Raw genomic sequence first — 72,089 nt, 5'->3', positions numbered from 1 at the left:
ATGCTATTTCTGAACACACTCTTCGCATGGATAAATATTCTGCTTCAGCGAATGATAAGGAAACACTGACTTGCTTTTTAGATTTCCATGAAATGGGTGATCTTGCAAACAATATAAAGAAACCACTTACAGACCTTCTGGTTATTGGACACGAAGCCCAATCAGAATCATAATAAGCATCGATGTTAAAAATTGAATCTTTGTTGAAGAACAATCCTTGATCTTTGTAACATTTCAAGTATTTCAATGCATGAAAGCAGCTTCATAATGATCTTGAGTTTGATTTTGATCGAATTGACTAAAGTATTGAATATAATATGCAATATTTGGTCTCGTATGAAATAAAAAATTTAATTTTCCAATCAGTTGTCTATAAGTTGTAGGATCATTAAGAGGAACTCCAACATTGGGTTGTAATTTGGTCTTGTTTGGCAAAGGTGTGGAAACATTTACATTTTCATCAATGGAATAGTGAGAAAGTAATTGACATATGAATTTAATTTGATGAACAATCATGCCATTAATAGTTTTTGTAAACTCTAGACCAAGAAAGAAGTTGTTTTTTCCCAAATCTTTAATCTGAAACTGATTATCTATAAATGTTTTCAAAAATGCAATTTCATTAGCATTGTCACCAGTAACGAGAATACGGTCGACATAAACAACAACAATGGTAATAGAACCATTAATATTCTTTAATAACAAGGAATAATCATTTTTTGAATGAACATAACCTTGTTTATCTAAAGCTGGCATACGATAGACGAGAGGCTTGCTTTAATCCGTATAAGGATTTGTTTAATTTGAAACCAGATGAGGATTATCAACATTATAACAAGGAGGTAACTTCATAAACACTTCTTCATGTAGATCTTCGTGTAAAAAAATAGACATCTAATTGTTGTATATCCCAACCCTTTTGACAACCAAAGAACCTAAACAACGAACAGTAGTGAACTTAACTACTAGAGAGTAAGTTTCATGATAGTTTATGCCTTGTTGTTGAGTAAATCCTTCAGCAACTAGGCGTTATTTATGTCTTTCAAGTGATCCATATGCTCAATATTTAACTTTGTAAACCCACCGATATTGTATTGGCTTTTTACCCTTAGGTAATTTAACCAAACTCCACATGTTATTATCAATAAGAGCAGATAATTCAGTTTGCATAGCTTGTTTCTAGCAATGATTACCTTTAGCTTGATGATAAAAGGTAGCTTATAGAATTTGAAGAGTGGTATTGAATGCAAATGAATGAAAATGAGGATCATGATCTTGGTATGATGGGGAATAATATGGAACACACAAGTTTGTTAAAATATTAGAACAATGATCATGAGAATGAACATTGTTACAAACATACTTGAAGTTAAATAGGAGGTTGTCTAACTCTTGAAACTCTTTGGATTTGAGGTTGTGTTTCCTCAGGGGTATTAATATCATATGGAAGTTCATTTGAAGGAACATCTTGAGTAGTTTGAACATCAGGGGCATTTTTGGGAATAAAAGAATTGGATGAATGAGGTTTTGGTGAAATCAAGTATAAAGGAAAAATATCTTCCACAAACTATCTTGGATTTGGTGTCTAAGCCTATAAATATTATTGGTATGAATTTGACCCGAGAGTAGCATGGTCCATTTAGGTTGCATGGCACCGAAACAATCTGGAGGATGGATAATTGAGAAGAGGTTATTTATGGTTTATTAATATATTATAAGTTCTAATATATTAATATGAAATCATATTATTTAATTAGTATTGGCTAGGAGTTAATTTGGAATTAATTTTGTGATCAAAAGAGGCTAATTAAATATAAGGGGTTGATTTGGTAAATCTGTAACACCCGATATCAGGTACGCATTTAATTTCAAGTCAAATATCATATTTACTCTTGGAATCGGCGAGTTGGGGGGCTCAATTCGTCGAGTAGGATCGACTCCGGGTCAGGGATTAAGTGACCTAATCGATGAGTTGGAAGATAGACTCGGCGAGTAGGAGTTGTCTGGGTGAAGCCCTAAATTAGAGGGTTTGCACCCTATTTAAACATCTTATAGGGCTTCCACCCCATCCTCCATCACCTCCAGAGCATTACACCCGAAACCCTAATCCTCCATAATTGAGCTTGAGCTTTCTTGGTTGTCTTGAGTGTTTCTTGGTGTGTTTTGAAGCTAGAGCAAGAAGTGGAAGATAGAAGACCCAAGGGGGAAGGAATAGATCCAGGATCAAAAGCATTTTCTCCTCAGTTTCTAGTAATCAAGCTTCATACTTGACTTGTAGTTTCTTAGATCTCCTTGTGGTCATTTTTATGGAGTTTTGGGTCCAAGTAGCTTGATCCTTGGGACTTGGACGTCCCAAGTTAATATATCTTCAGATCTGGAACCTTGGAGGGTCCTCATGGCATAAAGGTACCATCTTTATGGCCATAAGAACCCCATGTGTGAAATAAACCACATTTTTGGTCCTTTGAGCATAAAAATCCCATTCATGTAGTTAAAGTTCATGACTTTACGTGTTATATCGACTTAAGGAGCCCGGATCTACATATTGGATGAGATTTGTACATCAGAAACAGAGTTTTGGACATGGACATTAGTCGAATCGGCGAGTCGTTCATGGGACTCGGTGAGTTGGGGGTTTGGGTTCCCAACCTTCTTTGATTCGAGGGAATCCAGTTTAGTCAAAAAGGGATTTAGATGAGTCCAGAGGAAGGACTCAGCGAAATGGACATAACTATGGACCTGGAAGCCATGGGACTCGGCGAGTGTATGAACGCACTCAATGAATCCAAGGCCATCTCCCAACCCATGAAGATGGACTTAACGAGTTGTTCATACAACTCGGCGAGTCACAAACTAGACACGATCATATGAAGAAGATAAACTCAACGAGTTCAAGGAGGAACTCGGCGAGTGAGTTATAGATTGTCCCAATGATATGATTGAAGGAGAACTCATTGAGTTCTTGCTAGACTCGACGAGTTGACTCGGGCTGAGGGGTAGATGAAGGGACAGGGACTCAGCGAGTTGGCAAGCCAACTCAGCGAGTTGAGTCAACTGGAAGTTGACTTTAATCAGGATATTGACTTTGGCCAGGGATAAAATAGTCATTTTACCCTAAGATCAGTTACCAGTTCTTGACTATGTGTCTTTATGGAAATCATAGTCGGAGAGTCGTCAGAGCAGTAGAAAGGGATTTCTCACTTAGAGTTTCAGCAGTCAGTCATACGAGGTAAATTTACCTTCAGCAGGAACGGGTCTAAGGCACCAAGGTCAGCCCGTAGCGTGTTATGATTAGTAGTTGAGTGTGGGTGGGGCTTGTATCTCCCAGTAAGTTGAGTGTGGGTGGGGCCCATATTTCCCGGTAGCGGAGTTTGATTATGATATAAGTCTGAATGATAGATCTAGTCATACTTGTTGTCTGTGTGATACTTGTATGTCTGTCTAATAGTTGAGTGTGTGCGGGGCCCATATCTCATAGCAGCCGAGTATGGGCGGGGCCCGTATCTCAAGTAGCTGAGTGTGGGCAGGGCCCGTATCTCAGAGTTAGCGGAGTGTGGGAGGGGACCGTATCTCCTAGTTAATGGAGTGTGGGCGGGGCCCGTATCTCCATGAGTGTGGGTGGGGCCCGTATCTCCTAGTTGCATGTTATATGTGTATGATTTGTGGCACTTTAGGGGAGCTCACTAAGCTTCGTGCTTACAGTTTTGGTTTTTGTTTCAGGTACTTCAACTAGCAAAAGGAAGAGCTCGAGTTGATGGCATGATACACACCAAAGTTTCTATTAGCCTGGGATCTTACTATAATATTTATTAGGAAACAGTTATATGTTGACAGATTCTATGAGATTTTAAGATACACATTTGGCTTGTATTTTTTGGATGTTACAAAATCATTCATTCTTATAAAGTGGGCTTATGGTCCATAGTTTTTCATGTTGGACTAAACCCATGTGGTAACCCATGGATACTCTATTGAGGTTTTAACCCATGGAGCATGAGGGATATGGAAATTCATTAGGGTAGACATGGTGTAACCCTAGTTTGCCACACTATATAATAACCCCTCTAGCTCATGAAATTGACACTAGTGGAAACACGAGAGGGCTAGCCAATTTTATGAGTGCAAGTGACCTCCTCTCAAGTCATTGTTGGTGGTGGTGTGTGATTCCATTTGAGGTGCAACACATGGGACACTAGGCTCTTAAAGGTCCAAGGAATCAAGATACAAGAAAAGGTATGTCATTCTACTAGATTTTTGTATTACATATACTTCATGGTATTCTAGTTAGGATGAAACCTTGGAAAAATAAAAGTTTGCATGTATAATAGAGAAAACATAGATCCAAGGTTTCTAGGGTTGCATGCACACCTTAGGAGTGTTATAATGCTCAAAACCCATTAGTGGTATTAGAGACTAGGCTTGTTTTCAATTATACTTGATGCTACTTATTGTTTAAGCTTGAAAAATCGATTTTCTACTGTTTTGTACAGTGGACTCGTCGTGTCCAAGCACAAACTCATCCAACTTGCCAAGTCAGCTCCTGCACTCGACGAGTTGGTGCTCCAAAATACAGTTTTTCGATGTTTTTGGCTAGAATTGGACTAAGATCATTACCCTAGGCTGTGTTTGAACTTATGAACATGTTTTTGATGTGGTAATGATCATGCTTATCCAATTTACAAGCTAATCGTCAAAGTTTCATGTTTTGCATTAGTTCATATGGTTAGGTTAATTACATGAAATTTGTTTAATTTGAATTGTCTAGTTCTTATGAGTTTAATTTAGATCATAGACAAATTCATTGATTTTATTGTTAGAATTTTGATCTAAATGAGTTTGATGAATTCCATAACTTGTCCTCAAGTTATGGAAAATAAAAAGTTTTCTTTTAAATAAATCAATAAAGTCATAGGTTATGAACTTGAAGAGTCTTTTTCTCATAAATGGTTTTTTATGAACTCCATAACTTGTCATCGAGATATGGAATGTCAAGAGTCTTTTCCTATAATCTTTATTAAACTCATAAGTTGTGGATTCCACAAGTTTTGAAAGTTACAAAACTTGACCTCAATTTTTGGAATTTGTAAATGTAAAAGTCTAACTTTTGAAACATTTAGTTCTAAACCCTAGATTTTTAAAGGTTTAAAATTCAATCCTTATACTATTATAATACTATAGGTTTAGGTTCATGTGAGACGGCCTAATTTTGTGAGACCGCGAGACGCATTTTTTTTATTTTTTTATTTTTTTTAGTTAATTCAAGTTCCTAAAATAATATTTAAAAAAAGAATTTTTGGATTTTTCCATTTATTTTGTATTTTAAAAGTATTTTTTAGAATATGTACAGTCTAATATTCTATTAGAATATTTCATGTATTTTTAAAAAAAAAACGGGATTTTTTTTTTTTTTAGTTAATTCAAGTTCCGAAAATAATATTTAAAAAAAGAATTTTTAGATTTTTCCATTTATTATGCATTTTAAAATTATTTTTTAGAATATATGTACAGTGTCATATTCTATTAGAATATTCCGAAAATAATATTTAAAAAAAGATTTTTTGGATTTTTCCATTTATTTTGCATTTTAAAATTATTTTTAGATTTTGTCTCAGGGTCTCTCAAAATTAGAATGGTCTCAAATAAACCTGAACCAATATATATATATATATATATATATATATATATATATATATATATATATATATATATATATATATATATATATATATATATATATATATATATATAAGAGTAAAGTCAGTCTTACCGTTAGTAGGCCTCATCCACGAAACCGATCTATAAGGGGGTATAAGGTTATTGCCTACAAAATGGCATTCTAATGGGTGTCCACTCTCACCCACCTCTTCCTTGACTGGTGGAGGGTCGTTAGCCGAACAGGTAGGATAAGAGTCTAATTCTCCCTTCATTAAAATTATAATGATAAATATAAACTAACTAAACACTTATAAATTTTGAAATCTTAGTTAGAAAAATGTGAACATGGTTTTAACCCATTAAATTACACTTTGCATCTTGTTAAGTCGTTAGTGGAGCATGTGTGATTAACCGGCACACTAATCTGGACTGACAGTGCGTGGCAAAGGGTAACTTGATGTTAATCAGAGATCAATGGAGTGTGTGTGGTTAACCGACACATTGATTAGGTGGTTGTAACATTGGGTGTACCAAGTTAATTTGCATGGTTATTCACACCTTGTTTGTGATCCTCGGCATCCCAGTCACAAACTTGAAGGGCACTGTAACATCCAGAATCTCAGGTATATTATTTTAATATTTATTTTTGGATTATGTGAAGGAACTCGGCGAGTTGATGCGTACAATCGCCGAGTAGAGTCGTGCTTGATCATTCGGGTTCGCATTGGACTCGGCGAGTCCATGCTGTTTAATGAAACCCTAATCCTTCGGGGTTGGAGCCTATTTAAGGTCACTCTTAGCCTTCCATTGCGGCTACCAGTCCCTTGAGAGCACCCTTAGTGATCTATATCGTTTGGGAGGAAGGAGAAGCCATAATTGATCTTTCTATCCTTGGTTTGGCAAAAAGAAGGTGATCAAGGGCAAGAGGAGGCTGAAGGAGGTGTGATTCAAGTGGTTTCAGAGTCCAGAGACTTCAACTTGAGATATTCATTCGGATCTTCTCCAGTTTTGGTATTGAACTCAGAGATTAGGGTTTTCTAACCTCTTGTGAGGATCTTTATGTGGAGAAATTGGTCCCTTATCGAGTCTATGCTTTGGATCTAGACTCAAAGAGGTCCATAGACTTCAATCCATTAAGCTTTATGAGTCCTTGTGGGGTGGTTAGACTTAGGTTGCCATTTTTGGGACTAAATCACCATTTTATGCCATTATGTGTATATATATATATATATATATATATATATATATATATATATATATACACATCAAGTTTTGAGCTTTACGTAATTATAATGCTTGAGAAGGTCAGATCTATGGATTTTAGGATCAGATCTGACCTCAGGAGGTCAATAGAACTTGTGCATGGCATGTACTCGCTGAGTTGTTCTTGGGACTCGGCGAGTTGAGTCAGGGTAGCCTCGCGATTCTTGCCTGGGGACTCGTCGAATAAAGGGAGGGACTCGACGTGTTAAATGGGACTAAGGAGTTAAGTGGACACAGGTGGACTCGCCGAGTTGCCCAAGTGCACTCGCCGAGTCGGGTCAAAGTTTGACCGTTGACTTTTAGGGTTTGGAGTATAGTTATATTTATGGGAGTGTTTGTTTTATGTGTTTAGGCGGAGGCTAGATCGTATTTCTACCGAGTCAGTGATTTACCGGGATATCAGAGGTGAGTCTTCTCACTATACTATACCTGGAAGGGTACCTATGTGTGACCGGAAGGTCGGATATGCTATAAGATGTATGCATTGTACGTGATTAGCTACCGTTTTGTATGTGCTATGTATGTTATGCTTGATATGGGCCGGAAGGCATTTTGTTATGGGCCAGAAGGCATTGTGATGTGGACCGGAAGGTCGACGCGGGTAGGACCGAAAGGTTTACCGGGTTGGGACGGAAGTCCCCTGAGACACAATGACCGGAAGGTCATGGCCTGGAAGGGCGTACGTGTGTAAGTGGTATTTTAGGGAACTCACTAAGCATTTATGCTTAAAGTTGTTGTGATATGTGTTTCAGGTACTAGCGAGGATCGTGGGAAGGCGCCGGCATGATCTGTACACACTGACGGAAGATTTATGTTATGATCTTGGGATGTATTTTTATTATGATAACATTTGCTAAATATGAGATTTGAGAATATTATATGATGGTTTATATTGTTTGAAAAATGAAAAATTGTTTTGAAAATTCACGTTGTTACAAGTTGGTATCAGAGCCTTGGTTTGAGGGATTCGGGTGCACCTTCGGGCGTAACTGAACTCAAATCAAGGATTTGAGAAAAAATTTCCAATAATAAAAACATAAAAATTTTATAAGAGGTTTTGAGATAACCAAAGAAGGAGCAGTGTGTACGGTCAGCCAGCGCCCGAACGGTAAAACCCCCAAAATACCCTTACAATATGTGTTATGAGATATGCTATGAAATGTTATGCATGCTAGAGCAGAATAGGTATTCATATTAGGACTAGAGTGGCCTGATTTGTGATGCCTTAGTCTAGGAGAATCCTACTGCTATGAGATGCCTTGAGAGAGAGTAGGTAGCAAATGCATAGCAAGAATAGAGTACTTGCATTCCGGGATCCAAGGAGGAGGACTTGGGGTGAATGTCGATGCGGTGTAATCAGTAGTATAGGGCCCGTACTACTGAAGACACCGGATCAGTGGGCAGCCCAAGTAAGAATCCTTTGGGTATTGGAGGCCGAGTAGGGTTGCGTTATCGAGTGCGAGTATGCTCGATCGAGGCTCTGATATTTTTATGTTGTATTTCAGAGGCATCATGGTTGGGACATGCCACAGACCTGGGACGAGCGCTGTGAGTGATGAGGAGCTTTGTCAGATGATCCACGATGAGGTGGCTGCGGCAATCAGGGCCGAGATTCTGGAGATGTTTGGGTCTATCAAGGCCACACTGTTGGAGACTTTTGATGAGCGGTATGCCGCGGTGACTGAGGCCGCAGCCGCTGCAGCTACAACAGTTGTGGCTGCTGCCAGACCTTAGGGAGGTGACTCGTTGTTGTTCCGGGAGTTCAACAACACGAAGCCACCCGAGTTTGATGGGACACGGGATCCGATCGCTGCGATGAGATGGATTGTTGACATTGAGGGATGCTTCTATACATGTTCATGTCTGGAGCATCTGAGGGTATGGTTCGCTTTGAACCCGCTTCGCCTGGGAGCGAAGGATTGGTGGAAGTTCGTGACAGCAAACTTCACTCTTGTAGAGATTTCAGCAGTGACCTGGGAGAGGTTCACCACCATGTTCAGAGACGAGTATGTTCCCCCGGTGGAGAGGGAAAGGCTGATTCAGGAGTTCTTGACCCTCAAGCAGGGTAATGATTCGGTTACTGTGGTCACCTGGAAGTTTCATGAGAGGGAGATGTTCTGCCCTGAGCATGTGTCTACTGAGCAGGCACGGATGAGCTGGTATTTGGGTATTCTGAGGAGGGACATTCGGGAGTTCGTGTCGAACTCGACGTACCGAACATTTACTGATCTCCAGGCAAATACCCGGAAGGAGATTGAGTTGGAGAATCATGCCAGGGAGGAGGCCGAGTCTCAGAGGATGGATCGGCGGCCGGCTCAGTCTCAGCCGGCAGCCAAGCGGACCAAGTCCGCCGATTCGAGGAAGGGAGGCCAGAAGGGTCGCACTTGCGGGAAGTGCGGCACTGGACATGAAGGGGCCTGTCGATCGGGCGCTTGCTACAAATGTGGCAAGGAGGGGCATATCACCAGGGATTGCCCCAAGGGATTTATGGTTTGCTTCTATTGCAACCAGACCGGCCATCGGAAGGCCGAGTGTCCTCAGCTGCACCAAGGATCAGCGCAGGGATCTGCGCCTGCTACTAGGGTTACCGAGATTCGACCGGCGAAGGCCGAGGCTCCGAAGGCTCGTGGGAGAGCTTTTCAGTTGACTACAGAGGAGGTCCGCGCGGCGCCCGATGTTGTGGCTGGTATGTATTCTTTCGTGTATTTACTTTTATGTTGAGATATTGTGCTTATATTATGATATGTGTAGGTACTTTTCTTGTGAATTTTGTACCTGCCTTGGTATTATTTGACTCGGGTGCGAGTCGGTCTTTTGTATCTTTGGCTTTTAGTCAGCACATCAGTATTATTCGGGAGGTGATGAATCGACCCCTGAGGGTTTCCATAGCTGATGAGAAAGCGGTGTATGCCACCGAGGTGATTCGAGGATGTGTGCTCGAGATTTTTGGTGTCAAGTTCCCAATTGATCTAGTTCCTATCACGATGGGAGATGTCTCTGTCATCATGGGCATGGACTGGTTGAGTAAGTTTGGAGCGGTTATTGACTGCGAGAGACAGCTGGTGACCATACGAAACCCTAGTGGGGGAGTTCTTACAGTGTACGACGAGGGTAGGCGTCCTGGGTCGGCGTTTTGTTCGGCTGCCAGGGTGAGACAAAGTTTGCAGCAAGGCTTCGGTGGATTCATAGCCTATGTGATGGACACATGAGTGGTCGCGGGGAGGCCAAGTTCGATTGACGAGGTCCCGATAGTGTGCGAGTTTTCGGATGTTTTTCCCGAGGAACTGTCGGGCGTGCCTCCGGAAAGACAAGTGGAGTTCCGTATCGATTTGGTTCCGGGAGCAGCACCTATCGCCAAGGCGCCTTATCGCCTCGCGCCGCCAGAGATGCAGGAGTTATCCTCGCAGCTTCAGGAGCTATTGGGGAAGGGGTTTATTTGACCGAGTAGCTCACCTTAGGGAGCGTCGATCCTTTTTTTCAAGAAGAAGGATGGTTCACACCTGATGTGTATTGATTACTGGGAGTTGAACAAGTTAACGGTCAAGAACCAGTATCCGTTACCGAGGATCGATGATCTGTTCGATCCGTTGCAGGGGGCATCTTGGTTCTCCAAGATAGACTTGAGGTCGGGTTATCATCAGATGAGGGTTCGGGATGAAAATATCCAGAAGACTGCATTTAGAACTCGATATGGACATTATGAGTTTGTGGTGATGCCTTTTGGGCTCACCAATGCCCCAGCTGCGTTCATGGACTCATGAACAGGGTGTGCATGTCGATGTTGGATCGGTCGGTGATCGTATTCACTGATGATATTTTGGTATATTCGAGGTCTATAGAGCAGCATGAGGAGCATTTGAGGGAGATCCTTGGAGTTCTGAGATCGGAGAGGTTGTATGCCAAATTCTCCAAGTGTGATTTCTGGTTACGAGAGGTCCAGTTCCTAGGGTATCTTGTTAACCAGAAAGGGATATTGGTCGATCCGGCCAAGATCGAGGCGGTGATGAGATGGGAGGTGTCAAGATCACCCACTGAGATCAGGAGCTTTCTGGGATTGGTCGGCTATTATCGGAGGTTTATTAGGGATTTCTCCAAGATCGTCGTGCCACTTACCAAGATGACCCGGAAGGGTGTTGTATTTTCATGGGGTCCGGAGCAGCAGTCCTCATGTTAGACACTTCGCCAGAAGTTATGCGAAGCCCCGGTGCTTGCACTCCCAGAAGGGATGGGGATTTTGTGGTATACTGTGATGCATCAATATCTGGGTTAGGGGCAGTGCTTATTTAAAGGGTTCACGTGATAGCGTATGCATCGAGGCAGCTGAAGCCTCATGAGTCGAGATATCCCACCCACGATCTGGAGCTGGGGGCTATGGTGTTTGCCCTCAAGATCTGGCGTCACTATCTGTATGGGGTTCGGTGTACCATATACACAGACCACAAGAGTCTGAAGTACTTGATGGATCAACCCAACCTGAATAAGCGCTAGAGGAGATGGTTGGATGTGGTGAAGGATTATGATTGTGAGATCCTGTACCACCCGGGCAAGGCTAATGTCGTAGCCGATGCTTTGAGCCGTAAGACGGAGAGCGCCCCGATTCGAGACGTTTGTATGAGGTTGACAGTGATGAATCCAGTATTGGACACCATCCGAGGGGCCCAAGCTGAGGCTGTGAGACCAGAAAACCGAAAGAGGGAACGAGTTGTCGGGTAGGTATCGGAGTTCGTTACCGATAGCCGGGGACTTATGACATTTCAGGGTCGGATTTGGGTACCGTTTGTGGGCGGGACGCGTACCATTTTGATGGAAGAGGCACATCGATCGAAGTTCTCAATCCATCTCGGGGCCACTAAGATGTATCTGGACCTAAGGAAGGAGTATTGGTGGCCCTGTATGAAAAGGGATGTTGCATGGTTCGTTGAGAGGTACCTAACTTGTCGCCAGGTTAAGGCCGAGCACCAGCATCCGCATGGTAAGCTGCAGCCGCTGGAGATCTCCGAGTGGAAGTGGGAACAGATTACCATGGATTTTATCACCAAATTTCCAAGGACTGCAAGGGGAGTCAATGCAATTAGGGTGATTGTGGATAGGTTGACGAAGAGCGCTCATTTTCTAGCTATCAGTGAGAGCTCTTCTGCTGAGAGGTTGGCAGAGTTGTATGAGAGGGAGGTGGTATCGCGGCATGGGGTTTCGATTTCGATTGTTTCAGATCGAGACGTATGATTTTCTTCCAGATTTTGAAGAAGTTTCACGAGGAATTAGGTACGAGGCTGCATTTAAGTTTTCATACAACAACAGCCATCATTCGAGCAATGGTATGCCACCCTTTGAGTGGACGATTCAGACACTCGAGGATATGCTTCGAGCATCTATTTTGGATTTTGGCTTGAAGTTGGGACACATATTTACACTTGGCATAGTTTTCATACAAAAACAGCCATCATTCGAGCATTGGTATGCCACCCTTTAAGTTGTTGTATGGGAGGAGGTGTCGGGCCCCCATTTGCTGGGGAGAAGTGGGGCAACGTGTAATGGGTAGTACGGAGATCATGCTTCAGACGACTGACTAGATACAACAGGTCAGGCAGAGGTTGTTAACCACTCAGAGTCGCCAGAAGAGTTATGCGGATAGGCGTCGGTCCGAACTCGAATTCCAGGTTGGTGACTTCGTACTCTTAAAGGTCTCTCCTTGGACAGGAGTGATCCGATTCAGGAAGAGGGGAAAGTTGGGGCCTCGATATATCGGACCTTTTAGAGTAATCTCAAGGGTAGGCAGGGTAGCCTACCGTTTGGATCTAGCTGCGGAGTTGGGTCAAATTCACGACACTTTTCATGTGTTGCAATTGAGGAAGTGTATAGCCGACGAGTCGACAGTGGTACCATTAGAGGATATTCAAGTGGATGCAAGCCTGAACTATGTTGAGAGACCGGTCGCAATTAGGGATCGGAAGGTCAAGGTTCTGAGGAACAAGGAAGTGCCTTTGGTGCAAGTGCAGTGGCAGCATAGGAAGGAGTCAGAGCTGACTTGGGAGCCGAAGCGCGAGATGCGTGAGCAGCATCCTGAGTTGTTTGTAGCATGAGACTTCGAGGGCGAAGTCTGATTCTAGTGGGGGGGAATTGTAACATCCGAAATCCCAGGTATATTATTTTAATATTTATTTTTGGATTATGTGAAGGAACTCGGTGAGTTAATGCGTAGACTCGCCGAGTAGGGTCGTGGTTGATCATCCGGGTTCGCATTGGACTCGGCGAGTCCATGAGTGGACTCGGCGAGTCCACGCTGTTTAATGAAACCCTAATCCTTTGGGGTTGGAGCCTATTTAAGGGCACTCTTAGCCTTCCATTGCGGCTACCAGTCCCTTGAGAGCACCCTTAGTGATCTATATCGTTTGGGAGGAAGGAGAAGCCATAATTGATCTTTCAATCCTTGGTTTGGCAAAACGAAGGTGATCAAGAGCAAGAGGAGGCTGAAGGAGGTGTGATTCAAGTGGTTTCAGAGTCCAGAGACTTCAACTTGAGGTATTCATTCGGACCTTCTCCAGTTTTGGTATTGAACTTAGAGATTAGGGTTTTCTAACCTCTTGTGAGGATGTTTATGTGGAGCAATTGGTCCCTTATCGAGTCTATGCTTTGGATTTGGACTCAAAGAGGTCCATAGACTTCAATCCATTAAGCTTTATGAGTCCTTGTGGGGTGGTTAGACTTAGGTTGCCATTTTTGGGACTAAATCACCATTTGATGCCATTATGTATATATATATATATATATATATATATATATATATATATATATGCATCAAGTTTCGAGCTTTATGTAATTATAATGCTTGAGAAGGTCAAATCTATGGATTTGAGGAACAGATCTGACCTCAGGAGGTCAATAGAACTTTTGCATGGCATGTACTTGCTGAGTTGTTCTTGGGACTCGGCGAGTTGAGTCAGGGTAGCCCCGCGATTCTTGCGTGGGGACTCGTCGAGTAAAGGGAGGGACTCGATGTGTTAAATGGGACTAAGGAGTTAAGTGGACACAGGTGGACTCGCCGAGTTACCCAAGTGCACGTGCCGAGTCGGGTCAAAGTTTGACCGTTGACTTTGGTTGACTTTTAGGGTTTGGTTAGCAGTGAGGCCTTTTGAGCCAGAAGAGGGGTAAAATGGTCTTTTACGCTGCTGAGGATGTTAAGAAAGGTTGGAGTATAGTTATATTTATGGGAGTGTTTGTTTTATGTGTTTAGGCGGAGGCTAGATCGTATTTCTACTGAGTCAGTGATTTACCGAGATATCAGAGGTGAGTCTTCTCACTATACTGTACCTGGAAGGGTACCTATGTGTGACCGGAAGGTCGAAGCGGGTAGGACCGGAAGGTTTACCGGGTTGGGACGGAAGTCCCCTGAGACACAAGGACTGGAAGGTCATGGCCTGGAAGGGCGTACGTGTGTAAGTGGTATTTTAGGGAAGTCACTAAGCATTTATGCTTACAGTTGTTGTGTTATGTGTTTCAGGTACTAGCGAGGACCATGGGAAGGCGCCGACATGATCTGTACACACGGACGGAAGATTTATGTTATGATCTTGGGATGTATTTTTATTATGATGACATTTGCTAAATATGAGATTTGAGAATATTATATGATGGTTTATATTGTTTGAAAAATGAAAAATTGTTTTGAAAATTCACGTTGTTACAGGCACACGCGAGATTTAAACATGCCATTGAATTGTTCAATGAATCTCAAAGGATCTAGAAGTTTCAATTCACTTAAGACCTAAAATTCTTTTCATTTTTTGTGGTGGAAATTGGTAAATCTTCATTTACCTACCTTCAAATATTTTGTAGTTTGGATTATGACGTCCCTCTTCCAAATTGTATGATTTTGTGTTGGGTCCTATCCTTAACATTTCATTTGGGTGTTATATTAAGGAGTAAATCAACTAACTTGAATTTCTCCCATTGTAGATGTCTAGTTCAGACAATTGTGGTCTTCCCAAATCCTTTAGAACAAGCTTTCCTCTTGAAGATGATATCCCGTGGTTGGATCGTGGAAGTCATACTTCACTTCCTCCACCTCCTCCAATAATTGTCCCTAACCCACAAGTTCAAATATTTGAGCATTTCAAGGCCACTCAAGCCCTACTTTCAATGAAACATGAAGATGGAAGGAATGTGTATACTCATGTCTTGGAGATGAAGTCACATATTGATGGACTGAGAGTATTGGGTGTTGTTGTCTCAAGGAATTTGGCAGTTGATTGGGTTCTTCAATCACTTCCCGAGTCATATAGTGAGTTCATTAAGGACTAATATGTGACAGACCACGACACGACCCTTATTGATCTTACATATTTGCTTGTTGTCGTTGAATCATCAATGATTTGGCGCACTGGAAAAGCAAATTTGATTGAAAGATCTATTCTCCAAACTTCCATGGACATTGACAATGGAAACATTGGAAGTCAAGAAAAGACTTCTCTTTCCAAGGGAAAGAGAAAGGCTAAATCTCAGATTGTCCTGTGTACCATTCCCAAAGAGTCTATATGTTTCTATTGCCAAGAAAAAGGGCATTGGTTGCAAAGCTGCCCTGACTACCTGAAAGACTGAGAAAAGGTAGAATCAAAAAGTTTGAATCTGCTTCAAGTAAGTCTATTGTCTGACTCTACTAAGTTCCTAATTGTTGATTCTTAATACATGATGTGACAAGGTTGCATTTTGATGTTCTTTAGGGTCATGTAGAGAGAAGGAAGCTTAAAGGAAGAGTATGTTGAATCTTGTCGAGAAGATGGATTTCAATCGCATGGTTCGAAGATCGGATTTTTGAGCTGTTTCTTAGGAGTTATGATAGATTGCTAGGAAATATGTAATAACATAGTTTTCATTTGTAATATCATTATAAGGAAAAGTTTTTCCGGATTTTATAAATAAATAAAATTTTGTTTTTATTTTTTATCTCATTACAATGGCATTTGTGAAAATTGATGTTTATATGTTTCTATGTTAGCAATAGGATTTGATTCTTTCGTTTGTGGTAGTGTCAACTATTTGCCAAATAAGGAAAGATTCTCATCACCCAAGTTTCAATTGGACAGAAACTTGGAATCATGCAAGTTTTATTGTATGATGAATGAAAATTTTCATCTTTGGTAAATTAAGACTAATTCGTTGTTCACATGTATATGTGAGTCAAGTGAAGGACTAGGGATCAGGTATACTAGGTGTGCGCTGATCAAGATCCACCACAAAGATCGATAAGACTATTCGTCATGATTTACTAAAGTTTAGTAAAAATGGTTATGCTTACAAGTTTAAGTAGAATTATGGAACATTGGAAAAGTTTCAATGTATGGCAGGACGAATAAGAAGAACCAAATTAAGCATAAAGATAAAAGTTTCTCCAATATGAAAGGATAGGAGAGTACTTTAGTATCATGTTTTATGAACATCTTAATGGTTATGGAAAACCATATCACAATTGATCCTCTAAAGACATCTTAGTACATTTGTATGGCTAAGAAGAGGAATCATGAATTGTAGAAATGGTTAAAGGCTTAAATCAAGAAGATGTGTCATACTTTGTTCCCAACACAATTATTAGAGTCATACTCCAAGATTGTGACCATGAGAGAAATAATCTTAAGAAAGGTTTAAAACACTTATCAAATGTAGAGTAAAAGTTTTTCTACTCTTGTACATTTGAAATTGGTAAGTTGTGATGTTTTGGATAACAAAGGCCAACTAAAGGCAACTATGTGAAGTGTTTGACTTGATAAGAATCCACACTAACTCTTGAATATTTGTTTGTCAAGGAATGATCCATGGCAAAAGAATCTTATATGTCAAGAGGGAAATGGGAGTCTTAAAGATATTGACAAGTTTCAAGAACAAATCAAGAATAAAATCTATTATTTATCACTAGCACACGACTTGAGGTTTATAACCTATCGTGTTGACATATTCGTGTTTCTATCCCCATTATATTTAAAGTTGACTATGCATGTGAGTTCTATGAGTTCTCAGTTGTTTGCATATCAACATAGGAAGCAATGGTAGGCTCTTGTGCTACAAGGTGGCAAGAAATTAAGATTGAACAAGTTTAGTCCATATGAGTTTGGATTTGTCACTAACCTTGTCTTGTGATTATGGTTATGAAAAATTCACATGGATAGGAGCACTTACACCATAAAATCTAAGTGTAATAAGGTTTCTCTCTGATTCATGAAAATGATGGTGAGGAAACACTTTCGCTAAGTAGATTTTAAGGAAATAGCAGTTGTGATATTTGCATTCTCAAATTTGATTATGATTACGACATCCCTTTTCATAATTCGAATTGTGAGGAATGGAAAAAGTCTAAACATTTTAGACTTATTGCTGTAAGATCTTAAAACTATTTAGACACACATGTGAGCTATCTAAGGGAAGGTGTATGATTTTGAGAAGCCTAGACAAAGTCTTATCGAAGCATCTCGTATCAAAAATCTGAACTTTGGTAAGAAAGTCAATAAGTATTGATTTCTAGAAGTCCAACTGATTTATGAGCACATGTCAAAGCTAGTAGGAGCATAAGTGTTATGTTGAATGTTGCAAGTTATCAATGTTAATTATAGAAAACAAAAGTTTCAATCTGTAAGTTACTGGTTTTGAAATTTTGTTTTGCTATAATTAAGGGAGAGGAATTCATACTTCATTTCAAATATAAAAGCTTAGATTGTGATTTTAATCAATTTTAGTCATATATATATATATATATATATATATATATATATATATATATATATATATATATATATATAAATGAATTTTATGTTGGAATTGTTCAACATAAGTAAATTCTATATATGGAAAGGTTAATTGCGTTCTCAAAAAAATTGGTTATGATTACGGCATCCCTCTTCATAATCAAAATTTTGAAAACATGGAAAATAGAAATATTATAGAAAAAGAATGATTAAGTATCATGTATTTATGTTAGACATTATGAATCGTATCCCATATGCTTCGGGTATAGGATCGATTGCATATGTTATAATATTCTTGTGTTCTAAATTTTCCAAATGCCTAAGGCATTAAGAGGGAAAAAGGAATAGAACCGGATTTGTAAAAGTGGCTAAACAACTGTTAAGGATAATCTAAGGTTAGCTAAATATTGGTCGCTTAAGGACAGTTGGTAGTATAAAAATGGATGGATCATATTGACATATTTTGAAGAAAGACAACTCTTGTTCAGAAGTGATAGCCAAAATGGGAATATGGAATGTTTCCATATTGGGAGCTGAAGAATAGATGAAAATTTTAGAAACTTTCATGCAAGAAGGATGTTCAAAGGAATGTACTTTGAATCCGAGACTTCATTTCCATGGAATTGTCTTATAATAATCTCAAAAATGAATATTTTGTAATATCATTGGTCAAGTCGCTGTGACTTTCGACACCTAGACATTACAAAAGAATCATTGCATGATAAATATAGAATTTGACACTTTCTAGCAGTGACAAGAATTTGGAATTCTTACACTTGCAATAAGGATTTGGAATTGTGAAATAAGCATCATTGAATGTTTTCAATTGATCTATTTCACAAAGCCATGACCATAGACAAACATAGTGTGCATGCTTGGAGCATGGCATAGCCATTGTTTTAATTCAAGTATTAGGTTGATAAATCGAAACATTTGTTAGATTAGTGTCTAAGCCCGTAACCATATTTGGTAAATATTTGACCCGGTTGTGCATGGTCCTTTTGGGTTGCCTTCACCAAAGCAACTTCACTAGAGAAATAAATAGGGAAAGAGGTTATTATGATTTATTAATATGTTATAAGAATAATATATTAAAGGAGGAATCATATTTGTTTAATTAATATTGGTCAATAATTAATTAGGAATTAATTTTGTGATCAAGTGTAATTAATTAAACTAGAGGGGCTGAATTGTAATTATGTGATAGTTGCAAAATAGGACAATGGTTATCCTTGTAGAAGGTTGGTAGAATTCAAGGGAATGGATATCCTTGAAATCGTCCATATGGTCCAAGAGATAAGGGTCATCAAGGCTTATCTTGTGGTTGCTTGGTGGGCAAGTAACTAGATAAGCATAAGGACTGAAACCCTAATCTCAACCCTATATAAAGACCCCTAGGCCTTAAGAAATCGTCCCCACTTGCTTCTAAGATATTCCTAGGCTGATTTCTACCTCCTCTCTTCTCTCTCTATAGCCTCTCCAATTGCTTGTGGTGTTTGTGAGCCATTAGAGGCACTGCACTTGTGGTGCTTGCTTTCAAGACTTAGGGTTTGAAGATTTAAGTTGTTATTGCAATATAACAACAAGAGGTATATGATCTAACCTTATATATGAATTTCGAAAATAGCAATCTACTTTAGGGTTTTATTCATGTGTTCATAATGTTGTGTATCTAATAGTGAAAACATAGAACCAAATCTAGGGTTGCATGCACACATATAATTGTTTGTATAAAACCCATCAACATTATACAATGAATAATGTGTAATCAATATGGTGATTAAAAAAAAGGTGTTTTATTTATGCTTATAAGTTTTGAGACCATATTGGATTCGATTATTCTTGTGTTTCACCTTACATGTTTTGACTTCCCGAATAACTAGGTTATTCAAACCATCCACTATCGATCATACTTTGGAAGTAGGTATTGAGGAAAGACTGTTATGAATGGGTCTGTAGAGGTGTTTTGGTCATAGTACAAGTTTGCTAGAGTGTTCATGAGTGCTCCCAGAATAAGATTCGAGTAGTGGATTCAACCCACGCTCATCTGAATCAGTTCATGGATTTTATCACGAGTGATTGTGAGACGATGATATCTTACATTCTTGAAACGGAGATGTGTGAGTTGTAGTTGCGAGTCGGTTGCACATTGACATATGTAAACGCACCAGTAACTTGGTTGTTATAAAACATATTGTTGTGTATAATTTGATGAGTAAGTACAAGCGGGCATTTGGGTTGAAGTTTATCCGTTCCTTTTACCCCATGTGGATAAAAGCGATATCTGTGGGCCCCTCGATGATTTAGTGATGACACCAGGCCTGGACTGATTTGATTTGTTTAACTAGTTGGTCGTTATAAATAGGAAATCGGGAAACAACAGATGGACAAAGAGAATGATTATAATCCATGTCTCAGTCTATATGATATCTAGAATGGAGGAATATATGATCCCTTATCTAATGGACGCATCATTGACTAGGTCAGAGTTCGAAAGCGGCTTTTAAGAGCTACGATTACTAGTCGGGTTGGAGTCATGCTTGCAATAATAGTTATTAGACTTATCCTAGCGGAACACTGTTGGATTAGGTGTTTAAGCCCATAACTATTGTTGGTATGTACTTGAACCGAGAGTATTATGGTCCATGTGGGTTGCTTGGCATCGGAACAATCTGGAGGATGAATAATTGAGAAGAGGTTATTTATGGTTTATCAATATATTATAAGTTCTGATATGTTAATATGAAATCATATAATTTAATTAGTATTGGTCAGGAATTAATTTTGTGATCAAAAGAGAGTAATTAAATATAAGGGGTTGATTTGGTAAATCATTCATTCTTATAAAGTGGGCTTGTGATCCATAGTTCTTCATGTTGGGCTAAACCCATGTGGTAACCCATGGATAATCCATGGAGGTTTTAACCCATGGAGCATGAGGGATATGGAAAGTCATTAGGGTTTACATGGTGTAACCCTAGTTTGCCATACTATATAAGAACCTCTCTAACTCATGAATTGGCACTAGTGGAAACACAAGAGGGATAGCCAATTTTATGAGTGCAAGTGACCTTCTATCAATTTCCTCCATTTTTTGTGGTGTTGTTTGATTCCATTTGAGGTGCAACACTTGGGGACTAGGCTCTTAAAGGTCCAACGAATCAGGCTACAACAAAAGGTATGTCATTCTACTAGATTTTTGTATTACATATACTTCATGGTATGCTAGTTAGGATGAAACCTTGGAAAAATGAAAGTTTGCATGTATAATAGAGAAAACATAGATCCAAGGTTTCTAGGGTTTCATGCCCACCTTAGGAGTGTTAGAATGCTCAAAACCCATCAATTTGAATATATCATGTAACTAGTACGCATTTGGTGTTAAGATTAAGAAATTTAAAATCTGTAACACCGTAAATTTCAAAACAAATTTTTCAATTTTCTTATAAAACATAATTCGATTAATATTCATCAAACAACCATACTAATTATCCAATATAGGTCAATACAAAATCCCAAGATCACAATGTAAAAACTCCGAGTGTGTGTGTACGGATCAAGCTGGCGCCTTCCCGCGGTCTTCACTAGTACCTGAAACAATAACATCAAACACTGTAAGCACAAAGCTTAGTGAGTTCCCCAAAATACCACATATAACACATATTAGCCACTCGAGGCTATAAATCTGTGGGTCCGTGCACCCAAATTCTGTACACCCTCAGGTTCTAGATCTGATAAACATGCACCACATAAATCACATAGAAATAATGCAGTACAACACATAACATACATAGCATACAAATACTCTATCACATAACTCTGGTTACCTACTCAAGGTAATAGTATAGTGAGAAGACTCACCTCGCGTATCTCGGTATCTCACGAATCCTGGAAATCCCTCGTGCTCGATCCTCCAAGCTCTAATCCTATAACACTATATGTCTCTAATTAACACTTTATATCTCTAAGGTTGACTATCCCTAAGAAGTCAACACAGGTCAGCTCTGGTCAACGGTCAACAGTCAACTTTGACCGGACTCGGCGAGTGCTACGGCGACTCGGCGAGTCTAGATGTTTTCACCAATCCTCTGAAATCCCCTTACTACACGTCGAGTATTCCCCCCCCCCCCCCCTTACTCGACGAGTTTCACCTGAAAGAATCGCGGGGCCACCCCAACTCAACTCGCCGAGTCTCAAGAACAACTCGGCGAGTCCCAGTTTGACTCAGTCCACTCGTCATCCCTCTCCAATTCACCCTGACTCATTGAGTCTACCCATGACTCGCTTGGACCACTCACTGAGCAATCCCAAGGCAATCTTCAAACTACTCACCGATTCTGATGAACAGACTCGGCGAGTCCATGCCATGCAACCACTCCAACTTGCTTCTAAGGTCAGATCTGCTTCCACAATCTATAGATCTGGCCTCCCTAGACTGATTCATCACGTAAAGCTCCTATCTTGGTGCCCATAACACACCCCATGGCTCATAAATGGAGTTTTGACCTAAGGCATGAGGATTCCAATCCAAAGCCTCCATTGATTCCCAAAAAGCTTGGGTAAAGGGACACTCTGGACCTCTAAGGGTCCAAATCTATGGTTCAAACCTCATAAGGGACCAAGAGGACACTAGATCTTGCCATAAAAGGGTTCAACAAACCCTAAATCTAGATAAACAACAACAAGGAAGAAGATAACTCGAATTTATTACCACAATAGTGATGCTCTGGACTCCAAACCCACAGAAGTGGCTCCTCTTGCTTTCCCTTGGCTAGCTCTTCTCCTTCTTTGCAACAATGACACCTCCAAGATCAATAATGGCCTCCTACTTAGCTCCAAATGCTCACACTCGATTAGGGTTTCACTCAAGGGACTGGTGAGCACAACTGACGGCCATTAGGCCCTTTAAATAGGTCTCAAACCCGAGAAATTAGGGTTTCATTACACAGCGCTGACTCGCCGAGTCCATATCCTGGACTCGCCGAGTCCAGGCACGATCCCGCATCCAGATCCGCGTCCCTACTCGGCGAGTCTGAGCTCCAACTCGCCGAGTCCCCTCTCAAATCACCAAAAATACAAATATACAAGATACCTGGAAAATCCGGCTGTTACAACTCTCCCCCACTAGGACTAGACTTCGCCCTCGAAGTCTCGCTCTAAAAACAGCTCTGGATGTTGCTCCTACATCATACGCTCTGGCTCCCAGGTCATCTCTGATCCCCTCCGGTGTTGCCACTGAACCAACACCAGAGGTACCTCCTTATTTCTCAGAACCTTGATCTTCCGATCTCGGATGGCCACTGGTCTCTCGGCATAATTCAGGCTTGCATCCACCTGAATATCCTATAACGGAACCACTGCCGATTCATCGGCTATACACTTCCTCAACTGCGACACATGAAAAGTGTCGTGAATCTGTCCCAACTCTGCTGGCAACTCCAACCGATAGGCTACCCGACCTATCCTCGCAATCACACGAAATGGACCTATAAATCGGGGGCCCAACTTGCCCCTCTTCCTGAACCGAATCACTCCTTTCCAAGGAGAAACCTTCAGGAGAACGAAGTCGCCGACCTGAAATTCAAGCTCGGACCGGCACCTGTCCGCATAACTCTTTTGTTGGTTCTGGGCGGTCAATAACCTCTGTCTGACCCGCTGTATCTGCTCGGTCGTCTGAATCACGATCTCTGTACTGCCCATCACTCTCTGCCCAACCTCACCCCAACAAATGGGAGTCCGACACCTCCTACCATACAACAGCTCAAAGGGCGGCATACCGTTGCTCGAATGATGGCAGTTATTGTAGGAAAACTCTGCCAAGGGTAAATACGTATCCCAGCTACCCCCAAAATCCAATACACATGCTCGAAGCATGTCCTCAAGCATCTGAATCGTCCGCTCACTCTGGCCGTCTGTCTGTGGATGATATGCGGTACTAAAATGCAGTTTAGTACCCAACTCCTCATGAAATTTCTTCCAGAATCGGGAAGTGAAGCGACATCACGGTCCGAAACAATCGAGATCGGCACCCCATGCCGAGATACCACTTCTCTCACATAAACCTCCGCCAACTTCTCCGCCGAAGAACTCTCACTGATGGCAAGAAAGTGAGCGCTCTTCGTCAACCTATCCACAATCACCCAAATTGCATCAACTCCTCTGGCAGTCCTCGGCAATTTGGTGATGAAATCCATAGTGATCTGTTCCCACTTCCACTCGGGAACCTCCAATGGCTGCAACTTGCCATGCGGTCTCTGGTGCTCGGCCTTAACCCTTCGACAGGTCAAACACCTCTCGACAAACCATGCGACGTCCCTCTTCATACAAGGCCACCAATACTCTTTCCTCAAATCCAAATACATTTTCGTAGCCCCGGGATGGATCGAAAATTTCGATCTATGAGCTTCCTCCATCAATGTAGTATGCGTACCGCCCACAAACGGTACCCAAATCCGGCCCTGAAAATTCATAAGCCCTCGACTATCCGAAACGAACTCTGAAACCAAACCAACGACTCGTTCTCTCTTCTGCATCTCCGAATGCACAGCCTCGGCCTGTGCCCCACGAATGGCGTCCAGAACTGGAGCTATCACGGTCAATCGCAAACATACATTTCGCAGTGGAGTACTCTCCGCCCTGCGGCTCAACGCGTCGGCTACCACATTAGCCTTGCCCGAGTGGTACAGGATCTCACAATCATAATCCTTGACTACATCTAACCACCTCCTCTGCCGCATATTTAGGTTAGGCTGATCCATCAAGTACTTCAAGCTCTTATGGTCCGTGTATATAGTACAACGAACCCCATACAAGTAGTGTCGCCAAATCTTGAGGGCGAACACCACTGCCCCCAACTCTAAATCATGTGTGGGATATCTCGTCTCATGAGGCTTCAACTTCCTCGATGCATATGCTATCACATGTCCCTTCTGCATCAGCACCGCTCCTAGCCCTAAAATCGATGCATCACAAAATACCACAAAATCTTCCATCCCTTCCTGAAGAGCTAATACCGGAGCTTCGCACAACCTTTGGCGAAGCGTCTCAAAGGAGGTATGCAGCTCGGGACCCCATAAAAATGTAACAGCCTTCCGGGTCAATCTGGTGAGTGGCACTGCGATCTTGGAGAAATCCTTGATAAACCTCCGATAGTACCCTGCCAACCCAAGGAAGCTCCTGATCTCAGAGGGTGACTTTGGCACCTCCCAACTCATCACCGCATCAACCTTGGCCGGATCGACCAATATCCCTTTCTAATTAACGAGGTTCCCCAGAAACTGGACCTCCCGCAACCAGAAATCGCACTTGGAAAACTTTGCATAAAGTTTCTCCGATCTCAAAACCCCAAGAACTTCCCTCAAATGCTCCTCATGCTGCTCTCTAGATCTCGAATATACCAGAATATCGATGAATACAATCACCGACCGATCCAACATCGGCCTGCATACCCTGTTCATGAGGTCCATGAACACAGCCGGGGCATTGGTGAGCCCAAAAGGCATCACCACAAACTCATAATGCCCATAACGCGTCCTGAATGCTATCTTCTGGACGTCCTCGTCCCGCACTCTCACCTGATGACAGCCCGACCTCAAATCGATCTTGGAGAACCAAGATGCTCCCTGTAACTGATCGAATAAATCGTCGATCCTCGGCAACGGGTAACGGTTCTTGATCGTCAGCTTATTCAATTCTCGGTAATCAATACACATTCGATGCGAGCCGTCCTTCTTTTTCACAAACAGAATGGGTGCTCCCCACGGCGAGCTACTCGGCCGAATAAACCCCTTCCCCAGCAGCTCCTGAAGCTGTGAGGATAACTCTTGCATCTCTGGAGGTGTAAGACGATAAGGCACCTTAGCGATAGGCGCGGCTCCCAGAACCAAATCAATACTGAACTCCACTTGCCTCACGGGAGGCACACCCGGTAATTCTTCGGGAAAAACATATGGAAACTTCATCCACTGAACTCGGTCTCTCGGAGATAACTCGCGTATCCATCACATACGCCACAAAACCCTTACAGCCATGTTGTAAACACTGCCTCGCCCTAGCGGCCGAACAAAAGGCTGATCCAGAACGTGTACCCTCGCCGTATACCGAAAGAACTCCCCCACTAGGATCTCGTATGGTCACCAGCTGACGCTCGCAGTCGATAACCGCGCCGAATCGACTCAACCAGTCCATCCCCACTATGACACAGACATCACCCATCGCAATAGGAACCAGATCGATCGGAAACTCAACCCCAAAAATCTCTAACACACATCCCCGGAGGACCTCCGTGGCACAAATCACTCTGTCGGCAGCTATGGAAACCCGCAGAGGCTGACTCAATGCCTCACGACTAACACTAATATGCTGACTAAAGGCCAAAGATACAAAAGACCGACTCGCACCCGAGTCAAATAACACTAAAGCAGGCACAGAGTTCACAAGGAAGGTACCTATGCATAACATAATATAAGCATAATATCTCAACACCAAAATAAATATATAGAAGGAAACGTACCAGCCACAACGTCGGGTGCAGCGCGGACCTCTTCCGCAGTTAGCTGAAAGGCTCTCCCTCGAGCTCTCGGTGCCTCGGCCTTCACGGGCCGACTCTCTGTAGCTCTGATGGCGGCAGGAGCAGATCCCTGAAATGCTCTGCGCAGCAGCGGACACTCCGCCTTCAGGTGTTCGGTCTGGTTGCAGTGAAAACACACTGCAAACCCCTTAGGGAAGTTCTTGGCCATATGCCCCTCCTTGCCACATTTGTAGCGAGATCCTGCTCGACAGACTCCATCATGACCCTTGTCGCACTTCCCGCAAGTGCGGCCCTTCTGGCTCCCGGTTTTGGGATCAGCAGGCTTGGCCCGCTTGGCTGCCGGCTGGGACTGTGTCGGCCGCCGATCCCTCCCCAGAGACTCCGCCTCCTCCCTGGCCTGTGTCTCAAGCTCAATCTCCCTCTTCCGGGCATTTTCCTGAAGCTCAGCAAATGTCCGATACGAGGAGTTCGCGGCGAACTCCCGAATATCCCGTCTCAAAATGCTCAGGTAGCGGCTCAGACGTGCCTGCTCAGTGGACACGTGCTCAGGGCAGAACATCGCCCTCTCATGGAACATCCTCGTGATCGCAGTAACTGACTCAGTACCCTGCTTGAGGGTCAGAAACTCCTGTGCCAAATGCTCCCTCTCCACCTGGGGAACGTACTCATCCCGGAACATGGTAGTGAACCTCTCCCAGGTCACTGCCGAAAGCTCAGCAGGCGTAAAATGCGTCGTCACAAACTTCCACCAGTCCTTCGCTCCCAAGCGAAGCTGGTTCAGCGCGAACCGAACCTTCAGATGCTCAGGAGATGAGCAAGTGAAGAAGCACCCCTCCATATCAGATATCCACCTCATAGCTGCCACCGGATCCTGTGTACCATCAAACTCTGGTGGTTTGGTGTTGCTGACCGCAGCCACCTCCTCATGAATGATCTGTCGAATCTCCTCATCACTAGCTCCGGCATATGACGTGTCCTCACCATGATCAACCTCTGAAATACAACATGCGATAAATTAGAATTCACTCGAGCATTCTTACACTCGACAATCCACCCCTCCTTGATTCTTGGTATCCAAAGATTCTTATTTGGACTGTGCACTGCCCCGGTGCTTTCAGTATTACGGGCCCAATACTACTGTCCACACCGTCTCAGTACACACCCCAAATCTTCCTCTTCGGATCCCAATTCCCAAGTACTCTATCATGCGTAGACCACTCTCTAATAGATCTCTCATAAGCCCCTCGCTGCTACCTACTCACTCTCAGCATCTCATAGCAGCTCACCCCTCCCTAGGCTAAGGCATCACAAATCAGGCCACTCTAGTCCTATTAGCAATACATAGCCTACTCTAGCATGCAGATACATCATATCAATATCAATATCACATAATATAAAGGTATTTTGGGAATTCACCATTCCGGTGCTGATTGATCGTACACACGTTTCTGCCTGGAATTTGTTTCTTTTTCAAGAAAATCTTTTACTCTTAGAAAAGTTAGGTTTTCTTTTGAAAATATATTTCCAATTCCTCAGTTTGTGTTCAAATACTCCCGAAGGTGTACCCGAATCCCTCAAACCAAGGCTCTGATACCAAATTGTAACACCGTAAATTTCAAAACAAAATTTTCAATTTTCTTATAAAACATAATTCGATTAATATTCATCAAACAACCATATTAATTATCCAATATAGGTCAATACAAAATCCCAAGATCACAATGTAAAAACTCCGAGTGTGTGTGTACAGATCAAGCCGGCGCCTTCCCGCGGTCTTCACTAGTACCTGAAACAATAACATCAAACACTGTAAGCACAAAGCTTAGTGAGTTCCCCAAAATACCACATATAACACATATTAGCCACTCAAGGCTATAACTCTGTGGGTCCGTGCACCCAAACTCTGTGAACCCTCAGGTTCTAGCTCTGATAAACATGCACCACATAAATCACATAGAAATAATGCAGTATAACACATAACATACATAGCATACAAATACTCTATCACATAACTCTGGTTACCTACTCAAGGTAATAGTATAGTGAGAAGACTCACCTCGCGTATCTCGGTATCTCACGAATCCTGGAAATCCCTCGTGCTCGATCCTCCGAGCTCTAATCCTCCTATAACATTATATGTCTCTAATTAACACTTTATATCTCTAAGGTTGACTATCCCTAAGAAGTCAACACAGGTCAACTCTGGTCAACGGTCAACGGTCAACTTTGACCGGACTCGGCAAGTGCTACGGCGACTCAGCGAGTCTAGATGTTTTCATCAACCCTCTGAAATCCCCTTACTACACGTCGAGTATCCCCCCCCCCCTTACTCGACGAGTTTCACCTGAAAGAATCGCGGGGCCACCCCGACTCAACTCGCCGAGTCTCAAGAACAACTCGGCGAGTCCCAGTTTGACTCAGTCCACTCGTCATCCCTCTCCAACTCACCCTGACTCACTGAGTCTACCCATGACTCGCTTGGACCACTCCCTGAGCAATCCCCAGGCAATCTTCAAACTACTCGCCGAGTCTGATGAACAGACTCGGCGAGTCCATGCCATGCAACCACTCCAACTTGCTTCTAAGGTCAGATCTGCTTCCACAATCTATAGATCTGGCCTCCCTAGACTGATTCATCACGTAAAGCTCCTATCTTGGTGCCCATAACACACCCCATGGCTCATAAATGGAGTTTTGACCTAAGGCATGAGGATTCCAATCCAAAGCCTCCATTGATTCCCAAAAAGCTTGGATAAAGGGACACTCTGGACCTCTAAGGGTCCAGATCTATGGTTCAAACCTCATAAGGGACCAAGAGGACACTAGATCTTGCCATAAAAGGGTTCAACAAACCCTAAATCTAGATAAACAACAACAAGGAAGAAGATAACTCGAATTTATTACCACAATAGTGATGCTCTGGACTCCAAACCCACAGAAGTGGCTCCTCTTGCTTTCCCTTGGCTAGCTCTTCTCCTTCCTTGCAACAATGACACCTCCAAGATCAATAATGGCCTCCTACTTAGCTCCAAATGCTCACACTCGATTAGGGTTTCACTCAAGGGACTGGTGAGCACAACTGACGGCCATTATGCCCTTTAAATAGGTCTCAAACCTGAGAAATTAGGGTTTCATTACACAGCGCTAACTCGCCGAGTCCATATCCTGGACTCGCCGAGTCCAGGCGCGATCCCGCGTCCAGATCCGCGTCCCTACTCGGCGAGTCTGAGCTCCAACTCGCCGAGTCCCCTCTCAAATCACCAAAAATACAAATATACAAGATACCTGAAAAATCCGGCTGTTACAAAATCCTTCTGTCCAATTGGTTAACCAATAAAGATATAAGGAGTTGACCTTGGGATGAACTTGTATCCATGAACAGAAGATATATCAACAAAACAAAGACACCCAAATGTTTTGAGATGAAAAAGATCCGATTTTTTATTAAAGAGCATTTCATAAGGTGATTTGTTGTATAGAACTTTTTGTAGGCATCCAATTGATTAAATGCACCGCAGTTCGAACACATTCAGTCCAATAAGTACTACCCACTCCAGATTGAAAATATAAGGATCCACCAACCTCCAAAATGTGTCGATGCTTTCTTTCAACAGTTCCATCTTGTCGAGGGGTATATGTTGTCGAATTTTGATGTTGAATACTTTTTCTTGAAAAAATTGACCCCTTTGTTACTTGAACCAAGCTCTAGAGCATTATATGTTCTAATAATTTTCACTGTCTATTGATATTGCGTTTGAACGTAAGTGACAAAAAAATCGATGAGAGTAACAACATATCTTTTAGGAATTAACAAATATACCCACGTATGTCGACTAAAATCATCAACAATGGTGAGGAAAACTTATATCCATCTCGAGATAAAATTTCTTAAGGTCCATAAACGTCGACATGTATAAGTTTAAATGGATTTTTGGTAGTAGATATGCTCTTTGGAAAAGGATTTCCATGTTGTTTTGATTTGAAACAAATAGAACAAGAATCAAAAGATGAATAATGATTACAATCAACAAGAGACATATAATGAAGTTTTTGAACACATAAATGCCCTAATCTATTGTGCCACAACAGGTCATAGGAATGTTTATGCATTACATTAAAAGAATTAAGGTTCAATGTATTTATTACAAAAAAATATAAGAAAGATTGTTCTGAATGAAATGATGATCAAAGACATAAAGATCTCTAATCATCTAGCCAAAAGATGCAAGAGCAAATTTATCCCTTACTGAATGGTCATGCAACATACAATGTTCATCAGTAAAAAGAATAAATGTATGAACTTGAGAAGCAAGTTTAGGTACAGAAACATGGGTTTTACTTGAAAGAGGGAACATAAAGAAAATTATGAAGAGTGATAGTTTTGTGTAATTGAACATTACCAATGTAAGAAACAAAAGTATCATTCCCATTAGGAAGACCAAAAAAATGTGGTTGTGAAAGTTTTGATAATGAAGAGGAAAGAGATCGATTAGAGCAAATATGCTTAGTAGCACCAGAATCAACAATCCAAGAAACATGTTCATGTAATAGAGATCATGATTTGTAAACATTAGCAACAAAATGTTTAAAATCAAATAGAATACCTTCATCTTGCATAAATCCATTGACAATTGAAAGATTTGGCTGTGAATATGAACCAAGACCTGAAAGAGAATTGGTGTTCGGCAATTGGATCGGCTGATTGTATTAATCTTATGAAATAGGTGGAGAATCATTAGAAGCAACATTCTGAACTGTAGATTTAGCTTCATCTTTCTTGTTCTACATGAATTTGAAGTTCGAAGGAAATCCATTAAAGCAATAACATTGAGCCTTTATGTGCCCTGATTTCTTGCAATGATTACACGTGAGCAATTTTGCAAGAGGAATATGATGAGATTTGCATAGCAACTGCATCATTCGAGAGATATGAAGAAAGATTGATTCCTCGTTGATGTTCTTCTTGTATAATCAAAGAATAAGCAGTTAAAACAGAGGGTAAAGGATTCATCATCATAATTTAACCACGTATGATTTTGTATGATTCATCAAGTCCCATAAGTAATTGGATTAGGCGATGATCTTCAAAGAACTTGTGAATTGCAACAGAAGCACCGCAAGTACAACTAGGAATGGATTAAATCATAAGAATTTCATCACAAAGTTTTGTGAATTTAGTGAAATATGAAGAGAAATCATCAGGACCTTTAGATAGATAATACAATTGTTGTTGTGTTTGATAGATGAGAGCACCATCAGATTGTTCGAATCATTGATGTAATTCTTACCAAATCTTTTTTTTCGGTGGTAAAAAATAGAAGACTATCAGCGATGGTTTTTGAAATAGAGGTTAAGAGCCAAATGATAACCATTGAATTTGCATGAAACCAATTGAAATGTGTAGAAGAATTTGAGAGAGGTGGAACAATTGTTCCATCAACAAATTCGAGCTTGTTCTTTGCAGATAAGGAGATAACCATCGATTGCTTCCAAGAGTCGAAACCAACACGGGTGAAAACATTTGAAACAAGAATAGAATTTCGATTGTCTGGAGATCTGTTGAATAAAGGGATAGATACATTGATCGAAGAAGTAATTGATTCACTTGCTCAATAATTAGGCATGACGAACAAGGAAAATTAAAGAAAATTTATCAAGATTGGTGAATAGAATCATTACACATCTGATACTATGTTAGATTGTAATGAAATGAAGGATGAAAGTAAGAAATCTGTGAAATGAATTTCTCATTGTTGGAGAATATTCAATTACAAAGCTTATATACAGGTTACAAGATAAATAACTACTATAACAACTTTCTATAACAAAATTAAGTAAATTCCCTTATGGTTATGATCAACTAATAACATAAATAACAACTTTGTAAACTAACACTGGTGGCATTGTGGCAGATGTTTACATGGCACGTAAAGTTTCTAAGCTTGGGTGTAGGTTCATTTTCGTTAAACTATTAAAGATTAAATATCAGAAAGTTCTTTTAGAATATTTAAATAAGATATCCATTGGGAATTTTTCATCTTTATGCTACTTTAGCTAGGTTTGATAGGAATGATATAAACATGGTTAAACCATTTGGTATAGGTCCATTAGCAAAGAGAAAAAAAAAACTTCATTCCTTATCAAAGCGACCAACTTCGAATCACAATTTGTAAACCAAAAGATTTTAATTATTATATATGAAAAAAATAAGGATAATCACAAAAATGATTGTAAGGAACTTGAGTTTATTTTTTAAAAAACCAACTTTTGAGTTATCATTGTGTTCTAAGTTGATCATTTTAAATTTGTTTCGACTTTATATTACATCGATAAAAAGATTTTATGATATTATATATATATATATATATATATATATATATATATATATATATATATATATATATATATATATATATATATATATATAGAGAGAGAGAGAGAGAGAGAAAGAAAGAAAGAAAGAGAGAGAGGGGAAGGGTCATTGAAGTACTTATAGTTTTTCGAGAATCCGAGAACCGAACAATGACTGTTAGATCAAAATAATAAAAGGTTGAGATGATTTATGATAATTTAGTAAATAACTAAAGGAATAATACAAAGGCGTATCTGATTCAAATAAATCAAAGGGTATTTTAGGGATAACATAATTTACGTCCCTTAATCACTTTGAATCGTCAGTCTCTCTCTCACTCACTCCCTCTCTCTCTCTCAAATCCACCATCTGCCCCCTCCCCTAACAACCTTCTTCTATGACGCTTCTAAAATCAATATTCTTCTCCAAAATCGATGGTATTGAAGATCGGGACGTCGTCAGCGATGGTGAAGGACGTCAACGCTGATGTTTTTGGTCGTCAGATTCGTAACTAGATAGAGAGAATTACGGGCAGAGGATTCACATCTAGGAGAGAATATTGGCGAGTGTTTAAATGATAATGTTTCAAGCTCCGGTCATAATCTCATGGATGTTGTGATTTTCTCTAGACCTGTTTCACCTCTAAGAGTCAAGGTTGCTACAAGGATCAATATTGTTCAGTGAACACGCAACATGTTCATTCTTCTTCAATTCTCTTCTTCCGTTTCATATGTTTTTGTTCTTCATGCTTTATTCTCGTTACGTATGTTTTTTGTTCTTAATGCTTCGCTCTCGTTTTTGTTCTTCATGCTTCACTCTCATTTTTTATTAATCCTATCAGAATTTTTGCTACAATGTAATGTCTAGTTCCCGGTACACATTTAATTATAATTTATTCATTTTATAGAGCAACTCGACGATTTGGGAGCCCCAAACTCGTCGAGTAGAGATCAGAAGAGACGCGGGATTTTAAGTAACCTACTCGACTAGTTGAGAGCCCTCAAGTCGACGAGTAGGGTTGCCAAAATGAAACCCTAATTTCGGGGTTTTGCACCCTATTTAAGCATCCTAACCCCCACATGTTGGCCTCATTTCCAGCCTCCAAGTCCCAAGATTCAGAAACCCTAATGCATTTGTGAGCTTGTGAGCCATTTTTTGAGTGAAACTTTGTGTGTTTTGAAGCTTGTAAAGGAAGGAGAAGATTAAGGAAGCAAGAAGAACATAGTAGATCCAGAGACTCCATTTCATTCACATCATTTTCTGGTAAGCAAGTCTCAAACTTGCTTAGTAACTTCTTAGATCTCTTATTCATCATTATTATTGGGTTTTTGGTCCAAGAATCTTGATCTTTGGGATATGGACGTCCTAAGTGAGTAAACCATCGGATCTGGAATCATGGAGGGCTTTCATGGCATAAAGGTGCAAACTTTATGGCCATTGAAGCCCCATGCAAGCTATAGGATGTCATTTTGGCCTTTTAAGATTCAAAAGGACATACATGGAGAGAAAGGTGGAAGCTTTACGTGTTATTATGGTGTTTAGGGTCTAGATCTCAGTTTACATGCCTTGGTTTAGAGTATTGATGGCTTTAGGATCAAGATCTAGGTTCTAAAGAGTTAGGATTTGAGTTAAACCGGTTAAGTGAGGGTATTAACGGGTAAAGGTGGAAACTTTACCCATAAAAGTACATTATTAGTGTATATGAGAAGCATGAAGCTTAGATATGAATAGTAGGGGCTTAATCCATTAAGATGACCCAAACAGACTGAGGAACTCGTCGAGTCCATGGAAGAACTCAACGAGTTGAGTTGTTTTTTCCCGATTCTGAATAGGGAAGAACTCAACGAGTCTGAGGGGGGACTCGACGAGTTGACTCACTTTATCACGACTACGAGTAGCAAGGGAACTCGGCGAGTCAGGGGGATGACTCGACGAGTTGGATCGCGATTTCAGGGTTTCTGACTTATGGCACTCGGCAAGTTGATGGGTCAACTCAGCGAGTTGAGTCAAGCCAGAATGTTGAATTTGACCAGAGTGTTGACTATGATCAAAATGCTGACTTTAGCCAGGGGTAAAATGGTCATTTTATCCTAAGAAGGATTATTGGATTTTGACTAAGTGTTATTTTGATAATGATAGTCGGGAAGTCGTTAGAGTAGCCGTTAAAGATTCCTCACCGCAAGATTTCACAGTCAGCTTTGCGAGGTGAGTTTTCCTCCAATAGGAACGGGTTGAAGGCACCAATGTCGGTCCGTTTATGTATGTTAGTACATACTGGACTAAGATTCGATGTCGGGTTGTGCCCGATGTAGGTTTTTATGTTTCTAGACTTCGATCCGATGTCGTGGCAAGCCTGAGGAATGTTTGTATGCTTGATGTCTTTGTGATTCTTGCATGTTCCTGTTAGAATGTTTCCAGACTTCGGTCCGATGTCGGGGCAATCCCGAGGAATGTTTATATGTATGCTAGATGTTTATGTTTATATGTATGCTAGATGTTTATGTTTATATGTATTTGTTGATATGCTTATGTATACCGAGCTTTGCTCGATGTCGGGTGGGGCCCGATGCCGAATTTCGGTCCGATGCCTGGCGGAGCCTCGATGCCGGACTATGGTTCAATGTCGGGCGGGGCCTGATTTAGTGGGCTAGGCCCAAGTTATGTTTATGTGATTATGTGATATGTGTATGGTATGTGATAGATTAGGGAGACCCACTAAGCTTCATGCTTACAGTTTTCAGTTTTGGTTTCAGGTACTTCCGCTAGTAAAGGGAAGAGCTCGGGATGACTGCATTGCACATACCATAACTTTTAACCTGGTATGATTGACTCTGATATTTGGACATGTGATTTTGATATAGTGTTTTGATATGATGTTTTGAGATATTATCACTTACACTTTTTATGAGATGATTTGGCTTACTATGGTTTTATTTATAAATTGAAAATGATTTTTTTGGTTTGTATTTTTGGGATGTTTCATACAAAATGTTATTTCCTTAATTTTCCCAAATTAACAAGTTTTTTACAATCACTCGAAGCTTTCTGTACTTATTATAATCTTAAATTGAAATTCTCCATTTAGTTTAATACTTTTGCAAACTTTGATATATTTAGTTTAATACTTTTGTTGGTTGTTTCCGAATATTTCAATATAACCTTTGCTTTGCTTTTAAATTTGAAATATAGTCCTCTAGTAAGATTTGTTTGAGCTCTAACATACTCCCATTACATCCACCCATTTCTTTTGAATTTGTATGAATTCATCTACTTTTGATTTGATGAGTTTGATGTTTTCATTTACAGTATTGTTATGAGGCCCACAAAACTTCCTTCTCAATCTGATGATATGTTTAAAATCCTTACTGCAACTATGAGTTTGGTGCTAATTGTTAACTTTATTGATCCGAAGATAAGTCACATACCATTTACCACTCTTGTAATCACCTTTTTTGTGTATTGATATAAAAGTGTTGATCTCACTTTCATGGTAGTGTTTGGTGTTTAAAAGTTGGATTTCTTTGGAAGGATATTGACTGATGGGTGACTAAGTGTTGGGTGAAGTGTAACTTCTTTGAAAATCTTACTATGAAAGCTAATGTTCAGGTATATGCATATGATGCATTTTTCTGAATATTAAATTTTTAAAAGTATGTTGTTGATTCAGTTTGGTATTGTTTCATCTTAAAAACAAACCTCACATCATACTTTCAAACACACTTTAGTGTCCTTTATTTTTTTATGCTAATATCCATTATTTATGTTCAATCATTTTTCTTGATGCAAGGTAGTAATTAAATGACACAATAACAACTAGGAAATGGTTTCCTCTTATGAGTTAATTATATCCAGGTAAAAGATCTCTCACATATTATAATGCATATATTAATTTATATTTACAAATAATATATACTACGAGTATATTCACATGTGAATATTTCGTGGTATTTTCACATTTGAATATTATCATTGTTAGGTGCATTTCATGCATTCATTTTGCAGTTTTAGTTCATAAAAGTGCCTTGCATTTAGGTTTAAACTCATGCATTTTGCATATTTTTCGGGATTTTTCATGATGCAATTCCATTCACACACTTTTATGATATTTCAGGGACTTTTGAAGGTTGGATCTTGATGGAAGAAGTTAAAAAGAGTTGGAGACAAAGTTTCAGAAGTTTTGGAGCATTGAAGAAGAGAGAGAATGAAGAAATAAAGAATTTGACTTCATAGGAGTTTACACGGCCGTGTAAATGATAGCTTATAATTTACACGGGCCGTATAAACGTATATACAAGGGCATTCTACTTCGAAGACCTTGAAGAATTAAGCATTCTACTTTTCTTGTTTACACGACCGTGTAAATGGCACCCTTTAATTTACACGGGCTGTGTAAATGTCTCGACAGTTTTTAAAGTAGTTTTATTCATAATTCATACAGTCAGTTTGGTGGGCAGTTAGATCGGATTTTGGGCAGAGAGAAGACGATTTTCAGAACTTTTGGAAGTAGATTAACACTTGGAACCACTTTAATTTCCTTTTTGTAAGTCGATTTGAAGTTTAAACTTGTTTGATTTGTAGTTCAACCTAGACATGTGTGGTTGATTTCATTATCATTTCCGAATCTGAATTCTTAAGTATGTGTTGTTAGGTTGTAACTTGAATTTGACTTGTGTTTAACATCTAGTAATCTTTGATTTGGTTGGTTCTCTTTTTCACTTGATCAATGAATTAGGGTTCTAGTCAATCTAGTTAATCAAATTATGAAATTCGTATATGTTTTATGATTTGATGTTAGTAACACACACTTACTTGGTTGTAATTAGATCAAAATTAGTGCAATCAAAGATTAAATGTTTATATTCCCAAGCTTAAGAGGAATGCTAAACATTGTTGGTAATTAGTGCAAGAACTTAATGTCATTTAATGATTTGATGCAAAAGCTTATTTGAATTGAATCAATTAAATGAAGTTTTATTTGAAGAACTTGTTTTGAATAAAATACTTTTGCCAACTTGGATATTAGAATTTCTTAATATCTAACTTACCAACCTAGATTGAACATGAGTTATAATCATATTACATCTTTCAACATAATACATGTATAAGAGTGAGAATCGGAAATGTACTTCTTTTACTGCGTTTTATTATCAATCTTGTTTTATTTATGAAGTTTAATTCAAGCTCAAACACAATCCCCCATTTTAATATTATTTGTATATTGTGTGAAAATATGGCAAGATAAGAAGTCATGTATTCCTGTGGACCGACCCTGCTTACTCTATATTATCTTTAGTATATGAAATAGCAGTGATTTGAGCTTTATTAATATTATTTTATCCCATTATTTGTTGGTTTGACAACCAAACAATCATCAAAAGGAAATAATATAATGGAAATTTCTGAATTGGCTGCATTCACCAGTAAGTAATTATGTAAAAAGAATAGCATATTAATCATAAGTGTGTGTTGATTCACATGTAAATCACAAGTGAATTGCATATGAATTATATGTAATTCGCATATAAATCACATGTAATTCAAATGTAAATCACATATGAATTACGTCTAAATACACATGCATTTTGTGTGAGTGTTCTTCGTTTTTTTTTTTCTTATGAAATTCACATTTGAATCTTAAAAGATACAATCACATGTGAATATCATATTTTATAATCACATGTGAATCATACATGATATAATCACATGTGAATCTTAATTGATATATACATATGTATTTTTGTGAGTGTTCTTGCATTAATCATTTTTTTTATTTTCTTATAGATTTGGAAGAATTTGTGGAAAATATTTAAGAGGTGAAAATTGATAAATTAAAGAAAATATGAAAATCTTGACACGAACACATAAAAACGCTTTGAAATTTTATAGCATTTTTTATATTTTATATTTTATTTTATATCGAGAAAATACTTGTACTATTGTGTTTATATATTAATAAATAAAAATGAGTTTTTTTATATATAATTTACTTATGAATATTATAATATAAGAAATATACATATAGGCACTTAAAACGTTGATTTTTTGGGTTAAAAAAATTATAGTTTTTTTTATTTTATTTTAATATTTTTAGTTTTTTTTTTTAGTTTATTGTTTTTTTAAAATATACTTTCTAAAAAAACTGCAATTTTTTTAAATTCATGTTTTCTAAAAAAACTAAAAATCTATATTTTTTAAAAAACAAATCAAAAAATTTGATTTATTTGATTAACTTTTAGACCTTTTTAGTAGTATTTGCAATAACATAAAAAAATAAACATTAAATAAGATTGGTAAAATAACGAGTCATTAATGAGTTAACTTTTATGTAACGCTCCATCTTTAGTATCTGATTCTAAAAAATTATGAGTTCTCAGCAGATCTCATACATATATATATATATATATATATATATATATATATATATATATATATATATATATATATTTCACACATTATTTTGAAAATAATAAAACATGTTTGAAATCTGAAGAACAACCCAAAATTTTGAAAAAATAATGAAATTAAACATTTTGAATTTAAGGAATAAAATATTTTTAAAAAATATTTAATATAAATGAAAAAAAACATTTATTAATTTCGAATTTGAATATTACTAACTTATATTACCATTTACCTGTATACATTTTATAATAATATGATATTTTTATGGTATCTTAATAAAATACCTTCGGTCTCCAATAATTACTCCTATAATAATTTTTTGGAAAACTAAATAATATATTAAAATATCTTACCGGTAAGCGGTAGCATGGGGAGAAGTTAAAATGTACAAGAAACCCACTTCAAATGGGCCCCGCGACGCCATTTTAATACCCTCTTATTCAATTAGCGGACCTCAATTACCCACAACTCTACATCATCACAAAAGATATTTAATGGCCCTACATGTTACACATCACCCCCTTCGTCTCTCAATTATGACAACTTTGTGGTGTTTTATTTTATGACAACTTTATATGGAGTTGTTTGATGTTATTATTCATACATATTAGTTTGTATTTGATATTTCATATTTAAATTGTTTTCTATTTATTATTTATTTATATGCAATGTTTAAAAATCAGATGAATCCGTTTGGTGGCTAGCTTCGGTTCGATCGGTTCAATCTAGCTTTTTTTTTTTTTTTTTTGAAATTATCAACAATCAATCTTCTACTATGAAAAAGGATAATAACAATTGTTTTAGTTATCATCGTACAATGAATGAGAAGGCAAACGGACAACAAGTTGTGCCGCTAAACCCTTTTGTATGGCTATGCATGATCCGGTGTAGGCTACTAAGAAGCTCCATCGCATCTGGCGCAAGGAAACCAAACGTATCAAATGCAAATGGTATGAACGCGTATTGATTTTCCATGCACGGTTTTCTCATGTTTGGTGACCTTGCAAGTAGCAACTTTTAATGCAGTTTGTCCCGCCGTGAAACCCCCGGCCCTCAAACTTACGAGAGGGGATACCCCTGTAAGGTCCACACATGCGTGTTTCCCTCCAACCCATCCAAAAATCAAAACGTCAGCCGGTCTAAGGGTTGACATTCCTTTTATCGGGTCAGTCAGGAAATTCACAGGAGCCTCTTTCTTGGCGGAAACTCCGGCACGCTTACATATGTCGACCAAAACATCCCTAACCATATCATGTCTGTATTTGAACCTCGGGAGTTCTTTGCAATGAACTGCATGCTCGCCGAAAGAGTCCAAACATGCATTGCAGCACACCGGACATACCCCATCGGCTGGGAATATTTAAATCATGAGTCGATATCTGAGAATGGTACGATATTCCACCGGAGACACATATTGGTCAAGTCCATCTATAGGGATAGCTAGAAGAAAATCTAGCTTTCATAATTTTTATATATTTTTTAACCTTTTACATACATACATATATGCATACATATATAGCAGTGGTGTGCATTGATTTCGAGTTATATACATTTTGGTTAACCTGATCGATTAAGTTATGCAATTTTTTTGGAAATAAGTTGTTTTTAATGGGCTAAATGAAATTTAATTGTCCAAGTCTAATAAAACGGTTTACATAGATTTTATCACACCGGTTCAACCCATTTTTTTTTAAAACTGTCCGGTTTAATATCGTATAAAAATTGGTATAAAACTTATTGTTGTTGAACCGCTCTCATCCTCGATTTTTGGTCCGACCGGTTCAACGACCAATTTAAATTCGGTTTTAAAACATTGCTTATAGGTTAAATTTAATTAATATCTATTTACCTGATAAGTAATTTATCAATCATTTTCCCATTATTTCTATTGTTATCGACATCATTTTTAACATCTTCTACAATAATAATAATAATAAACACGTTCAAACATTTACAGTTGAGCATAAAACAAACAACTTTAATGATTGTATATTTAGACTTTACCACTATCTACTTTAGTAAGAAACTATCCTTTAATCTTTTTCTATAACAGTTAAGTTACTTAACATATTTTTTTTTATAAAACCTAATATAATTTGTTGTTTCTTTTTTACATATGTTTTTAATTAAAAAGCATTTTAAATATATAATTATAAGTTAAAGACTGTCGTTAAATAATATGTGAGATCAAATATTATATTATTAAAGCAAAAAAAAGGAAATAAAAAAAAAAAAGAGTTTCTTTTCTCTTTTGAGTTTTGATGTAAAGTGGGTCTTGGGAATATTCTTGGTACGTTGGTAGGTTGTCCCCCATGCTTTACAAATTTCAATTCAACAATACGAGGGACTAAATTGTCACAATACGAAAGTCGAAACCCTCCGAAGCAAATTTGAAATATAAAACAAAAAACAAGAGTAAATTACACGAATGGTCCTTATGGTTTAGGGTAATTTACACGTTTGGTCCTTAAATTATTTTTTTAACTCGGAAGGTCCTTATTATTTGTTTTTGTTACGCGCTTGGTCCCTGTCTCACCTAAAAAGACTATTTTGCCCATGATTTTTTTAAATTTATTTAAATAAACACACCCCCAACTCCACCCTTCACTTTACCTTACCTACTCCACCATTTTTTCATATTTAAATAACACTCGTTTTAGGTAAGATAGAGACCAAACACATAACAAAAACAAATAGTATGGACCAAGTCTGTAACAAAAATAAATAGTAGGGACTTTTCGAATTAAAAAAATAAGTTAGAGACCAAACGCGCAAATTACCCTAAACCATAGGGACCATTCGTGTAATTTACTCTAGAAACAAATAGAGAAATCGTATAGTATGCATTGAGTGGTTGTAACTTGTACGTGTAGCCGCCACACTAAATCCGAAATGAGAGCTCCGATTGGGTACAGTAGTATCCATACGTCTATATAATACACCCTCAGCCTCAACACCTGAAGAACATTGCTAATTAACAATCCTTTCAGAGAATATTCTCTTCGTCGACGATCAAAATGAGTCGTTACGTCATCTGTTTACTTGCTTTCTCGATCATCGCAGTAGTCCATGGCCGTGAATTGGCTGATGATCTTCTCAGGTTGCCTTCGGAAAAGCTTGATTTCTTCGACGCTGGAAAGGACGACTCCGTTGGTACCAGATGGGCCGTCTTGCTTGCCGGATCTAATGGTTACTGGAACTACAGGCATCAGGTAATCGCAGTAAACAGGATATTAAATGCTTGAATTTTGCATTTTTAGTTTTTCCTTGATAGGTTACGAATTACGATCAGTTTGTCGTCATCGTTACTCTACCTGTTCCAGAAGAGCCACAAACTTTAATTCAAATTTAATCAGAAAATTTTCTAATTATATCTAACATAAGGATGATGATTGTGTTAGATTTGTTACTTAATCCATATAGATATCAATTTTTTCCTTGGGGAGCATAAAGCATTCAATTCGACTTAGAAAAGTAACGTGTTAAAGGAATATTCAGTCAAAATTTTGTCTGGGGTCAGCAGGAACTATGCTTGAGCAAGGTTAGGGGATTCGTAATGATTGATTTTTAACAAGTTATTTACTGCTTACTTTTGTCCGATTATGTATTTTGTTTGATTGAACATTTGAAAAGTTTTTGTGGATTCTGGTAAGTAATTATTTGAACTCTGTCTCTATGCTAGCAAGTTGCTTGTCTTTATATAAATTTAAACATGTTTTGATTATGGAACCTTTTAGGAGTTATGGAAGCTATACAAAAAAAACAAATTTCCAGATAAAAATCATCAAATCTTGAGATCCATTTGCTCATTTAATCCAAGGAATAAAAACCTCCTTATTTTGCTTTCAACAAGCTTCTTATTGTGTGAAGTCAACTTCTATACAAGATCAACTAAATATATCTAAAACTTTTATGTGGTTCAAGAAAGTTAGTTTGTTACAGTATGCAATAGGATGACCTCATTGAAGCTTTCACTTTTCTATATTTTTCCTTGAGAAATTACAAGTCTCACTTGTCTACATATTTTAATCTTTTCTATTTATGTTAAACGACTCCAGGCAGATGTATGTCATGCATATCAAATCTTGAGAAATGGTGGCGTGAAGGAAGAAAACATTGTTGTTTTCATGTATGATGACATTGCATATAATAGAGAGAATCCCAGACAAGGTGTCATAATCAACAGCCCAGATGGTGATGATGTATATCATGGAGTACCCAAGGTTTGTTTTTTTATCATCATCCATTCACTATATCATATATATATATATATATATATATATATATATATATATATATATATATATATATATATATATATATATTATGAGATCATAATATAACTGAAAAACTAAAATGAAACAGGATTACACTGGGAAAGATGTGAATGTTGACAACTTTTTTGCTGTTCTACTCGGTGATAAATCCAAAGTCAAAGGTGGAAGTGGAAAGGTTGTAGATAGCGGTCCAAATGATCGCATTTTTGTTTACTACACTGATCATGGTGGTCCTGGTGTTCTTGGTAAGTTACTATTTTACCCTTACATTTTAACAACCAACTTGTAACATGAGAGGATAAAAGAAGGGCAAAAAGGTAAATGGTTGGTGTCTTAAAATTAAATTATTTTGTATTCTTTCTCAGGGATGCCAACAAATCCTTACATGTATGCAAATGATCTTAATGAGGTCTTGAAACAAAAGCATGCTTCTGGAACATACAAAAGCTTGGTAATTTTTAAAAAATTTTGTTTTCATATTATGTATAATAATATAATACTTTTGATAGATATTAATCCTGATTTTTTAAAAATGTTCAGGTGTTTTACCTTGAAGCTTGTGAGGCTGGAAGTATATTCGAGGGTCTTCTTCCACAAGGTTTAAATATCTATGCAACCACAGCCTCTGGTCCTGATGAAAGCAGCTGGGGTACCTACTGTCCTGGGGAGTACCCTAGCCCACCTCTAGAGTATGACACGTGTCTTGGTGACTTGTACAGTGTTGCCTGGATGGAAGATTGGTATGTTTTTGAAATTTACAATTATACCCTTTTTACTAAAAGAAAACTAATTCTTTCTATCTCTCTTGTTGCTTACAGTGATGTACACAATCTGCGAACAGAAACTATCAGACAGCAATATAAATTGGTAAAGTTATTTACTAATTTATACACTTTGGTGAAGTTTTTTTAACTTAATTCATTTTTATTTATTTATTTTAGGTTAAAGAAAGAACATCAAGTGACAACTCTTATTATGGATCCCATGTGATGCAATATGGTGACATACCACTTAGCAAAGATAACCTCTACTTATATATGGGCACCAATCCAGCAAATGAAAACTTCACTTTTACTGAAGAAAACTCGATATATAAATCACCTAAATCTGTCAACCAGCGTGATGCTGATCTTTTACATTTCTGGCATAAGTTCCGGAAGGCTCCGGAAGGTTCCGAAAGGAAAATGGAAGCTCAGAGAAAGTTCTCTGAAGCCATGTCACACAGAATACACTTAGACACCAGTGTACAACTCATCGCCAAGGTTTTGTTTGGACTAGAAAAGGGTCCTCAGGTGTTGAACACCATCCGATCTTCCGGAACACCTCTAGTTGATGACTGGACCTGCCTTAAAACATTCGTAAGGACATTTGAGACGCATTGTGGGTCCCTATCACAGTATGGAATGAAACACATGAGGTCATTTGCTAATTTATGTAACGCTGGAATCACAAATCAACAGATGCTTGATGCATCATCACAAGTATGCACTACATTCCCATCAAACCCTTGGAGTTCACTAACCAACGGTTTTACTGCATAAGGTGGTTGATTTTATAAAGAAAACAAAAGGGGGTGGGCTTTTAATCTCTTATGATTATGTTTGTTGAAATATATATATGGTATATTAGTGGTATTAACAATATATATAGATATAGCTTCTTTGTATATAGAGATCGAAGCTTCTCATTATAATTAATTAGGTCCACCACCACGAAAAGTTGTTATATGTTGTATGTTTATGTATGTAATGGTGTAATCTTTGATATGCAAATCATGTATGCATGGTCTACATGATGTTGGAAAAAGTTTAATTGCTCAAATATTGTATGCTATTAATTGAATTTGAATGTGTGGAAGTACAATGCTATATAATAAGGAAAAAAAATAGAAAGTACACTGCTACATGAACACAATTTTTGAATCGTTCAGCACTTAGTGGGTTTGATACAATCTCAAATGGTTCAGTTTTATCAAACAGTCTGTGATTGTAACAGTTATGGGCACCATGGGCTTCTACCAGGGCCACCATAATAAAATATAGGATCATCAACATAATCAACTTCATATAAAATATCATAACAACGATATTCATCAACAATGGTGTCGGACCATTCGGGTATCATCAAAGGTTCTGAGTTTTGTTCGACCCGCATACGTTTCATGGTCCCACAGTTCTCAAAGATTGGTGAAGGAGTGTAACCGTTGCCCATTTGTGTGGCTGTGTGCGGGTGAGTCTTGACCCTGGTGCTATACACCTCGCCACCCCACTTCACCATGAGCCCATGGTGCTTTAAAAACACAAACAACTCACCGGGCCAATACCCTATGTTGATTGACTCGCCATAGTTAACCCACCAATTGTTTGTTTTTGGATCCTATTTGTTGACAAAAAAATCAGTGATTTGGAATATTACCTTTATAAAATTGCTAAAAGGAATAGTGTGGAGACCTTGTAAATGTAAACCGTGATTTGGTAGGGAAGGCCCTTGGAGTTAGAGATAGGATAAATGGCTGCGCCAAGAGCTACTTCGTGGCTCACTTGAACGAATCCTGGACACGTCATGTCAAAACAACCTGTTTTAATTGATCCATCGGCCTGTTAAACTTTAAAAATAAGTGATATTGTATATATTCAAAAATCAAAATTTCCTCTTGTAAAAGAAAAGCAAACAAATATATAAATTGGTCTATGTAGATGAATCGTTACATGACTATATGGTATATGCACATTATCATGCACAAATAAACTATTAATTACGAATTTCACAAAAATAAATATATATGATGAAAAAAAAAAAAAAAAACTTACTGTCCAATAGACATATAAGCGAGTTTCGTGATCACCATAAACACTTGGATTCACCTGAAAAGAATATAAGGATTTTGTAAACATAACTATTTCAAAATCATCAAAAAAAAAAAAAAAAAAGCTTATATTATTTTAGATATTTAATGAAATAACGAAAATAACACTTAACAAGTTCTAAAATAAACAAAAGAAAAAAAAAAATCTTACAGCCCATCCGGTTTCAACAATTTCAAAATCATCGACATCACCATTTTGAATAAGAACATGAGAAGTACTATACTCATCTTCCTTCTCAACGTAAGGAATCCACACTTTGATATCGGTTTTGGCCCCTGAGTAACTGTATCCCTGTGTGAGTACAAGTGCCACCTAATCATATAAAAAAAACATATATGATTTCAAAAAAAAGTTCTCTTTTATAACAACAAAAATGTTTGAAATGAAATATAATTTTATGAAAAGCATCTTATAAAGTTAAATCCAAGACCTAAACGACAACACAAAAATTTCAGTAAAATATATTTTTGGTCTCAAAGTATAGTTGTGTGTTTTTAACTGTGGTCTCAAAAGGAATTAGTTGCAATTTTAGTCTTTATATAAGATTTATGTAACGCTTTTTTATCCCTTTTTCTAGTTTAAATGACTATATTTTTACCAAAATTGTAAAATTTAGCTATATACAAAGATCAAAATATAATTTACTCAAGAAACTTAAATATCATATAGCAAAGACAACCAATAGAATTTAGTTGAAGTTGGAATACAAACCGAATGATTTGCCAAAGAGTTCCTTGGGTCCTTCAATATCGTTGTTTGATTCTTCGATTCATTAGGTCTCTTTCTCCCATAACCATGGACATTGAGAAAACGCTTATGAACTCTACGAATTGGAATTGTTCCTTTTGGACAACTTCCACTTTTTTGCCAAAGTTGTGATGTTATTATCATCCCATTGTCTTCCTTTTTCATATCTTTAAATGTTTTTTTCATCATACTTTTCTCAATATTTAAATCGTTTGTCGGTGTCATCTAGCAAAATACCACGCATGTTTTGGTTATTTTGTTTCTAATTTCGTCTCAACATGCAAAAAGGTAGAAAAAAAACCTGGATTGTATGATTCTTTAAAGCTGGATGTTTAAAAGCCGGTTGCTTGTAGATATCAACACAGTCAATTATGTCCCCGTCTTCACTCTACATTTTCACATTGTGTATGTCAACTATGTAAGTTCAAAATGATACAAATACAAACTCAATTTAGATCTTTTAGCCATGCAACAATGTAAACATATCGTATTTGGATTTTTTAAAATAAACATATGGCATTTAGATTTTTTTTATTAAAAGTAATTTGTATCAGTTTTAAGAATAACAAAAGATTGTTCTAAAAGGACTATACATAGCTTACCAAAATGCTTTTGACACCTTGCTTTTTGGAAAATGTTGTTTTTCTTGTCGTAGTAGTATTGAAAAGGTTGCTTTTTGGAATAGAGTCCCCCTCCACTCCATCACAAGTTATAGAACAAGAAAGATATATTATCCCAAATGACAAAATTACCCACAATTTCATATCCATCTATTTTCTAGTGAAGATATGAGAGAATGGGGGATTTTTTGGAACACAAAAGAGTGAAGTATGATTTGAAGATACTTAAAGAGGCTAAACTTTAAAGTAGTGTTATACGTAGTTATGCATGATTCACCTTCTATATCATCCAATTCACATTCTCTTTTTCAATTTGAAAATAATCAAGAGTACCGACTATAATGCAATAAAAATTACCAACATTATCAGTTAAGCAGATGAAAATATTCGTCAATACAAAAAATAATATTAATACAATAAACTGATAAAGATGACTGCATATGCTTAAGTTTTGATTTGCATTCCATCATGTGTACATCTTCAAAAGCAAGCATTTTTACAACACCAAATCTTCGCATATTACATCACTTAACGTCCCCAAAAATAAACACATTTACCCAAAACTTACCACAAAATAAGCACAAAGTACAACACCAACATATCCCACCTGAATCATACTTGTTTTCTTTCCTCTTGTATAGACCGAAAAATCCGTGCTACAGAGGCAGTTGCTGACCTGGCGTTATGAGGCACAACTCTAATAACACGAGGCGCCTCCTCCGCCACTCCCACCTGAGCCACCGCCGGAGCTGCCACAGGTGCCGCCGGAGGAGGAGACGTCGGAAAAAGAGAAAGCGCGTTTCGATTCCATGTTTTGTCACTTCGACTGCTTGCTGTACTCACTTGTACCTCACTATCTTTACATGCTTTAACCTTGACCCGGGTCTGGGTCGGGGTCAGGGTTTGGGTCTGGGTCTGGGTCGAGACGGGTGGGTTGACCGGTGGCATGTTGTAAGATGGAAAGTAGCCATGGCTAGCCGGAGGTGCAAAAGGGTGAACCCCGGTTGGACCTTCATAATGATGATCAGAAGGATGGGGGACACCATAGTTACCGAAATTAGGTCCCATCATGGGCCCACAACCACCATAAACCGGGTTCATGAACCCGGGTCCCGGGTAGGGTTTGTACACGAGTCCTTCAGATGGTGACATGACCGGAATCAACCATTGGTGTCCAGGTGGCGGATTGTAATTCCACGAGGCGATGTCGGCAGGTGGCGGCGGCACCGGTAACGGGTTGCCGGAAAACGGTCTGCAATAAGTTGTCTGACTGCCATTTTGAACGGTGGATAAAGACGCTTTCCCGGGTGCATTTTCAGCTGAAAATTCTGTCTCATCATTCGGCTTCTCGAGGGCAAGGGCGTTTTCGTCATTTTGGTTTTTAGGTTTTATAACATATTCAATGGGAATTTTCTTGATTGGAGTGACTTTTGGTGGTTTTGATAAATACAAGTTTTCTTCAAACAAAAGTTGAGGTGATTCAGCTATTAATCTCTGCACCTGTTTTTAATTACAAGAATGAAACAATTAAGACTTCAGGGACCATAGTGAATAACAGGAATACTTCAGGGGTATTAACGAAAGATTATACCTTTATCAATCTGTGGAGCTCGAACACTTGAACAGCAAAGACTCTTTGTTGGCTGTAAAGGAGGATAAGCCGATAAGGGATGCAATTTGAATGAGTTTTTTTATTTAAGGAAGGATATTGTCGAGAACATGTAATTAAAGGGGTTGAATTGAAAAAACTTACTTGACAATAGCTCTTCTTGCTTTCCAAAAATGTTTTTGACCAATAATCCCTACAACATCATCAGGAGAAATATCGACTCCACAAATGGAATCCACCATCGACGTCTCTGAAACAGCATCAGCATTCGTAGGATCATTATTATTAGGGCTTCTTAAAGCCTCCATTACTGGAACCGAAGTATTCTCATACCCACTAGCTTTAGATGCTTCATTTAAACCGCTGTCACCCCACAAAGTGTTATCAGCTTGTGAGTCACCACCTCTGTAATCCCTTAAATTCCCATTATTTGAAGCATGTCTGTGACTATAATTTGAAGATTCGTTCGTCTCCTTCAAAGGAACTTTAGGGTTTTGCCTGGACAGTTGATTTGAGGCAGATCTAGTAAAATCTTGAGAGTTTTCTTTTTGAGGTTTATTGATGATTTGTCTAGCATTCTGAACATTTGATAAACGACCTGAAAAGGCTGCTGCACCAAATGGAGTGATGCCTTCGTTTTCTCTGTTTTGATGATTTTGACTTGTTCCAGATTGTTGATCAAAGATTGGAACCCTAAAGTCGTCATCTTCTTGTCTCCTTTTATGTTCTTGTTGTTGGACACGTTGATTGTTGAGTTCAGAATGGCGATTGTCTGTCATCATCCTGGTTGGGTGCATTGAAGACGATTGTTGAAGTGGGGAAAACGTAGCCCTTTCATTCATGGTGCCCTAAAATCATAAGATAACCATAAATTGATATGAATTACTTCAAACTAAAGCAAAAGTTAAGTGTTTATTAACTCACCGGTGTTGAAGATGACGGTGGAACAGAGTTGACGGTGGAATTAGGGTTAAAGGGCAACGCTCCGCCATTGAACCTCTGTGAAGGTATACTAAGCTGTTCGTAAAGAGCCATTTTGTTTCTAGGAGGAGCTCGTGGACCTCCTTTTTCAGTATCATTCACATGAAGCCTTGGAAACATTGGCCCCATGGTTTTTTCTTCATCTTTCCCTCTCTTCATCTTTCTTTTTCCCCTTCAAAATTCAACCACACAATCAGGAAAAAAAAAAAAAAAAAAAAAAAAAGGAAAAAATTGAAAGGGGTTGCTTTTCAATCTCAAAATTGATATCGATTTGAAGCTGTTTTATGCTAGATGTATAGAATTTCGTAACAAGAACGGCGGATGGAACAATATCGGTGAAGATTTGAAATACCCTAAATTGGTATTAAATTTGCATTTGGAAAGTACCAAATCTGACAAAAAAATTGTACAAAATAGAGCGAGAGATACCTTACAGATCGGAAAACAATGATCCTAACTTAAAAGAGCATTGGTTCCTCAGGAATCCCTAATACGTTGGACGTTTGATTGAAGTGATGACAGTGAAAATTTCCCCCAAATTGAAGATGCGACACCAACCCAAAACAAACCTAATCAGGTAAAAACGGGATTTCTTCGACGGAGATCAGAATCGAAGCAAACCCCACTTCTGATGAACAGAATCACGAAACCCGAAATAGCAAAATTAGGTTTTCTTGTCAACAAATCATGGATTTTGAAATAGACCCGATTATGGACACAAGCATAAGTTATGAAATAAACAAGAATCAAATAACCAGGACTCTAGCAGATGAACCGATTGTGAAAAAGCGAGATGAACAACAGAAACCAATTGTGTTTGGTGGGGAAAAACATGGAAATTAACTACAAATTTTCCATGAAAAGGTCATATGAATAAAAGAAATGGCAAAAGTGCAAAACAAGTGGACCCAAGATTTTTGAAGATAGAACAGAATCTTTAACGCAAGTTCAGACATAAAATAGCATATCACTGGTACTAGTGGATCCACGTCACCTACACATAACACTACCATAAATCCGTAATTAATAATCTATTTTCGTGTACATTTTTAACATAAACATCCTAATTAAAGCCTAATATCAAACCGTATCAAACCCTTAATATGGTTTTGTACAAAACTATGACCAAAATTCGGTTTGTTTTATGAGTTTTATTAGAAACCAAACCAGGTTTAATAATACTTGCTTCAAAAACTATTTTCATATAACTTCAAAGAGAAATTAAATATTTTTTTATTTTTGTTTCTAATTATCCTCATAAAAGTGTTATAAAATATTATTAATTTTATAAAAAGGTAACATTTGCATAATTTCACATAAATAAAAATATAAATAGGAAGAAAATTTTAAAAGATATCTAAATTCTCTTCAAATGCACGAATGTGGAAGGATTGGTTTGTAAACAAGCATTTGATAAAAGTTAAAAGATCTTAGACTCTTCGGTGTGGGACGCGGTTTGGAACCGCACTCATGCCACGTGGGACATGAACACCGCCCCCAGGGTGCGGTTTCGAACCGTGGAGACCGCACTACGGCCCTAGAAGACCGCATGCAGTAATTGGTTTCTTCCCCTTGACCGTTCAAAGATTCGTTCCATGCAAAAAAAAAAAATCTTTTTTTTTTCTTTTTTAACCTTTTACTCCATCTATATATACATATGTTACCATTTTTACATTCACACAACCCTTAAACACATAAAAATACAATCATTTTATCCAATTTTCTTTGAAAAAATGTCTTCTTCCAAAAGACCTAGCAAAGAAAAAACACCAGTTAGAAACACCAACACCCCAATACCTTCATTTGATCAACCGATTTTTTCACCTCCGTATTACCACTATGGCGGTATGTTTCCTTCTTTTCCACAACGACCAGGGCAACCACATCCACAAACACCACCACTACCACAACCCGACCCGGATTTTAATCCATTTGATTTTTTGTCCCAACCCGAGTTTGTGCAACAAACACAAACACAACCAGAAACGGTCGTTTCTGATTCTGAACCATAATTCGTTACAGAAACTCAGCCCACTCGAGCAACGAATAAAAGAAAAGAGAAGGCGGAGGCTAGATGTTGGGAACCTTTGGAAGCGTTGGTGTTGGCACAATCTTGGATCGATATTTCAGAAGACGCGACGGTTGGAAAAGACCAAAAGCATGACCACTTTTGGATTCGTGTTTTACACAGGTTCCATAAAGGAATGAGCCGTGGAGAATACCGTTCAAAACATCAAGTGTACTCCAAATGGGGGAAGATGAACAAGGAAGTCATGTTGTTTAATGACTTGTGGAACAACATGAAACGTCAATGGAAAAGTGGAGAAAGCAATGAAGTCATTTTGCAGAAAGCGTTGAGAGTGTATCAACAAGAAAATCTGAAGGCTTTCAAGTTTCTGGAAGTTTGGCATTTTTTGAAAGATAACAGGAAATGGCTGAGTAGCAAAACATTTGACCAACATATCGACAGTGGGTCAAAACGCAGCAGAACATCTGAGTCCGACCACACTACATCAGATGCTCGTGTTCAGTTTGATCTGAACGAAGATGAACCTGTTCCAGTTTCACCACCTTCCCGACCATTGGGAAGAGACAAATCAAAAAGCAAAGGCAAAGGCAAAGCGTCGGATTCAGATGATTTGAAAGAAATGGGAACCGACATGAAGGATATAAAAGAGAGAATGGATAAGATTTTGAAAATTGCTTCTGAAAGAGAGCTTCGGAAACAAAGGGAGAGCGACATGCGAATACTAGCAATGGACACGTCGAATATGATCGGGGCAGAGCTTGAAGTGGTTTTGGCGATGAAGGAGGAAGTGAAAAACCGTTACATGAATCGTGGCTAATTTCTAGTTTTTTTTTCAACTTTTTAATGGTTTCTTGTGTTTTTTTTTTTTTTTTTTTTAAAGTTGTTGGTTTTTTGTTTCTACTTTGTTTTTCTAAATTTTTAGGTTTTTTTTTAAAAAAAATTAGGCAATGTATGGTATTTATATTTTTATTTAATGAACTATTATGTTTTTAAAATTATGTTTTTTTTTTATTAAAAAATAAGTTTTATTAAATTAAAATAGTTAACAAAAAAAAACAAAAAAAAAATAATAAAATAAAACTAAAATTGTGGCACCACACCCTTGGTGTGGCAAGAAACCACACTTAAGTGGTAAACTGTGACGTGGCGCTTACGTGGCGAGGGAGTGAGTGCGATTTCAGTGGCACCACTCCCTCCAGCTTTATAGCTTATAGTGAAAAGGAGAAATCTAAATGCTGTAATGTTAATCTTAACTACTATTTGATTCATCTTGCATATCGTTGTGGCAAACTCCTTTGTACCTAATAAAAAAATTATATAAACATAACTTTAAAATATAGTAACAATTTAATAAATATCAATAATTTAATTTTAAAACTATAATTGATAAAAAATGTTAGATCAAAAAATTTTAAAAGAAAAAAACGTAAATATGAAAATATATTATGACGAGAGACAAAATATCTATTTCAGTATATGTAACATTCTAAAATTCAAAACAAAAAATTTCAATTTTAATTAAGTTATTATAAAATCAACACTATAAGTATATAACAAAACATCCATAATAACATCTCATGTCAAAACCAAAGTGTCGATAATCAAAACATATTATCATAAAACAATATCATAGTGTAATCTCAAAGATCTCATGTATGGAAAATATAGTGTGATGCGTTGCGATCGAGTCGGCTCCTTTCCTTTGAAAAGTGTAATATCCCGTTTAAAATAGAGTAATTAAATAATAAATATGGAACCCCGAAATGTAATTTTATTATTAAATTATGGCCAAAATCAATTAATATTTAGCGGAGAGTGGTTCGGGGAGTCAAATGATATATTTTACACTTTCGAGGGTTAAAGTGTAATTTCGAGATTTATTTTGCAAAGGATTTTAGAAGCCATGGGGTGCTTGGTATCATTTGGATTTAATATGAAAGGATTTTGGATGGTTGGGGTTAAAATGGTAAATTATATACCTAGGTTGAAAAGAGTTTGTTATGGAGGGGCTATATGGTAATTGTTGGGACTTGAATTGTCATGAATCTTGGATGATGGGGGTGATTTGTAAATTATAGCCTTATAATGAAAAGGAATTTGGAATGAGGGGCCAAAGGTGTACATTGAAGGAAAATTGGAGATGATCGGGTATTAAACATGTCACCATGCATCGGCCCCCTCAAACCCTAACCCTAATATTCTATGCAGCTGCCACCCTCACCTCACCCATCTCCGGCGCCGCTACCGGCTCCGACCACCTAGCACCGTCGAACGGCTCCTGTCATCGACGATAACGGACATCGATGGAAACCAGGATCGGGCGTTGCATCAATTGAAGACTGGAGAAGGAGTTAGCGTCGTGGGTGTCATCGATTCGTGACCTTCGAGCCTTCGGGTACAGCGTTGCCCACCCTCTGTGCCTCTCCTTTCTGTTGCATAGCCGCTACCACTTCAACGGCGGTTCCACCGCTACCTTATGTCGTTGTTAGTTGCTATTGTTGCCCGTCTCACGATGTTACGTTCCAGCCACAACTACCGCTGCTCACTACCGCTGTTAGGTATGGATGTATGTGCTTCAGCCAGTGTATCGCAAGCATGGGTTTTTTTGGGTTGTTGATTGTGATATGGATGCTCGATGAACAAAAAAAACCGAAGACAAACCACCATGGTCGTCGGCCATGGTGGATGCAACCGATGACAAAGCTATTACTGTTGTTTCCTGTTTTCTTGTGTCACCATCACCGCCGTGAGCCACCAGGTGGATGGATGGAGTGTATTTTGCAATCTGAAGTGGGTGTGGGTGTTTTGTATGACTGGAAAACCAAGGAAGCCACCACCACCGTGAGGTGGTGGCTGCCGCCATGTACCACCATCAGCCACCACTAGGGTGATTGTATGTGTGAGTATGTGTTATTTTATGTGTGTGTGTGTTATTTAGACATTATTGTAAACTGTATTGTAATCGGCCGAAATAATAATAGAAAACATATAACCACCATCGTGAGGTGGTGGTTGCCGCCTCCAGCCGCCGTGTTGGTTGGCGGTGTGCCTAGTTTGCGTTTTGACTCATTTTGATCCTTGGATATAATGGGCATGACGAAACCCTAGTGGGCCCAATAAAACCCTATTGGGCATAATAAAACCCTAATGGGCCCAATGAAGCCCTAATTGACCTAAAAGCCCAACCATGTGACTAATGGGTTAGTATTGGGTTGGAAACCCTAATTAGGGTTTGGAAAACCCTAATTTTGGGGATTGATCGGGACACGCACGAGAATTATTTAGTAAGCTTAAAATATTAATTAATAATCATTGTCAAATTAACCTAAGGAAATATTGGACTGAATGGATTAAGTCCTTAATGTTTAAGTAAGAAACACTTAACCATAATTGCAATATCATGTGGAAACCCTAATTTCACTTGGGCCTTTCTATTGTGCTTTGGTGATTAGACTATTGATGGGTTATCCAAGAATAAGTAAATGGACCAAGATAACTGGATGAGTTTTAGGTAGACCCCATGTAAAGGACTTGGGCCCAATTTGGAAAACTGGACCATAACTGGGCCTTTATGATTATGTGATGTTTGGTCATGGGAATACCAAGAGTTTGGACTAGAATAATTGAATGGGCCTAAAGGAAAGACCATATAGAGGTTTAGGCCCTATGTTGGACTTTGGCCCATTACGTGACTATCGGGCCTTTGGAGTGTGAGTTGGACCTTGAGCTTATAACCTAATTATTAATTGGGTGTTGTTTAATGTTAACAGTTTGGGAATCTGCCAACCAGCAGCTGGAGTTTCATCCGCGGGACTTCAGCAGTGCCAGGTGAGTTATCCTCATTATACTAAGGGGTCTAAGGCATCAATGTCGGCCCATTGGATTTGATATCCTAGTAGTTGGTGATATGTGGAGTATGAGTTAGTTATGCATGCTAGTGTTATGGCAATTGGGTAGGTATGTAGGACTACCTGTGTTACTGTTTGATTATTTGTATGTGTCATTAGTTGTATATATAGACATGTTGTGTGGGTAGGGTTGAGGTTACACTGCTTTGTGTGGTGACCAACAAACCCTGGAGTATGCCAGATATGAGTTGAGGTCTGGGAAGGCATACCAGACTCATACTGAGGACTCATTAGCATACCAGGTATGAGCTGAGGACTGAGTGGTATACCAGACTCGTACTGAGGGATTAAGAGTATTAGAGCATTCTAGTTGCGGGCTGAGGACCAGGGGAGCATGATAGACTCGCACTGAGGGTTGATCAGTTATATTTCAGTCTTAGGACTGTAGGGGGAAAGCCAGTCATAAGTTGTGGGCTTGAGAGCAAACTAGACTTATGATGTGGGCTCATAGGCAAGCCAGATGTGAGTTGTAGGCCCGGAAGGCAAGCCAGACTCACACTGTGGGCTCAGGGGGTAATCCAGTCTGTATAGTTGTGGACCCATTACATGTTATTATGTGTATTGTTGTTATGTATCGGTATTTTGGGGGAACTCACTAAGCTTTGGGCTTACAACTTCAGTTTTTGTTTCAGGTACATCTGATGATCGCGGGAAGGTAAATGTGTGATCGTACATCTGCTCACATTTTATGACTATGTTTCAGGGAGACTCTGATATTAAACTATTTTGAAAATATTTTCTAATAACTAATGGCTTTTGAATGTTTGAAAAAGTCCTAAATTGGTTTGATTTTATGGGTATTACAAGTTGGTATCATAGCCCTAGTTTGAGTGAATTGGATAAACACCTGTGTGAATCCAGTCTCAAACTAGGATCTGAGGGTTTTTGCAAACTGTTTTTTAAAGAAATTATAATAAAAAGAGTTGGGTTAAGGGAATGGGTTCGATCTCTTGTCATGTTCTTGTTTGATTGTTGGCTTGGGATCGGGAATGTGGACCTTGACTTAACTTTTTTTTTTTTTTTTTAAAGGAGGATGCAAAGTGTACGATAAGCCGGAGCCAGTAAGTAGACACCAAAATACCACACAGTTATTTGATATTGTGATATGTTAGAACAACATGCTAGTACTAGACTAGGGATCTTCAGGAACTACATGATAGAATTGTCTGATTACATGATGCCTGATAGCCTAGAGTTTTCTTATATGAAATTGACATCATTATTGTAGTTGCTTGTGTATGCATCACGGTTGTACATAATTAAGATCTTATAGCCTGAGAATGTTTGGTTTTGCCTTATTTCCTGTTCTTGTTTGATGAAGGGCTTAGGGTAGGATTAGGTACTCGAAAGTCTATAGGGTCCATCGTTATGTATGGTTAGCATACACGAGTGCTGCAGGTTGGTGGAAGTTTCATGGATGGGTGTTTGGGATGAATCCGCCAGTTTTGAGGTAGTTAGCCTTCCTCTTGGAGCGAGGATTGAGTGCTCGCCATGTTATGTATATTGTTAGGGCGTTGTGAGGATACTTAAGACAAATATGGGTAGGTGTGGAATGTAGTATGAGCCTGTACTACTAAAAGCACCAAACCCATACTTAAGACAAATATGGGTAGGTGTGGAATGTAGTATGGGCCCCTAGGGTTTAGTTGGGAGTTGGATCCCTGTTATTTATGTGGGTTATCATAGATATTTCTGGTGTATTATCAGAATGATGGTTACAAGACGTTTGGAGATCGGATCTGGGTCAGGATCGGGGAGCTAGCAGCCAGGATAGGCCAGTATTGTCAGAGGGTCATGTCAGTGAGATCATCCGGGAGGAGGTGATTGAGATTGTTCGGGAACAATTTCCGGAGATGTTTGGGTCTATTAAGACCACCATGGTTGAGCATTTCGATGAGTGCTACGTAGTCCTTGTTGAGACGACTGTCGCATCAGCTGCAACAGCTGTAACGACGACAAGGGGTAGGACTTGGTCGAGCTTTCCAGTACCGGGACTTGTTACTAGGACATATTCTGATGAGCAGAGGATTGGATTTACTTGGGATCAAGGAGATGTCTTGTACTCGCTACATTCTGCAGGTTGAGCGGGAGAGGCTAGCACGGGAGTTTCTGAATTCGAGGCCTCAGGGGTTTTGCTATAGGCCGGAGTGTGAGTCGTAGGGACTCTGGAAGGGAGTGATGATTATGTTCAGCTGGAGTTATGCAACTGGAAGTAGAATGGTTAATTGATAGGACTGGAATGTCGTTTTATGGGGCAAGGATTGTGCAATTTTAGTTTTTCGAGCTCGAAGGAGTGAGTAGGCTTGGAACCCCAAGATCAAGTTGTATTCCAGCTCGGGGTCAGTTAGTCGTAGGGGTTGGCGACATTATTTCACTACTGGTAAGCACATGTGGGTCGATGTGGCATGAATATCTTTTGAGGCATACGCGATTTGTAGGAGAGTCTTTCAATGTAAAATATGTTTTAATATGGTATTCGATGCCAAAAATATTATAAATTTAAAATGCTGGTTGGTTTAAAAAAATCAACATCATCAATTATCACTTATTACAAGTTTTAATCCCGAGTTGATTCTAAGTTTATGTTCCTAAAGCTATGAGGAATGGTCATGTTCAACCAACTAAAAAAATGATGCTAATTCAACATCACATCAACTCCATTATAAGCTCATTATCAAGCCACTTGCCTTTGGAAATTGTTATCATTCAATATTATTTATCTTTTTATTGTTTTTTTTTTACATTAGATTAAATAATGATTAGCCAATGACAAAAGAAAAAGGAAACGGTAAAAAATATTAGCCAATCAACTTCCTCGTCTTCATCCGTCTTAGCTACCACTTCACAACCAACCCATTGAAGTTAGAGACCGTGTCCACACGTGGGTTGGTTTGGCACGTAAGATCTAACACGTGAGTTACCCCGATTCCGTATTAGCCTAAACCTATTTAAAAAAATGAGAAACTTTTTAAAACAAAATACAAAGAGTTTGATATTATTATTAAATTTATTTTATCAATATCCTTTCATAAGTTACCCCCTCTCCGAACCCCCCAAACACGTTATTAAGTAAAGCGTGTATATCGACATTTGAGGTAACCATTAAGCCTAAGAAAATCCCCCCTCCAATTGGATTCTATTATAGATTCATTCAATCTTCATCATCGTTTCAAAACCCTCCTCGGTTTCAATATAAATCCTTTCAATTTCGATTTGCTTCAGTGTTTTTATCTCACAAACCTTCCACACAGGTTAAGAAGTATCACTTGATTATTAGGGTAATCACTCACACTTGTCAATTCTCAGGTAACGATTGTTTGTTACTTTGACTTTTGTTGTATATATGTTTGTTTGCTCACCGATCAAACGATTGTGCGATTTTAGTAATTCGAGTTTCTTGCTTTTGATCGGATCAGATCGCAGGGGTTTCAAGTAAAAATAGTTAACAATGTTTGCTCGAATGTTTGGCAAACCTAAGCAAGAAGCTAACGCCGTAACGACGTTAGACAAACTAAATGAGGTAATCTCTTGCGAACTTTGAGAATTTTGACTATTTCTTTGTTAATTGTCGAAATCTGTTTGCTTTTTTTTATCTTGACATTCTCATCTGCTCGTTAACGTTTGTTGGAAGCATTGATTTTTGTAGTAGTTTTCAGATTGCTTTCTGCTAGTCTATCTGATGTTTCTAGGGTTCGTCTTGCATTTAGTTCATGGTTTTCTGCATCCCTTGGATCTGTTTCTCGTATTTGGTTGCTGAAGGATTTGTATAAGACTATAATCTTACAAGCTATGGGCTTTACATAAGATGTTAACTATCTAATATACTTCATCCTGTTTAAAGCTACTTAATTTTAGTAAATAAGCATACCCTTTTTGCCATGCTCTAGCTAATTGGTATCAGAAGCTAATCCTTCACTAAGGAGAAGAATGACTTGTGCTATGTTGTTTTTATGTTCGTTCTTACTTTGTTTGATAACAATTTTTCATTGCTTGCACATATGGTGAATGTATCTTCATCAGATCTGTGAATTAGTGACTTGTGATTGAAGAGAAAATGAGAAATGCTTTTCTTGATTCTTTAAGGGAATGACTGTTGTATTCAAGTATGGAATGACCCTAATGTTTTCCCCCCTTTTTTTTTTTCTCTTGTATTGAATTTATTAAATATTTCTGCAGACACTTGAAATGCTAGAGAAGAAAGAAAAAGTGCTTCTGAAGAAAGCTGGTGCTGAGGTTGAAAAGGCAAAGGAGTTCACTAGAGCCAAAAACAAAAGGGGTATTAATTAAGATCTCAAAGTTTTATACCCTAATTTGGCTATTGTTTGAAAATTAAAATTATACTAATTATGTTGTTTCTCATTATGGAATTATTCAGCTGCAATACAGTGTCTGAAGCGAAAAAGACTTTATGAACAACAAATTGAACAGCTTGGCAATTTTCAACTACGTATTCATGATCAGGTGCCTTTTAAATTTTTGTATCATCAATTTTACATTTATGTTTTATATTTTCACTAACAGTTATTCTTAATTAATTAATGTTTGTCCATGGACACCAGATGATAATGCTTGAAGGTGCAAAAGCTACAACAGAGACAGTGGATGCCTTGAGAACTGGAGCTCAAGCAATGAAGGCAATGCAAAAGGCTGTGTAAGTTTCAAAATCTATTATTGTGTATATAATAATATAAGAAGTCAAAAAGAAACACCATTAATATATATATGTTTTTTGATTTTTGATTTTTTGTGATGCAGGAATATTGATGACGTGGACAAGACAATGGATGAGATAAATGAGCAAACAGAGAACATGAAACAAATTCAGGAAGCATTGTCAACACCTATTGGTGCAGCAGCTGATTTTGATGAGGTACTCTTTTATAAAGAATTATATTGAATATAATTTTGAGAGAAAAAAAAATATTGATTGTATAAATATGCAGGATGAGTTGGAGGCTGAACTTGAAGAATTAGAAGGAGCTGAGCTGGAAGAACAGCTGCTACAGCCTGCCACCACCGCACCTGCAGCTCCACTCCATGTACCTGCAGGCAGACAATCAACACGTCCACCTCCCCGCCACAACACAGCTGAGGAAGATGAACTCGCTGCATTGCAGGCTGAAATGGCACTTTAAAGGTCTCTTTCTCTCTCTCTCTCTCTCTCTCTCTCTCTCTCTCTCTCTCTCTCTCTCTCTTTTATTATTATTTTTTTTGCTTCTTAATATCCAAAAATTTGATAAAGTTTAATTATTTGCTCATGCAGTTTCAACTCTCGGTTGGAAGAATTTGTAAAGAATTTGGATGTTTGAAAAATGTTGGTTATGAGTTATGATCTGTTAAATCTTGTTCACATGGACACGTATTGTTTATTTGATAACATGATATGACTTTTTATCTTCTTAGGAACGAAAAAAAGGATTGTCGTTCCATTTTTATCCTAGTGTTCATGTGTTGGTGTGTTATTTGAGAATTTTTTTTCTTAGTGAATTCTATCTATATCATTGTGTTGCATTGTTTTGTGGCTAGTATATATTTTGTCCTTTTCTTGTCATGGTCATAATGGTCAATGTTGACTTTTGTAAAAGTCAACTCCATATGTTTGACTTTCTTACTGTAAAGTATGGCTTTTGTTGACTAATGCCGTGATGGTTTTGTCAAGGTTTTGAAAAAGCCACTGGTAGTGATTACTGATTACTCTTAACAATTCTTAAACATGTATGTCTTTATGTTCGATTCCTTCTGATTTAATTATTATATTTATGGAAATCAAAACTGAAAAGCCGATTTGAGGTTTTGACTTTTGATTTTATCAAGGCTTTGTAGGCACTACCCTTCCTTTTGCCACCAATGTTTGTCTGAAACCCTTTCAACAATCAAATAAATGATTCGGTTGACATGAAAGTTTGTAAAAAATCTTGTTTTAAGTAGAATGTCATTTCAAGTTTAATGACCATATATATATATAATTGACAATTATACCCCTGGCAATATACTTTATAGACTATAAAATGTTTACAACCAAATAAATTGGTTCATCGTTCCAAGAGATGATGATATTTAAAGATAACACAAACATAAAAAGATATTAGTTTGGTCTGATTCATTAAGCTAGGGTGATAAAAACCATTTCATAATCAGAGAAAAACAAATTTAGGCTAAAAGGACGAAATGCCCTTTACCCAGATTTACAATATTGTACAATTCTTTTGGTTGTAATACATAAATTATAAAAAATAAAATAAAAATATGATGTTCTATGACCACAACGACTTTTTTTGACGACGGTAATTTTTTTGAATAAACTTTCATCACACATGATATTATTAAGATTATACATAAAGGTTTGTAATTTTTTTTAATTGCATTGCCATTTAAAGCAACCTTTACCAAATTGACATTTATGCCCATGCACTTAAACAGACGTGGCTTATAGTCTGATTTCAAGTTTTTATTTATTTGGTTAAATGAAAGAGAAATCAATATACTTTCTAGAATATAAAATGTTTACAACCAAATAGATTTGTTCCTGTACAATATCCAGAAAACATAAAATTCACAGAAAACAACATACTGTCAAGTATAAATTTAGCATTGTGACACAGACTTCACAGAAGAAAAATACATTTTCAAGTTTATATTTCGCAGCAATGGGAGCAGAGTATTACCTAATTATACAGTTGACACAAATTCACCGATGAATTGAAGTTGGAGAAAGGACAAACATTAGAGGCGTAGCCAATATAGGGCAAGAGTGGGCATTGGCCCACTCACAAAAAATTAAGGTTATATATATATATATATATATATATATATATATATATATATATATATATATATATATATATATATATATATATATATATATATTGTATGTACAATATATATTTTTGTTAAATAAAAGGAATCAGGATTAAAGAATTTTGTCACTCTTTCATATTTTATATATTATTTGGTTTATTCTAAAAAAAAATCCTGGCTACACCACTAACAAACATTTAACAAAACATCAGATCATATATATATATATATATATATATATATATATATATATATATATATATATATATATATATATTCAAGATTGGAATTGTTATGAGGAATGATTTCATTCCAAAACAAATACACTTGTACGCCCAATGATGATTGGAATAATTATTGTTTAGGAAATTATTCATTTGATCCTACCTTGATTTTAGCTAATCGCATCAATCATTCTAATTATTATAATGTTGTGGAAATTAAATGAAAATGGAAAAAATAAGAAATTGAAAAGTGGAAGAAGATTTAAGTCTAAAATGCTTAGAAATGGACACGTGGCAAAGTTAATAAGAAGCTAACACTTGGCAATGATTTGCCTTCTAATATTGGTTGATATGTTGATCTTTGAAGCTTTAATTGTTAGAAGGTTAAACTTATAATTTTTCTCATTCCGGGGATTCGTTCAAAAATGTTACCAAACACCTCTTAATGGTTTACACTGAATCATTCTATTTCATCATAACAAACTTGTAATGGTTAAGTTGAAAAAATAAATGTCAATATAAGAAATATATAAGGGTTCATAAATGGATACACTATAAGAAAGATACGAGGGTTCATATGAGACAAAATGAAATAATACATTATAAAACATTGGTCAGACACATATTTCAACAAGTTTAACCAATCAACTCGATTGGGGAGTAGAAAGAAAGATAAATTTGAACAAAATATAACATCAAATGTTGATTCGTGGTGGAAGAGTAGGGAGATACCCGAGAGATGTCGATTGTTTTTTGTAAAGATAAAGGAAACTCAAGTAACATTGTAGTGTTGTTAAGAATCGAAGAAAGTTAATTTTGATTTAAGGGTTAATATCATAACCCATCAAATTCCATGCGGATTGCCTTAGGGTCGTTTTCAGTTGACGAAGTTCCATGCAGATTGTTTTAATTGCAGTTTGTGTTGGTGTTCCATAAGGTGTCATCATGCTTAATGTTCATAGGCTATTAGAAGCTTAGGTCGAGGGTTGCGATGAGGATCTTATTGTCTGTTATTGTTTGATTGGGGCCTGAGGGTCTGATAGCTTATTTTATTTCCTTATTTTTATTAGTTTATTTTAGTATTTTTAGCTCTTTTTATTAATATTGCATTATATATTCTTTATTTTCTTTATCATGGATCTCGTCGGGTACTTTCTATTTTGCATGAGATATTTTGTAGGGTTTTGGAGCTCATTGCGGTTGCTGTTTGACAAGAATTGGTCTTGGTGGACTTTTCGATGCATTAGTGGGCTTTACGGATCCATCAAAGGAGATTTGGGCTTAAAAAGTTGAAGATTTGGATGAAGTGGGATTTTGAAGATGGTTCATGGATTCTTATTTTGGGCATGGACTATCCATATTTAAAGCTTGAAGGTGATTTGCCAAATTCAAATCATGTGAGTCATGGAAGGGACCAAGGGAATCTTGGGTAGTGGAGAAGAATGGACCAATAGCATTCCAACAACACTTGCGAGGGTGGAATCTCAGTCGCGCAACACTTGCGTAGGTACCCTTGTAATTGCACACTTTTGGGCATTTTGGAAATTTTGTTTACCATTTACCTTGGAGGGTTGGATCTTTTAGACACACTTTGATTTTCCACCATTGGATACCATTAGAGGCGATTTTGGAGCTTGATACTCATTCTTCTCATCTTTCTAAGTAATTGTTAGTTTCTTAATGCAATTATACTTTTGTGATTGTTATTTTGTTGCCATGAGTGGTTAGTTTCTCTATTTTGCTTAACTTTGGCTAAAACCCTTGGATATTTGTGGGATTTTGAAGGATTCATGCTTAATTATCATTTATCTTATGTTTATGATTCTAGTTCATATTTCTTATGCTTGTTTAATACTTTGATCATGAGCTTGGTACTTGAATGAGCAATTGTTGGTTTATTTCTTTGGTTTAGCATTGAATCATTCAATTTACTTAGAACAAGGGCTTTATAATTGTGACATCCCAATTTCCTGACCAGAAAAAACCGATTTGTTTATGCTTTGTTTTATAAATCACAGTAATCGTTTAAAGAAAACGGTTGCGGAATTTGTTCCCAAAACAAGATATGATAAAAACTTATCAAAACATTTCTCAAAGAGAATGTATTTTCATTAAATAATAAAACCTCGGGATGTCATGTTCCAATACAGACACATAAGCATAAACAGAACATACATTCATTTACTCTAGTGATTTACATCTCCTTTAATCTCTCAGTGCAAAGCAGCTTCGTATCGATACCTGTGATACAATTAAACTGAGTGGGTCAGGCTTGGGAGCCTTGTGACCATATAGGGTTTTCAACCCACAATAATATAATTATTATATTTAATTATCAAACAATCAACCCAATTACCCATCCCCAATATCTTCTTTTAATCTTCCCTAAAGATATTATCCTAAGGGTTATCTCCTATATCATATTTACCGCTCATCTCCTTACATCTTATATCCTTATATGCTTGTTCCTAAGAACTTTTCCTAAGGATCATCGCCTACATTGCATAGACAATACTAATTTAGGGATCACTCCCTCAATATATGTCTAGTAAGGGTTAGGGTATCATCGCATGATTACGCAGCCACAACATCACCTGGACTCGGAAATCATAATAAGGGTTAGACTATCATCGCATGAATACGTAGCCACAACATCGCCTGGACTCGTAATTCATAGTAAGGGTTAGTCTATCATCGCATAAATACGTAGCCACAACATCGCCTGGACTCGTAATTCATAGTAAGGGTTAGAGTATCATCGCATGAATACGTAGCCACAACATAGTCTGGACTCGTAATTCATCACATACAGGTTATAAGCCTGCTGGTGTTTCCACGGGGTCATCTAGAATAGCCTGTGGTCGCCATCTATACTCTGGTAGATGACTACATCGCTAAATTACCACATCGTCGGTCAAGGTTATGGTATCTCCTCTCATCTCACATCACCTAATTATCATCATCTATCTATCATCACCTTTCTATCATCACCTATTTCTCATCACCTAATTATCATCACCTAATTATCATCACCTAATTCTCATCGCCTAACTATCATCACACATCATCTAATTCATCTACCCATGTTCTACCCAACATATTTATAGATATAAAATACATATACATATTAACTCATTTAACACCTATATAAAACATCCATTCCGCACTCATCTCAAATAAACAACAATATATAAACACATAACATGTATTTCATAGCAAATACTTAAGATATATATATATATATATATATATATATATATATATATATATATATATATATATATATATATATATATATAGAAGAAAGTGAACACACACTCACACATATAAACAAATTTATATTATACACATAGCACGCATTTTATAAAATACTTCATATCTATGTGTAAGATGAAAGTGACTATACACTTACACATATAAATAACAATATATATATATATATATATATATATATATATATATATATATATACATAGCACGTATTATATAAAATACTTAATATCAATGTGTAAGATGAAAGTGACTATACACTTACTTGATCAGAAGATGACCGGACAACACTACGACTTGTAGAAGTAGTATTCTTCGGTGAAAACCGGGATCACTTCACACACCTAGTTTCTCGCGGGCAGAGCTTCGGCTCGGAAACTCTTTTCTTCTCGGGATCTTCGGGCTTCGGGACTTGCTTCGGTCTCGGGGTTGATACCGGGGCTTCGGGGGGTTAAAATAGGGCTTAGAGGGTGTATCGGGAGTGGGAGTGAAGGGATGGAGCAACCATAGTCGGCTGGCCCATCAAATCTATTTATAGGGCAAAACTGGTCCTTGTCACGTCGTGTGCTTGATCGTCACTGCATGCATCATCCCAAGTTGCATCTGGGGGACTCCCAGAGGTGTCAGGAGACTTGCCACGTCGTGGTATCTGACAGTTTTGGGGTTTCGCGCCCCAAACTTCAGAAATTCAGAACTTTCGCATACGAACTCCGTTTTCGACGTTTTTTATATCGACGCGAAGGTGAGATTATGATCTACAACTCTCGTTTAGACTCCATTGGCTAATTTTGACTTTATTTTTAATATATTATAAGTATATTACTTATATATTATCTTTAGTAGGCCGAGACAGGAAAACTCCGTTCGAAATTCATAACTCCTTCATCTAAACTCCGTTTTCATCTGTCTTTTTATCGTTGGACTACTATTGAAGACATCTTCAACTCTCGTTTAGATCACTAAGGATATATATCTATCTACCTTAAATTCACTATTTACGTCGCGCTGGGTCGTGCCGGTTCTGTTGCGAAACTTCGACAGGTCATAACTTCTTCGTTATAACTCGGATTTTGGCGTTCTTTATATGCATGGAAACCTTGTGACATATAATAAAACTTGGTTAAGATTAATCCTTCTAAATAATCTTCCATCAAAAATTCATTTTTGATGCTTATCGTCTCTAATTTGACTAGCCCGGATCTACGGGCGTTACAATTATCTCCCACTTAGGATGATTACGTCTCGAAATCATCAACGAAATAGGACTTGCATAATGATTCCACACGTTATCTCTTCATCCTATCTAATAACCGTAACTTCTATGTTTCCTCGATAGAGTATTTAACTCTATGGCTTTCTTGACCGCAGACGACGCCCAATCTTGCATCTGCTTATCGTACTATGTTGTACTTTCAATCGTAACTTCCAAGTTGCAAAATAAGTCCTTATAGTGGACTCCTTCTTCTTCTCAGGATAAATACTTTCCTTTATCTATTGTAACAGACCGATGGATCGTGTTCTAATGACCTCTCATCGTATGATGCAACGCTTAGACTCAAGTCTCTTAGAGTCAAATTCCAAAATGGAATATACCTTCCTTCATATTCTAATGTGATATAATCACATTTTTAACATGTAGCATGCCTAACTACAAACTCCCTTTTTTTTAACGAGCGCGATACTATCAATCGCATTGATTTCAATCTTCTGACTTGAGTTAGATGCTACCTCGAACTTGGTTCTATGAACCACGTAACAAACTCATCGTAGTCGGACTCAATTTGGATATGACCACTAGGGTCGGAATAACAACCATCTTACTAGTCACTACTGAAACAAGGGTAATGACACACTTGAACAAAACGGAATCAATTACTAGCTTCTTGGTAACCTTGTGACTTTCCCTGATCCAAGTGTGAGTCCTGTGCTTCCGCCTTCCGGTAGTATATGCATCTACGACCTTTCACACTTACTCATACTCGTCCCAAGTATTGTCCCGCAGTCGACCAAGTCACCATACAAGAAAATCACAAAACAATTTAACACATATAAATGTGTCCAAATAATCATAAACAATTTCCCTAGACTCTACTAGGACTTCTTCATTGCTCAATCTTCAATCATCAACTCTACTTCAACTCGATTGGTGATGGAAATACCAGACGGTAAAACAACTTCAAGAATTTCATCAATCGTTCCATCATCCTGCCAATCGAAAGTGTACTTCAGACGTACCGTACTCCTCTAAACGTACTGTTATTTCATAAGACATACTCTAAAGGCAAGATACCACTCTTACGATATCTTCTGATAGGTGTCATCCACTATCATAAGCCTTCTTTATTTCCTCCATTTACTCAATTTATCTACGAGTCTTCACCATGACCTCTTGTACATCCAAGCAGACATTTGGTGTACCAAGCGAGAATTTTTAAGATAAGAAAGTTTTTTTTATTACGATAAACGTATAAATCTCCTTATCACCCCGAAACGTTTACATGCTAGTTCTAATATTGTAGACAAACGCTTAGAATCCTACACACATAAGGTTTCCAGATCTGGTCGGCAACAGACCATAGATCCGAACAAATAATATCATATATGCTAACATATAACATTTAGCACATAAAAGCATATTAGGCACCCTTCCTAATATAAACTAGTGCTTGTGTCAATTTAGGTGTACTACCTAACATATTTTAGACACACTCCTCACGATCATTACTTAGCATTCTAAGTTTAAGTCTAGAAATTTCCTACCAATTCCTAGTTCGCTTAAACTAATGCTCTGATACCAACTGTGACATCCCCAATTTCTCGGCCAGAAAAGACCGATTTGTATATGCTTTGTTTTATAAATCAGAGTAATCGTTTAAAGAAAACGGTTGCGGAATTTGTTCCCAAAACAAGATATGATAAAAACTTATCAAAACATTTCTCAAAGAGAATGTATTTTCATTAAATAATAAAACCTCATGATGTCATGTTCCGATACAGACACATAAGCATAAACAGAACATACATTCATTTACTCTAGTGATTTACATCTCCTTTAATCTCTCAGTGCAAAGCAGCTTCGTATCGATACCTGTGGTACAATTAAACTGAGTGGGCCAGGCTTGGGAGCCTTGTGACCATATAGGGTTTTCAACCCACAATAATATAATTATTATATTTAATTATCAAACAATCAACCCAATTACCCATCCCCAATATCTTCTTTTAATCTTCCCTAAAGATATTATCCTAAGGGTCATCTCCTATATCATATTTACCGCTCATCTCCTTACATCTTATATCCTTATATGCTTGTTCCTAAGAACTTTTCCTAAGGATCATCGCCTACATTGCATAGACAATACTAATTCGGGGATCACTCCCTCAATATATGTCTAGTAAGGGTTAGGGTATCATCGCATGATTACACAGCCACAACATCACCTGGACTCGGAAATCATAATAAGGGTTAGACTATCATCGCATGATTACACAATCATTTTTGATGCTTATCATCTCTAATTTGACTAGCCCGGATCTACGGGTGTTACAATAATGGTAGAAATCATCTCTAGCTTATGAATCATGACTCCTTTATGGATGTGTAAGCATTGACATCCTATAGGAATTGGGGATTCCTCCATTCTTAAGGCTAATCAACTTCTTGGGTTTAATTACTTCAATTGAATCCTTGATTTTGATTAAGAAGCTGTGTTGTGGGCTTCCCCAACCTCCATATTACCTATGAGGAATCTTGGAATATCATGCTTCATGATTACTATAACCAATTTGGGATGAATGATAAGCTTCATACAGAATCCTAATGATAAACACAACAATTTTCATTGCATTGGTTAACCAATTCTCTCCAATATTTGAGCATCTCACCATCTTGCTTAATTGCAAGCTTTTTAGTTATTCAAGTTTTTTAGTTTTCAAACAATCACAACACCCCCTTTTAGTTTAATTATAGTTAGTTAGTTTATTTACACTACTTCTATTGGGTTGTATTGGTGATTGAATTCAACCATTTCCCCGAGGATCGATACCCCTTTTATCATTATATTACGTTTATTGCAAACAAAGGATGTAATTTGCTTGGTGGACTTGACATAACACTAAGTTTTGGCGCCGTTGCCGGGGACATTGGTTATTGTTATTTGATTGTTTATGCCTAGGTCTACAAGAACCAGTGAACTACTCTACAATCCGGAGATTGAAAAAGAAGAAGAAATTTTGAAAAAGTTACCCAAACAAGCAAAGCAACAACTCATCCAAACTTCTTCCTCTTCTCCACTAATCAACATAGAAGATCAAGTTAATACTTCAAGTCATACCGATACCAAGACGATTTCTTCAATTGCTAGTCATTCCTTTGAAGACATTTCGTTTGAAAACTCCATAGCCATGAATCACACTCCATCTCACAATCCCAACCCAAATCCAAACATTCAATATGCCAATACCCCACCCCAACAACCAAGACAACAACACCACTAAGAACCTCTCATAGATATGTCACCTTGGAATCAACCCCCTCATCAACCAAATCAACCCAATTATCAACAACCACAACCACAAAACCAAAACTTTCACCAAAACAACCAACCTTAAAACAATGTTTTTCAAGTTCAACAACAAGCACATTACCTAAATCAACCCAATTACCAACACCCTCCAATGTACCAACACCGAATGTACCCACAACAACAATCCCCCTACAACCAATATCCAAACGACCAACCTTATCCACCACAAATGTACAATCACAAATAATACCCATATCCACCTTACCAACAACACCCACTTACATGCAACAATATCCCAATCCACCTCCCCTCAAGATTTGACACTTAGACAAACGATAGAGACGGATGTTACTCACACACCTCTTGGTATTGTTTATCCCACAAACCGTCGAGGGATTGAATTGAAGTCAAGTTTCATACATCAACTCACCAAGTTCCATGGTTTGGATAGAGAAGATACTCAAAGGAATTTGAATTCTTTTCATATGATATGTGTTAGCATGTTGCCCGAACATGTGATAATAGATGATTTCAAGTTAACCGCCTTCCCGCTCACCTTGGAAGATAAAGCTAAAGAGTGGTTATTCAACTTACTACCGAGATATATTCACATGTGGGAAGAGTTACTCAAAGCCTTCAATTGCAAGTTATATCCCACTTCCCGAATATCAAGTCAAATGAGTGACATTTTGGGGATTCGTCATGGGGAGAATGAGACTTTTCATATTTTTGGGAGTGATTCAACAACTTGTGTACAAGTTGTCCTCAACACAACATATCAGAACAACTACTTCTTCAACAATTTTATGAGGGTATGAATGAAAAAGATCGAAGGATGATTGATGCTTCAAGTGATGGTGACATATTCAACAAGATACCTCAAGAGATAAGATTACTTTTTGGTACCATTTCTCAAAATCAAAGAAACTTCAGAACTCGAAATGAAATGAAGAGAAATTCTCCACAAGTGGCTGGTGAAGTTAGCAACACCCAACACTTGGAATCAAAGCTCTTGGATTTGACTAATGTGTTAAGTCAAATGGTGGTGGGAAGTGGTCAATAATTGATGATATGTGGTATTTGTGTAATGACAAGACATTATACGGATAAATGCCCTACACTTGGAAGTGAACCGGAGGATGTTAATTCCATGAGTGGATATCAAGGTCAACCAAGACCCATGGGATTTCAAAACGCCTACAATACAAATTGGAGGAATAACACAAACAACCCATACCCACTACATGTTATGATGAGGCCCTAATTTTCCCAATACCCATCACAAAAACCTCCATACCCAC

The 72,089-nt window shown here is 37.9% G+C and overlaps 4 protein-coding genes across 4 annotated transcripts; 2 read left to right on the top strand and 2 right to left on the bottom strand.

The window, feature by feature from the left end:
* Window positions 1-41,878: 41,878 nt before the first annotated feature.
* LOC145000829 (vacuolar-processing enzyme-like) lies at window positions 41,879-45,015 on the top strand. Its single transcript, XM_078960114.1, has 7 exons — window positions 41,879-42,144; window positions 42,991-43,155; window positions 43,298-43,454; window positions 43,575-43,660; window positions 43,750-43,949; window positions 44,028-44,076; window positions 44,151-45,015. Exons 1-7 carry the CDS (start codon window positions 41,950-41,952, stop codon window positions 44,748-44,750), a joined length of 1,452 nt encoding a protein of 483 aa, XP_078816240.1. The 5' UTR covers window positions 41,879-41,949; the 3' UTR covers window positions 44,751-45,015.
* Window positions 44,113-47,632, bottom strand: LOC145000830 (protein neprosin-like). The gene is made up of 7 exons (XM_078960115.1): window positions 47,426-47,632; window positions 47,125-47,211; window positions 46,788-47,048; window positions 46,227-46,388; window positions 46,020-46,073; window positions 45,660-45,806; window positions 44,113-45,585 (listed from the first exon to the last, which is right to left on the bottom strand). The coding sequence occupies exons 1-7, from the start codon at window positions 47,591-47,593 to the stop codon at window positions 45,205-45,207; spliced, it is 1,260 nt and encodes a 419-aa protein (XP_078816241.1). The 5' UTR covers window positions 47,594-47,632; the 3' UTR covers window positions 44,113-45,204.
* A 250-nt stretch (window positions 47,633-47,882) lies between these two features.
* On the bottom strand, window positions 47,883-50,923 carry LOC145000452 (protein EARLY FLOWERING 3-like). The gene is made up of 5 exons (XM_078959679.1): window positions 50,463-50,923; window positions 49,977-50,205; window positions 49,197-49,900; window positions 49,035-49,086; window positions 47,883-48,943 (listed from the first exon to the last, which is right to left on the bottom strand). Exons 2-5 carry the CDS (start codon window positions 50,190-50,192, stop codon window positions 48,056-48,058), a joined length of 1,860 nt encoding a protein of 619 aa, XP_078815805.1. The 5' UTR covers window positions 50,193-50,205; window positions 50,463-50,923; the 3' UTR covers window positions 47,883-48,055.
* An 8,148-nt stretch (window positions 50,924-59,071) lies between these two features.
* On the top strand, window positions 59,072-61,452 carry LOC145001649 (vacuolar protein sorting-associated protein 32 homolog 2-like). Its single transcript, XM_078961004.1, has 8 exons — window positions 59,072-59,276; window positions 59,387-59,490; window positions 60,147-60,246; window positions 60,346-60,431; window positions 60,530-60,621; window positions 60,726-60,840; window positions 60,914-61,107; window positions 61,234-61,452. The coding sequence occupies exons 2-7, from the start codon at window positions 59,419-59,421 to the stop codon at window positions 61,103-61,105; spliced, it is 657 nt and encodes a 218-aa protein (XP_078817130.1). The 5' UTR covers window positions 59,072-59,276; window positions 59,387-59,418; the 3' UTR covers window positions 61,106-61,107; window positions 61,234-61,452.
* The last annotated feature ends 10,637 nt before the right edge of the window (window positions 61,453-72,089 follow it).

Source organism: Lactuca saligna, chromosome 6 (assembly GCF_052625555.1).
Source record: "Lactuca saligna cultivar CGN05327 chromosome 6, ASM5262555v1, whole genome shotgun sequence".
NCBI classification, from domain to species: domain Eukaryota; kingdom Viridiplantae; phylum Streptophyta; class Magnoliopsida; order Asterales; family Asteraceae; genus Lactuca; species Lactuca saligna.
This window is presented reverse-complemented; position numbering and strand designations above follow the sequence as displayed.

Excerpts from the sequence above, each read along its gene's own strand:
- LOC145000829 (XM_078960114.1), top strand. The coding sequence starts at position 41,950 with ATGAGTCGTTACGTCATCTGTTTACTTGCTTTCTCGATCATCGCAGTA. Across the intron at positions 43,455-43,574 it reads TGGTGGTCCTGGTGTTCTTG|GGATGCCAACAAATCCTTAC; the intron begins GTAAGTTACTAT and ends ATTCTTTCTCAG. Across the intron at positions 43,950-44,027 it reads GTTGCCTGGATGGAAGATTG|TGATGTACACAATCTGCGAA; the intron begins GTATGTTTTTGA and ends TGTTGCTTACAG.
- LOC145000830 (XM_078960115.1), bottom strand. The coding sequence starts at position 47,593 with ATGGATATGAAATTGTGGGTAATTTTGTCATTTGGGATAATATATCTT. Across the intron at positions 46,389-46,787 it reads ACTCTTTGGCAAATCATTCG|GTGGCACTTGTACTCACACA; the intron begins GTTTGTATTCCA and ends TTATATGATTAG. Across the intron at positions 45,586-45,659 it reads TCACGGTTTACATTTACAAG|GATCCAAAAACAAACAATTG; the intron begins GTCTCCACACTA and ends GTCAACAAATAG.
- LOC145000452 (XM_078959679.1), bottom strand. The coding sequence starts at position 50,192 with ATGAAGAGAGGGAAAGATGAAGAAAAAACCATGGGGCCAATGTTTCCA. Across the intron at positions 49,901-49,976 it reads CACCGTCATCTTCAACACCG|GGCACCATGAATGAAAGGGC; the intron begins GTGAGTTAATAA and ends TTATGATTTTAG. Across the intron at positions 48,944-49,034 it reads AGCTCCACAGATTGATAAAG|GTGCAGAGATTAATAGCTGA; the intron begins GTATAATCTTTC and ends AATTAAAAACAG.
- LOC145001649 (XM_078961004.1), top strand. The coding sequence starts at position 59,419 with ATGTTTGCTCGAATGTTTGGCAAACCTAAGCAAGAAGCTAACGCCGTA. Across the intron at positions 60,247-60,345 it reads TAGAGCCAAAAACAAAAGGG|CTGCAATACAGTGTCTGAAG; the intron begins GTATTAATTAAG and ends GGAATTATTCAG. Across the intron at positions 60,841-60,913 it reads CAGCAGCTGATTTTGATGAG|GATGAGTTGGAGGCTGAACT; the intron begins GTACTCTTTTAT and ends ATAAATATGCAG.